A 70,246-nucleotide genomic window follows, 5' to 3' on the forward strand; every position below is an offset into this window, starting at 1 on the left:
GAGCACGGAGGGGCTTGGATTTAATTCTGGAGACAAGCAGGAGCATTTGGAGCATTTATTTTAAATTAAGCTTTTAATTTTTAGATAATTGATCCCCATGCAGGGGTAAGAAATAATTCAAAGAGATCCTATGTACCTTGACTTAGTTTGCCCTGGTGCTAACACCTTGCAAAACTATAGTGTAACATCACAACCTGGATGCTGACGTGGCTACGAGCCACCCATTTTATTCAGATTCCCCAGTGTGCTTGCACTTGTGTGTATGTGTGTGTGTGTGTGTGCGTGTGTGTATTTGTGTAACTGTGTGTGTACATGTGTATGTATGTGTATACATGCATGTGTTTGGTTCTGTGCAGTGAGTAAGCTCCTGGGGCTACTCACACATTCAATTACCATTTCATAGAAAAAGCAAATAGCTTGTAAACATGAAAATACGACAGATGGGGTTGAAGTCCCCAACGACCGCTCCCATGACTGGTCCCTGTTGCCGTCCCTCAGAGTGACCCTTGGAGATGACTTTGCTGTGGAGACCTCCACAGCTCTGAGAGACAGATGTACACACCTCCACACTTTGGGTGGAAAGATGTAGTATTATTAGTTTTCCAGGATGGTTAACAAGTAAAAGCAATGCCATGTGGATATCATGTAGCCCGTGGTAGGATGTGACAGGAAGGGTAGTTCACCTCTGTGGTTTTCTTCCCAGAAACGCCAAACCCTGGTCTAACCACGAGGAAAACATCAGGCAGACCCAGATCGCAGGTCATCTCACAAAACACCTGAGCTCTACTCCCCAAAATGGCCAAGATCACCGAAAACGAGGAACAATGGAGAAACTGTCGCAGACCAGACGGCTAAGAAACATGAGTGCTAAATGCAAAGTACATCCTGGATGCGATCCTGACGCGGACACGCTGTGGGCTCGAAATCAAGTCTAGCCTTGGGTGAGTGATGATGTACCGGGGTTGATGAAGAGCCCCGGTCACGTAGAATGACAGCGTTACGGGAAATTCAAACTGAGTGAGGGACGTATGCAAACACTGTGCTATCTTTGCAACTTTTCTTCAGAGTTCAAGGGCACCCCTTGAAGTTCTCAAGGGGCCCCAGGGAGCTTATACATACAAAAGAATACAAAGCCCAAAATTCAAGTTTCCTTTCCAATCTTCTACCGCAAACCCACTCCCCAGTAGCTAAAACATGATATGTGATTTTCCCCGCCTTCAGTTCTTTTAAAAGAATCTTCCAATGCCCGATGATAAACCCATCTTTGCAGAGGAGCCCTAAATCAGGGCGGGGTCTCTGGAAAGATCCACACTTGGTCATACTTCAAATATGACCGTAAAACCCACATAGTCGGAGCTTCTGCCGGGAACCAGGCCCTCTGCCTCCTAACCCCAGCCCACCAAGCAGGAACTGTCATTAGCCCATTCTCAAGAGGAGGAAACTGAGGCCCTGAGTCCCAGCCATCAGTGATGGGGTTGGGATTCGGTCCTAGGACTCCAGTGGCAAAACCTGTACCAGTCACTACCACACAGCATCACCCCCACCCCCTGGGGCTTCTCTCCCACAGAGTACATGCCCCCTTCTTCCCCTCCTTCCTCCCTCCCTCCCTCCTTCCCTTCCTTCCTCTCTCTCTCCCTCCCTCTCCACCTCTCTTTCTTTTTTCCCTTTTCCACTTTCTTTCCTTCTCTCTCTCTCTCTCCCTAGACCAGCAGCATTAACACCACCAGAACGTGGACTGTAAGGAAACCCTGGGACACTGGTGGGCACATACAGTCCGGAGAGTTCTGCTCAGAGCTTCTCCCCTCATAAGGGACACTAAGGAGAGGTTCCTGGGCCTGTTTCACTCCAGATGCCGTGTCGGGCCGGGGCAGAAACTCGAGGAGGCTCCACGACCGGGCTCCAGGACGTTTGGGTCTCACACTTCAGCCAGGCACTCAGTTGGCACCCTCCCTCCTCTTTGTAGCCCAGGAAATGGCTTTAAAAAACTCCGTAGAACCCAGCCCTGGGAACCCTGGCTTGGCCGGGGCCTCGTGTCCCCAGGGAGGCCACTCTGCCAGCCCAGGCGAGGTCCAGGCTGGCTCCCGGTACTAACAAGACGTGGCCCCCAGATGGGTCCCACGGGTGGCCAACCCCAGCCCAATGATGCAGCCATGGATCCCGAGCACCTCAAAGTCTTGCACCGTCCCCAGCACAGAGCAAGCCCTGGGGAAGGGAGATTGCCAAGGGGCGGAGGATGTGGACCCAGGACACGCTCGTCTCTCCTCCGACCTCTGTAGCAGAGACCTCTGCCCTTTGTGGGCAGGAAACGGCTGCTAAGGGTCTGGGCTCTGCAGCCTGGATTCAGGGCCGTCTCAGCCTGTTGCATGTCTCCCGGCCTCTGTAAACTAGACTGACGATCGTTTCCATCCCCTGGGGGTGTTGTGAGGACTAAGTGAGATGCCGCAGCAAGAGAGGTCAGCCTGGCACCGGCTCAGACTCGATGAATCTATGGCCGGAAAAAGGTCGAAAATTAAAGAAAAAGCTGGAGGATCAAAAATGGGGTGCAGCGGAGCAGCTCTGAGGGGGCCCCTGAACCAGAATGAATGAACCGCCCCCAGCAGGGCCACATCAATGAGATAGCTCTCAGGAGGAAGCAGACATTGGAGAATGTTTGCGAGAAACAGGGGCTCTTCCCACGGTGGCGGGGGGGGCAACCTCAGGGCCCCGGCCAGCCCCATAATCCAAGGGCAGGGCCCAGCGAGAAAAGGAAATTCGGGGCCCGGCCCTTGTTCAAAACGTATTGAGAATTTCCCAACAGTGAGAGCAGAGCACTGAACCAAGCGTGGGGTCCTTTAGGGTTCGAGCACCTGTGTGACTACCCAGGTCACACGCTCCTGAAGCCAGCCTTTGCTCAGGGGTCTCTCAGCCTTCAGAGAGCGAAATGTGGAGACCGCTGTTAACAGATGCCTTGACCCAAGCAGCCTGGCCACCCCTGCTCCCACCTCCCCCAATAGCTCCCCAGTGGTCAAAGTGCAAATCGATCTAGAGGTCAGAGTGGCCCACGCCATTATCAAGAGGGGCAATGGGAGGAGGGGAGGGGACTCTGGGAAAAGTCAAAGTGTCACCATGCAGCTCCAGGAGATAAGCCAATCAGAGGCCGTCAGCCAGCGGCTGCCGGACATCTGCCGCGATGCCAGAAATGGCTTTGCTCTGGTTCCCGTGGTCTTGGAAGAAAATCACCTCACACACAGGGGACGCCTGCTCCATTGCCGGCAGTGGGTGGGCACTTTGAGTTCCTCCTCCCCCAGGCACACTGCAGGATGGAGCCAGCATCTGATGGGACTACGGAGCACAGGGACGACCTTCTCAGGACATCCCTGGGATGCCTCTGGCCACTGGCAGCCAGAGCAGACCTTCAGCCTGCAGACTCGTGGAGATGCTCCTGCCTGAGGACCCGGGACCTGCTGGAGGCCTTCAGATGGGGACGCACAGAGGGAGGGAAGGAGGTGGGCCCCTCAGAACAAAACAGAGGACCCTGGCATTGGTGACCCTGCAGAACAGCCAGGGCCCTGCGGCGGGGCGGGGGCGTGCGGGGAGGCCGAGCCACAGGAGGAACCTGGGAGTGCACGACGGGGGATTACCTCACCTCACCCCACCGCGAGGCAGTGCCAGCAGAGGTGGCCGCAGACAGAGGCCAGGCCCCGTTCTCAGGGTGTCCCGACTCCGGGGTGATTGCAGACGGGCAGCGCCCCCCAGCAAGCATGCCCCACACCCTGCACAAGTTCTCCCAATAGACACGGAGAAACCTCAGAGCCCAGCGACGTGGCCACCCCCTACGCTGCTCCGTGCGGGCTCAACCAACCTGTCGCTATCAGAACCTACATCCTGCAGAGAAAGAGCCTGAGGGTCAGAGAGGAACTGTCTCTCCGGGGTCACACAGCTGATCAATGGCAAAAGCAGTATTTAACCCAGATTTGAATCACATTCACATTCTTCTACCTTTGAAATGAGGCTTTGAGCCCAGCAAGGGCATCTCTCCCCTCTGGCACAGGTGAGCAGAGTCCGTCTTTCTTCCTACCGCAGCCCAGAGAGGACGCGACTCCGGGCGGAGTGCCTGGTGGGGAGAAGCATGCCGCAGTGGAAGCAGGAGGCATCACTTGACTCAATTCTTCTAAGTCAAATAAAACTTGATTTTTGGAGGGAAGTGCTGGGCTCCTCCCCCACTGCAGGGCAGCTTCACACGCGGGCACGGCCAGGGAGGCGCGCAGCCCCGAGCTCAGAAGGGCCTGTGCTCGGTTTGATACTCTGCTGTCTTGAAACTCTTAAGTTTTTAAACAAAGGTCTTCATCTTCACTTTGCACTGGGCCTCACAAATTTGATTGCCCATACTGCCCCAGTGTCCCAGGTATCATGAAAAGCCAGGGTCCCTCCCCAGGTGGAACATTCCAGGTACTGGCTGCACTCTCCCCACACGTTGCCCTGATGCACCCATCGTCGAAGCCCACATGGCCACCTGAAGGAGGCAGATCTGCAGCCTCTGCTGGGCCGGAGCTGGAGCCCCTGAGATGGGTCAGACCTCGCCACGTGGCCCAAGGAGACAGTGCCCCCGGGTGTTCCTGCTATCTACCCCCCGCCATCACAGCAGGGAATTGGCCACGCCTCCTCCCCTTCCCAGAAGTCCCCCTCTCCCCCGGGGATGGCTGTATCCCCTTTGCCCCCTGAGTTCTTCCCTCCATCCACCCACCTCAGGGAGCGCCCACTGACTCACACAGACGCATGCAGTGGCTTTAGAATTTCCCCTCAGTTGGCTTCTTGCCCCTGGCTGGTGTGGGACGTGGGTGTTCACACCTCTCCCCCCTGGTTTTGTCTCATCAAATGCAGAGACAGCTATGGTCTCTGACATCGCTCTCTGTCCCCCCCTCCCATGCCCCGGTATGCATCCCCACATCTTCTGGAAACAGCACTTAGAATTTTCTTACAGGACCCTCTCTGCCCCACTGGATTCCCTATGGTTTGGGCAGGGGAACCCCATTCCCAGGGTCCAAGGGTGGACGTGTGACTCGGGCCTGGCTCATCCGCTTAGTCCATCCTCTAGGCCTCGGCGACTGATTCACCGATAGGAACATGCCCCAGAACAACCCAGTCTGAGTTAATTCTGTGAAACCGTTGGAAAGAAATAATCTGCGTTTCTATTGGAAGGGGAGGTGGGCGGCTGTAAATCTTGAGCTGCCAGGAGCTGACTGGAAGGGAAGACAGAGCCAGAGATGGAGAGAAATCAAGTCCCGAGGACAGCATTTGATCTCCTGGATCCAGCTGTGCCTGAAGCCAGACCATTTCAGTTACATAAAAATTATTTTTCTTAAGTCAGTTGAGGCAGGTTTTGTGTCACTCGTGACAGAGAGAGCCCTGAGCAGTATCCCGTCTCTCTCTGTTGGGAAGGATACAGCCACGCAGGAGCAGGCTCCACACTTGGCTCTCAAACACAGTGTCCAGGACTTGGAGAAACTCCCAAAGCTGTCCAAAGGAATGCTTTGGAATGGAGCCTGTGCCTCTCACTGACATTTCTTTCTAAGGCAGTTTGGCCAGGAGTCCTTCCAGACAGCGCTCTTGTCTCCCCGGGCAACACAGCAGAGCCCACATCCCTTGCGGGTGGCAGAGCACTGTCTCCCTGGTGCAGGCACCCGGCCTAATTCCCTGCCCTTGAACGTGGGCAGCACTGTGAATGGGACGGAATATCCATCCCAGGAGGAAGTTACTAACTAGTTGACTTGGAGTTTCTCGAAAGGGAGATTACCTAGGGTGGACCTGATCTAATCAGGTGAGCTCTTAAAAGGGACCCGGACCGTCTGAAATCAGAGCTTGAAAGTGTGAGAGGGCCGAAGGAGGAGGTCACATGGTAAGGACCTGGGAGCTCCCAGGTCCCTCAGAAACTGAGAGCAGCTCCCAGCCAACAGCTAGTGGGACAAAGGCATCTCAGTTCTGAGTTAGCCAACAACTTGAGGGAGCTTGAAGATGAGCCTTCAGATGAGAACGCAGGCCAGCCGGCTCCATGGCTGCAGCCTCGTCAGACCCTGAGCACAGAGCTCGGCTAAAACGTGCCGAATCCTGACCCGCGGACACCCCGAGTGCTCTTTCAGCCGCTAAGTTTACGGTACTTTGTTCCACAGCTTTGAAGACTAACACACCTCTCCTCTGCCTGGCTCACCCCTTCTCTTCGTTCAGGTCTCTGCTCAAATGTCACCTCCGCAGAGGCCTTCCTGACCACCTCTTTGCACCCATCCCATCAGCCTCCAGTCTCTAATAACCCACTTTAATGGTCTTTCTAGCCCTTCCACCTGCCACAGCACGGACACCACGTGCTTGCTGACTTCTTATCAGTCTCCCCTTCGGACATGGAACTCCAGGAGAGGAAGCATGGCCTGACCCAGGCTGGCGGAGAACCCAGCGCAGGAGAAGGCCTGCCTCGACATTGGTTGAACAAATGAATGAGCGAGTGAACGAACGAATGAACGAACAAGCAAGTGAATGAAGAACCAGCCGACTTTCGCTGCTCAGGAGCCCTGCCGAGCTGCAGCTCTTGTGGGGAGCAGATAAGAATGTGGTTTCCAAATTTCCGGTTCCCCTTGAGCGGCCGAAGCGCTCCCCGTGACCTCTGCGGCTGGCCGGGCCGAGAATCCCCTCCCAAAGCACGAGCAAACTCAGGGTCAGCAGGCTTCTTCCCAGAGCCGAGGCGCTCAGGCTGTGTCCCCGCGCTAGCACTGCTCCCAAGAGTGTGCGGCCCTGTCAGCTGAGCTCTCCGTGCCTCGGTCTTCTTATCTACAAAATGGGTACAAGAGTTTACCTGGCTCCCAAGGCTTTCTGAGGATTAAATGAACTCATTCGTACCCAGGTTGAGAACGGTCCCTAGCCGGTGCCCAGCAAGCTTTGACAGGTATTATCATGGAAACAAACTTGCAGCACCACCGAGAAGGGTGGTCTTCTATCAAGAACCTCCACCCTTTCTTGGGGCAAGCTGCAGCGTCTGACTGGCCCCATCTGGGGCGTGGCCAAGCCAGAGCAGAGGGCACAGCAGACTGTTAGCACGGTAACGCCCCAGGGCCACGGGTGGAGGGGCTGTGCTAGCGTCAAGGGGGTCGGTGTACCACGTGATGCCTCACCTCTGGGGGGTTGCCAGGGAGGAGCCCTGGTCCTCCACTTTCCTGCCCTGAACTGACCCTGAGTCTCCCCACCCGCACCGCCAACTTCACTGAGCAGGAAACAGAAGTGTCCAGGCCCCCAGCCAACAGGCCAAAGAAACACAAGCCTTTGGGGAGGGCAAGGAGCTGAGTGCCGAGGGCAGAGGGCCACCAGGCCCGGGGCTGTGAGGCTCTGGGTGACCCTGGAGAAAGGCAGACACCTGCCAGGCCCGGACATGTGTCCCAGCCTTCCACTGGCGGGGGCAGGGCCACGAGTACTCCTGGGAAATGGTGAGATGTGCTGGCCACAGTCCCATCTCTTGCTGGCTCCCACCCCGGGCTCCCCCAATCCACCCCCTCCTTCCCCCTCCCACTGGGTCCCAAGGCGCCCGGCAGAGCAGAAGTGTCCTGGAAACAAAGCGTTGACAGCACATTACCCCAACAGACCGTGATGCCCTGTCTCACTCCGGCTGCCAGTACACTTCATCACCTGGCCCCAAAAGTGAGCCGCCCAGACTTCGGAAGCTGTGCTTGGCGCCCTCCGAGGAAATAATTCCCGACTAACGGGCCAGCAAATCGACCGCGGCCAAGTGGAACTTAGGATCTCGCAACCTTCAAGTGACATCCAAGCAAGAGCCCTCATGGGCTCCCTGAGAGAATCTGCTCCCCCTCTGCCCGGCCCCAAGCCTCCCTGCCCCTCTCTGCAGCCAGTTGGTCACCCAGGAGAGACATCACCACCCCTGATGGAGCAGTGCTGATGGACAAGAGCGGCCCATGTCCACGGACAGCCGAATGTTGGCAGATCCGAAATCGTCCCTGAGGCCATGAGGGCAGCCGCCCGTGTAGGTCGGCTAATTGGCCACAGGAAACCCAGGAGCTGGGCCACAGCCACACAGAGTGAGGAAATGGGGCCCGTGGGAGAGGAAAGCACATGTGTCACCAGCAGCTGCTGGGCCTCAGTTACGCAAAGTTAGCTGAGTGGGCTTCCCGCCCTCTGCGTTACGTAACTCTTTCTCTGACCCTTCAGGAGGGAGGCTCGCACCTCAGCCCAACCTTGGAGTCACCTGGGAAATGCAGATGCCAGGGTCCACTCCAGAGATTCCAAGGCAACTGGTCTGGGGTGTGGCCTGGGCATCAGGATTTTAAAAGCCCTTCAGATGACTCCAAAGGCAGCCAGGGTTAAGAACACAGGCTCCAGGTTCAGAGGCAGAGCCATGGCCCACGAGCCTAAAGGCTGGACCCCACGCAACCGCAAGGATCACAGAGTCTTAAGGTGTGAGCCGAGCCCTGGAGTTGTGCAGTCCACAACTTGTGCGACTGGACACAGCAGCCCTGTTGGGGGCAGGGGAGAAACTGAGCAACCAACCCTCTTTGTTGATATATAACAACATGGAGTTTCTTCTGTTTGTCCAGGGAATTTGTACTCAATACCTCTAACCCTCTAACGGTCTTGGGAGGGAGACAGAAAACCAAGAATCTAACAAGTGAATATATAACAACAAATTTGATAAATGTGTGTGATGCAAAAGGCCAATAAGGTAACTATGGGAGGAAAATAGTGGTCCCCCAACCTTGTCCAACCCCGATCCCAGATTCTGTAAATTTGTTAGGTTACGTGGCAAAGGGCAGTTAAGGCTGCAGATGGAATTGAGGTTACTAAACAGCTGACCTTTTTTTGTTTCACATACCATACTAGATTTTTTCCCTTAATTTTAAACGTTAGGTACAGTTGGGATGTGTGACAATTTCATGTGCACAGACTGGAAGCTCTTAAAACTGTGGAGTCACTTAGGCAGGAAACAGAAATATATGAGAAATTAGAAAATGAATGAAAACATCTAGGCAAATTAGAAGGACCCACTTTTAAGGGAACAAGTTAAAGATTTTTTGAGAAACTTCTACTCATTTTAGGGACTTCCCTGGTGGTGCAGTGGTTAACTCTCCGTGCTCCCAATGCAGGGGGCCCGGGTTCGATCCCTGGTCAGGGAACTAGATCCCACATGCATGCCGCAACTGAGAGTTCGCATGCCTCAACTAACAAGCCTGCCTGCTGCAACTAAGGAGCCCACCTGCCACAACTAAGGAGCCCGCCTACCACAACTAAGGAGCCCACCGGCCACAACTAAGGAGCACACCTGCCACAACCAAGACCTGGTGCAACCAAATAAACAAAATAAACATATTCTTTTAAATTTCTACTCACTTCATTTTCTATTTCAGGTTACATTGAGAAAATCTTTTAAAATTTTTTATTAGTTAATTTTTAACTGAGGTATAATTGACACACATTATATTCGTTTCAGGTGTACAACATAAGGATTCAATATTTGTGTACATTGAGAAATGATCACCACAATAGCTAGCATCCATCCCCATGCACAGTCACAAAATGTTTTCCTTTTTTTTTTTTTCTGCTGGTGAGGACTTCAAGTTAATCTACCCTCTCAGCAACTTTTAAATATGCAATATGGTATTATGAAGTATAGTCACCGTGCTGTACAGTACATCCCCATGATTTATTTATCTAAATAGCTGATCTTGGGAATTCCCTGGTGGTCCATTGGTTAGGACTCCACGCTTTCACTGCCAAGGGCACAGGTTCGATCCCTGGTCAGGGAACTGAGATCCCACAAGCTGCAAGGCACAGCCAAAAATAAATAAACTAATTAATTAAAAAATAAACAGCTGAGCTTGAGATGAAGGATTATCCTGGATTATCCAGGTCCAATGTAATCACAAAGAGCCTTAAAAGTGGAAGATAGGGCTTCCCTGGTGGCGCAGTGGTTGAGAGTCCGCCTGCCGATGCAGGGGACACGGGTTCGTGCCCCAGTCCGGGAGGATTCCATGTGCCCCGGAGCGGCTGGGCCCGTGAGCCATGGCCGCTGAGCCTGCGCGTCCGGAGCCTGTGCTCCGCAACGGGAGAGGCCACAACAGTGAGAGGTCCGCGTACCGCAAAAAAAAAAAAAAAAAAAAAGTGGAAGATAACATATACAGATATATATTGTTATATGTCAATCACACCTCAAGAGAAAAAGTGGAAGAGAACTGAAGGAGAGAATCAGAGAGACGGCAGAGGAGAAAGACTTGGCCTGGAGGCTGCTGGAGGAGGGGGCCACGAGCCAAGCCTCTGAATTCTGCCAGCGACCCAAATGAGCAGGAAACAGGCGCTCCCCAGGGCCTCCAGAAAGGAGTGCAGCCTGTCACCACCTTGGGAGACCCCAAAACAGCGAGCAGGTGGGGCCCACTGAGCTTCTGACCCACGCAAACTGCACTAATAAAGGCTGTCGTTTTCGGCCACTACGTTTGTGGTGATGGGTTACAGCAGCAAATAGAAAAACTATACAGTAAGCGCCCCAAAGGAGCGTGGAGTCTAGTTTGGAGGTCAGAGAAGGTCTCCTGAAGAAGCAGCGCTTGGAGTGAGAGGGGAGACAGAGGGAACAGAAGCAGGAGGAAACCCGGTACAAGTGACTGGAGGGCAGACCCCTGGGGACGTCACTGCACTCTGCACCCCAGTTTCCTCCTCTGTGAGATGGGACTATAAGCATTTCCTCGCTGCGAGGGTGAAGTGGGCCTGGGAGCCATGCGAAGGAGCGGAGCGGCTGCGGTCTACAGTCAGACCAGAGCTGGCTTCAAACTCTACGTCTTCTGGGTACTCCTGGGTGACCTGGGCCGGCAGCAGCCCCTCTCTGAACCTCGCTTTCCCCCATGAAAGACGAGAGCAGGCCAGGCATGCGCAACCATTCCTGGCTGCCCCGTCTTCATTGCTGGGAGACTGGGGACCAGAGGTGGGAAGGGACTTGCTCGGGGTCGCATGGAGACCCGGTGGGTGACCCGTTCCTCCCAGAGTCCCGATGGGGACAGAACACTGGCTGCAGCCTTGCACGCCCCCCGCCAAGCCTCCGCTCTGACCAGCACCACCCCGCTCATTTGCAAAGTTCGCTCAGTGTTGGCAGAACGAACCCCAGGTTTCCACACGTACGTATCAGCAGCCTCGATAAAAACCAGCTGTAAGGTTTTAAAATAGCCTCCCAGGCTTCCAGAGATGCCAGGTCCCTGGCTGGGAAGGAAAACCCAACCCTGAAGAGGGGGCACCGTCTTCAGAGAAGAGTAACAGCTTCCACGGGTCCAGGCACCAAAGCTTGCCCAGGAGCTGGCCTGAGGCTGAGCCCCTCAGAGAGGCACGGCTGGAGGGCAAGCGAGGGGGGTCCAGAAAGCCCCCCGAAGCGGGGCATCGTCTTCCCGTAGTCAAGTCTCTTTCTCTCTCCCATCCTCTCCCCATCCGTCTCCTCTCTCAATACCTTATAATTTAAAAACCGGGCTGCGGAGGGACACTACCCCGACTCCACACCACGAGCTGGGTGATGCTAAGCAAGTGACCACCCCCTGTGCCTCAGTTTCCTCATCTGTCAACTGGGGCCCCTGCCCCACTGGGTGGTCCTGCGGGTCCACAGGACAGGGCAGTGAAGAGCTGACGGAGAGACATGCCCGTCAACTCGCTTCTACCCCAGAGAAGGGCGACGATGGTGACAACCCCGCTTCCCGACTCCTCTCCCCAGTCCTTCCCCCTCTTCTGGCCCCCAGTCCTCTCCCTGCTTCCCTAGGTCTCCTGACCTGGCCCGGCAGGCTGCGGACAGATGATGGAATCTCAGAGCTGGGGATCGGTTTGGCCAAAGTCCACCTGCAGTGCAGCCCTGTTGCCCGGACGTGCCCCATCTCTGGCTTGAAGAGGGAGCTGGGGCCGGGCACGCAGCCCACATCCCCCATCAACTCTCACAATGACTTGTGGGGGCTGCTTGGTTCACGGCTGCATCCCACCTCCTAGAATGGTGCGTGGTACGTAGTAGGTTCTCAGTAAATATCTGCTGAGTGGCTGAAGTGGTACTCTTGCTGTCCCCATCTTACAGGTGAGAAACAGGCTCCAAAAGGTCAGCTGGCCCGTAGAAAAGTACAACCCTCAGAGGATGAGGGAACCCAGGTTTGGAAGGGAAAGGTCCTGCCCAAGGTCCCAGAGGCAGAATGTGAACCCAACTCCACTGGCACAAAAGCCTGAATCTTAACCACCAAATGATACCCTGTTTTCCCATCTCTTCTAGCCAACTTCTGCACTCAGCTTCCTTGCAGGCCAGAGCCTGCCATGCACATGCTGTGTGGCCTTAGGTAACTCACACAACCTCTCTGAGCCTTGGTTTCTGAATTTATAAAACAGAAAACCAACCTTGCTGCACTCAGGCAGAATGTCCCTCAGCTCATTTTTCCTCTGATTTCTCAGCATCTAGCGGCCAGCTCCAGCGTGCAGTCATGCCAAATAAATCTCTGTTGATTAATTAACTGAAAGGACAAGTTTACTTTAGAGCACTGAAGTCTGCCCAGAACCTCTCTGGTTGGTTGTCTCTGTGAACATATTCCTTCTTTCTCCACTTTAAAGAAACTGCAAAAAGCAGATGACTTAGGCGTGTGGTTTATGCAAGAAAGACGTGAGCTGTCGGCAGACCCCTCAGACCCTTGGAGAGAAGACTTTTCTCTACATCAAAAAATAAGCCAATGCACGTGAATCATCAGGCTTTCCATTAAAATAAAATGTCAAAGGACTAGATAGCACCTTCGCTGTGACCCCAGCCTCAGAGGAGGATTCTGATGAACACCAGCTCCTGGCTCTGATGGCGTGGGCTACGAAGGGGCCTGTGTGCTCCCCTCCACGCAAAGTCTCTTCGTCCCTCCCACGCAGCGCTGTGCCGGGCTCTGGGAGACCCCAGCGAACAAGCTAAGCCCGGTCCCCTCCCTGAGGGACCTCAGAGCTCAGGAGGGAGGACCTGGAAGGTTCTGGGCAGAATCCCCGAGGTTCCCAGTTGGCACGTTCGAGCACTGGGTGGGTGGTTTCTGGAGATCACAGACAACTTTGCAGAGAGGTGGGGAAACACACTTTTCCAGCAGAGTGTAACCCTAGGGCCGGTGTCAAGTGGCAGCCGTCAGGGCAGCCCCAAGACCCTTGGAGAAGCACCCAGATGGCAGCGTCCGGTTCTCGTGCCAGGGAGGGGCTCTGGGCTCTCATGACATCCTGCCCCTTGGCCCTGGCCTCTGCCTCCAGGGCTCACCAGCTCTGCCCCTGCTGCCCACCCAGCTGAGCCAATCCCGGTCCCCTGATGGGTGTCCCGTTCACAGACAGCCTCACCCACAGCGTCCCGCCAGGCTGGCTAAAAGCAGGAGCTGCACACACTCGCTGGCCTCTGGTCCAAGGGAACAAAGCTCACCTGGACTTACGGAGAACAGCTGCTTTTATCAGGGGCTCCATGTCCCGACCTGGCTCCTGGCTGCTTCCATGACTGGGGGTTGCGAGGTCACTTTTACAGACGTTAAAGACCCTTCCTGCTGATCGCGTGACCACAGCCCAGCCCAGCTCGCACACGCTCACGCTGCCAGGGAGAGGGAGGGGACAGGGCCGAGGCAGTCACACGGGGTCAGCACGCTCCGAAAGGCCCCACGCTTGGTTCAACGCTGTGCTGCTGCCACCTTGGAAGTCTCGATGCTGTTTGAACAAGGGGTTGTACATTTTCATGTTACACTGGGCCCCTAATTCCATAAGCAATCCCAGGAGAGGGGCCGCATCACCCAGAGATTCCCAGACCTCATGAAAAGGTTTCAGAAGTGGAAATCAGCGGAAACCGCACCTTCGTGCCCAGGCCAGGGGTCCGAGCGCCCACACTCCAGCATGCATTCACGATCACACAGCTGTGCTCATGGCAGCTCATGGGGGCCCCACACGTTCAAACACACTCATGCGTGTTCACACGTGAACATCGTGTCACCCCCAGCCGCATGCTTTCTGCTCTGGGAGTGGCTCAGGAGACCTCAGAATGCCACCCCAGCTCCCCTAGGCTATTGAGAAAGCAGGGACGGCAGTGAAAAACTGGGCAGGGGTGGCATCGGGAACAGAGGGAGGGCCCCTGTCTCCCCCTATCTCCCAGGAAAGGAGGGATCCCCTCCGTCACCCAGCATCCCACTTAATCCTCAGACAGCTCTCTCCAAAGCCCCTCCACACACCTTATCCCGCTGAATTCCTGCAGCCACCCTTACGGTAGAGTCTGTATTATACCCATTTTAAGGATGGCATGCAGAGCAATTATACTCCAGTAAAGATGTTAAAAAAAAAAAAAAATGATGGCAAAACTTAGGTTCCAAGAAGTGAAGCTGCTTTCTGGAACCCAGGCAGGCAGACGGGGGAGCTCCACGCCCCACAGTGGCTCCTGAGACGTGACAAGCCCCCGACGCCCCCGTCACCCACGGCGGGCTTGCCCCTCCCTCTTCCCAGTCCCCACCTGCAGGACGCTCTCCCCCAGGTGCGGCTCAGGCTGGTTCATAGGGACGGGGTCCTCCCAGTTCATCCTGTGCTCACGCCCCCTCCCCACTACAGGCACAGGTTGGGGACAGGTCAGTGCCCAGGGGTCCTCAGTTTTCCCTAGAGACCCTGTGCGCCTGACCTCGCCCCTTGGCCAGCCTTGCCCTTTGATAGCACGGACCAGGCACTGGGAAGGAGCTGACGGGTGTAACTGGTGACCCACAGATCACACCCAACAGCAGAACAGCCCTGGGGGCGTGGGAGCAGGTGCAGGCGTGTGCACTTGGTGGGGGCAGTTCACCCCTGTGGCCTAGTTTGGGCTCCAGGGGCCACAGCAGGAGCGCCGGGATCTTTCTGCACCTTGACTTATCTCAGATTCTAAACGGAGCTTTCCAAAGGTTCCATATGGAACATGCCAACGGTGCTCAACGGACGCCTCTCCCGGGGATGCTGACCAGTCCCCCCGGGCTTCTTGAGGTGGGGCTCCCTGAACCTCGGGGACAGCACTCTGCAGGGCCAGCTGGCTCTGTGCTCAAGGAGGAAGAGGTGACCCGGCAGCGGGCCGCCCGCCGCTCTGCAGGAGTTTGAGCCTGTCCAGGCACTGCGGCCCAGGCCTTATTTGGTAAGAAGAGCCTGTGCTGCCAGCCACTCGGGCTGCGAGAGGACAGGACACTGGGAGGCCCCTGAACCGGCCCTGTGTCTGCCCCGCCTGGCGGCCCGCGCCGCCCCACCTGGCCTCCTCACCCGGCCCCTGGGCCAGAGGCTGGTGGACCTGGAGGTGCAAGATGCCAGGGGTCGGGCCAAGGCTGGGGCAGCCGCCCTCAGATGCCCGTCCGGTGATGGGAGAGGGAGGCTTTTGCCTATATGTGGCCGAGCAGAGGCGGTGCGCTCGGGATGGGCCCGCGGGCCCCGGAGCTATTGTCTTAAGAGGTGTTTGGCATTGGGCAGTGAGGCCTTGGATTCTTGTAAAAACCTGGCAGGGACATTGTTTGACAGCTTTGACGGCGTGCTGGAGTCTCTGCGGGGAGCCGAGAGCATGTGACGCGTCAGCTGCCTGCCCAGTCCTCGCAGGCAGGAGGGAGGCGAGGCCGGGCCAGGGAGGCGAGGCCGGGCCAGGCAGCCACGTTCGGGAGGAGGCTGCCCAGCTCGGGGCGACCAGACAGGGACGACTCCTTCTGGGACTCAGTTTTCTGCTCTGTGTGTAGTGTGTGTGGTGGTGCCGCTGAGGACGCAGGGAGAGGGTGGGTGTGGAGGTGCCTGTGAGGTCCCCGTGGGCAGGGCCGCCAGTCCCTGAGTCCCACTATGTGCGGCCACGGTGAAAGGACTGGTCCATCTTTTCTTTTTCTTTTAATAAATTTTATTTATTTATTTTTGGCTGCACTGGGTCTTCGTTGCTGCGCATGGGCTTCCTCTAGTTGCGGTGAGCAGGGGCTACTCTTGTTGCAGTGCGCGGGCTACTCATTGCAGTGGCATCTCTTGTTGCGGAGCACAGGCTCTAGGCACATGGGCTCAGTAGTTGTGGCTCACGGGCTATAGAGCGCAGGCTCTGTAGTTGTAGCGCACGGGCTTAGTTGCTCCGAGGCATGTGGGATCTTCCTGGCCCAGGGATCGAACCCGTGTCCCCTGCATTGGCAGGCAGATTCTTAACCACTGCACCGCCAGGGAAGTCCAGACTGGTCCATCTTTGTACCCCCATCCATGCCTCACAAACCCCAAGGAGCTGGATGCCCCTCTCACCCCTGTGGACAGATGAGGAAACCGAGGCTTGGAGAAGGAAAGACATTTAAGATTCTGGGTTCTTTCTCCAGCCTGCTGGGGACCTTCACAGGCCAACATTCATTTCTTCATCCTCTTGACAAACGTGTCCTGAGCTCTGCTCTGGGCAAGGCATCATCCTAGGGCCTAAGGCAGCAGCCGTGAACCATCTAAGAAACATTCTGTTCCCAAGAAGATAAATATCCCTTCAAATTTGGTAGAAAGGGAAGGGCTCTCTGTGCAGATGACTTTTAAACCAAGGCCCAAAGATGAGAAGAAGCCAGTCCCAGGAAGGGGGTAGGTGTGGGGGAGTCTGGTACTGCAAGCAAAGAAAACAGCACATGCAAAGGCCCTGAGGCAGCGAAAGGGCGGGTTAGGTCTAGGTCAGCCAGGAGACCAGCGTGACTAGAGCAGAGTGAGCAGAGAAGAGCAAGAGATGCAGCCAGAGGTCACAGAGGCAGATCACAGGAGCTTCAAAGGTCCGTGGCTTTATTCTAAGAGTGCTGGGAAGCTGGGTTTTAAGCAGGCATCTAATAATATAATCAGACATGCTCTCCTGCATCAGATGTCCACATTCTGCTAAATGCTTATGACTGTTTTCTTATTTGATTCCTCGGCACCCCTGTGAGGAGAGTGGAATCTTATCCCCGTTCTACAAACGAGGCAACTGAGCCTCCAAGAGCTGAAATGACTTGCCCAAGTGATTGTTATGGGAGGGGACAGGGATTCCTCACTCAGCTCTGCCTGACGCCAAAGCCAGGCCCCGTACAGAACCCCGCAGGCAGCAGGGCCAGAGGGGTGCAGAGCAGTGTACTCGGGGTAGCTGATCCCGTCTCCTCCCCACGTGCCATCCAGCCCACCGCACCACCCCACAGGGTGGGCCACCAGGACGCTCCTGGTTTTAGCACTGCAAGTCCTGCTTCCTGGGAAACCCCTCTGTCCTGGGCAGACCAGGACAGTTGGTCACTCACCCTGCAGGTGGCCCAGTCAAGGCCTCCAGGCACCACCAGGAGCTCAGACGGGGAGGAGCGGACCGCAAATCCTCCGCACCTGCACACCTGAGCTCACGCCCACCTCCGCCCAGGCCAGGAAAGGCCGTGGAGAGGAAAGCAAATAGCAACCTGTGTGTGGCTGCCTCAGCCTCCCCCTGGCGCCAGGGCAACGCCACCTGCTGCGGACAGCCAGCGACAGCAGAACAAAGGGAGGGCGGGGCTGTCGCCAGGGACGCGGATGGCAGGAGCAGGCCCGGGAACTGGCCAAACGGGGAGAGCTCGTCCCCCAGGCAAAGACCCAGAGTCACACAGGCCTGCCTTTGAATCCAGAGGCTCTGTGATCTTGGGCATCTTCCGGGCCTCAGTTGCCTCATCTATAAATGGGAGAGGGACAATCGCCAGAGGCTTGCTGGATGCCAGGCCCTGTGTTAAGAGCTGTGCCAATTATCACTCCTGGAAGGCTTGGGGCACCCTTGGAAGGAAGGGCTGTGAACTCTGTGCAGGCAAGGAGCAAAGCCCAGAGAGGGTGAGACAGCCACCCTGGGGCACACAGCTGGTAACTGTACAGCAAGGATTTGAGCCTAGAAACGTCTGCTTCAGACCCTTACCTGGTACAGGAGGCAGCACTCCACAGGGGTGGAGTGCAAGGGCTCTGGGGAATCCCTCCCTGTAGATCCCTGCGACCCTGGGCAAGTGGCTGTACCTTTCTGGGCCTGTTTTCCACCTACAAAGTAGGGATAACAATGGCGCCCACCTCCTAGGGCTGGTCATTTATACCACAAATTTGTATTAGGCGTCTACACTATGCCAGACACTGTTCTAGATGTTGAAGGTACAGCAGAGAACAAAACAGACAAAAATCCCTGCCTACAGCTTATATTCTAGGTGGGGGGACACAAACAAATATATATATATATATATATTTGTTTATATATAAATATATTTGTTTATATATATAAATATATATATAAACAAATATATATTTGCTTATATATATTTATATATATATTTATATATATAAATATATATTTTTATATATGAATATATATTTATATATATATTTATATATATATATAAATATGTCGGGGGAGGGAATAGAGAGTGAAGGGGGGTCCCCTTTGATAAGGGGGCACAGCGGGCTGTTCAAGGAGGGGGACACTTGAGCAGAGCCTGAATGAAGTGAAGGAGCAAGTCGTGCAGATATTGGGCAGATACTGTGGGGAGGGCATTTTGGGCTGCGGGAACAGCCAGTGCAAAGGTCCTGCGGCGAGCTCAGGTCTGGAGTGGCTGCAGCATAGTGAAGCAGGAGGTGGGGAAGGAGAGGCGGGCCGGGCTCCGGTTGTGCAGGGGCTGAGGAGCCGCTGCAGGGTTTCAAGCGGAGTAAGGACAGAACCACACCTGACTTTTTAAAGGATTTGACTCACTGCCTGTGGGCAACCAAGAGAAGGCAATCATGCAGACAAGAGGTGACGGGGCTTGGCCCAGTGTGGGAGCAGGCAAGGTGGGGAGGTCAGATTCTGGAGATGTTTTCCAGAGTCAGTAGCGCTCACTGATGGACTGGGTGCAGCGGGAGACAGGGGATGGGGAATAAGGGGGGAGGGATCAAAGATGACGTCAGGATTATGGTGAGGATCCAATGAGCTAATACCTAAGGAGTTCTTAGCACAGTGCCCTGCATGCAGTTAACTGCTCAGTGACCGTGAGCTCTTGTCATCAGTATTAAACGTGACGCTTTGTCCTCTAAGCTGCACCTCACCCTGTGAAGCCTCTCTAATGAGCAGGCAAGGTAAGAACTGGTGCACTGGCCTAACGAAGGCGGAGAGAAATAGTTGGGGAAGGGAAAGCCAGCACCCAGGGCAGCCCAGCCACCCTCCCCATACGGAAGCCCTCAGACCAACATGGCAATGGCAGGGGGTTGCACTGCGATCCTTCCTGGCCTTGACTTGGCAGGACGGAGAAGGAGGGAAGAAGAGAGAGGAGGAAGGGAAGGGGAGGCCAAAGGTCCCAGAGACTCGAGAACTGGCCACTGGGACTTCCCCGGCGGTCCAGCGGTTAGGACTCTGCGCTTTCACTGCTCAAGGCACGGGTTTGATCCCTGGTCGGGGAACTAAGATCCCGCATGCCGCGTGGCACGGCTGAAAAAAAAAAAAGAACTGGCCACCTAGACACAGAGGACTGACGAGCCAGGAGGGGAGAGGCTGGCAAGACCCACACCGTCCAGGGCCATGTCGTCAGGGAGGACCACGGAGGGCCCTTAGCTTTGGGCCCCAGACTTCAGGCTTTCAGGGGTCACCTCTATGACTGAGCACATCCATCTGACCTACCATTTGCCTCACGTTTTTATTTAGGATGACTCGCCTTTTAGCTTTACTTCAGTTTATCTTACAAGGAAATTCTCTGTCACCAATGTAGACAGAAAACCAGTACCACTTGCCACTCATAGAAGGTAACTCCGAAAGCGAGCACGGTGAAGACAAATCATGTTATGAAAATGCTGTTGCCTGCCCCTGGCTCTGAGCCTGAGGCCTACTAAAGAGGGGGCCAGGCAGGGGGTGGCCGGCCGTCAAGACACGGGAGCACCAAGCTGAACTGAGAAGGACAGAAAAACTGTTGCAAAGGGATGGCCTTCTCGCCCGTGCCCCACATCTGCCCCACGCACAGCGTCCCGCGGCCGTGGCAGCCTGGGCCCCATATTTTCAACAAACTCACATGGGCCAACCCTGCTCTTTAGAGATGGGGAGAGGAGACCCCAGGAGCACGAGCCGCTGCTCCCTGAGGGTTCGCAGCACGTCAACACTCACACCAGCCTCGGACATGCCACAGGGACGTGTCCCCTCCTATCCCCTTCTTGGGAGGGAGAGGATCCAAGCTCTGGCCTGTGCCAAGAGCATCTCCAAAATGTCACGCCTTCCTTGAAGCTGCAGGTGCCTGGAGCTGTCACTATCCTTCCAGCCGCGAGGCCACCGGCATTTCTGCCCGAGCGGGAGACATGAGGGTTCTGGGCATCGGTTCAACTGCTCAACTCCCATCAAGGCGGCACGAAGGGCGTTGGCGTGATTCCTTGGACAAACACAGAGCGTGTGTGCCAGCTGGGTCTGTGGCCTGGGCCGGGCCCACCAACACCGGCCACCAACAGCAGGTCTCTGGGGTAGCGGCTCACCCGCATTCCAGAACCACAGGCCAGGGCATGCCTGCTGGGCAGCAGGCATGCATTCACCACCAGAAGGGAGCAGAAAGGAGCTCTTTTGCCTCTGGTCGCCTCCTGGTGACAGCGCACACACACATAGCTGCAGCAGCGTCTCTTTGGTGGACGACTCTCCTTTCACAGTACAGAGCGATAGTAGTGTGGGGTGAGGACCGCCCCCCAAGTTTCCGGTGGGGCAGCCTGGGTTCAAACCTCAGCTCTGCCACTTACCACCCGCGTGACCGCGGCGGGAGGGCTGGACTCCAGGGGCCTTCAGGTCGTCATCTCTGAAATGAGAGCTCAGAAAACACACACCTCGCCGAGCAGCTGTAAGGTTAAAGAGGTAACACGTGTTCAGCGTTTCAAATACCGTGAGTACTCCACAGAGTTAACTCCACAGAAGTTAACACAGGGCATCTGGGGGGTGGGGCTTTTGTTTTTTCCATTTCCCACTCCTAAATAAGGCCACACTTTGCCAAAAGACAAAATGCTGGGTGAGAGGGTATGTGCAGTTTCTCAGTGTTTATTTCATGCAGACAGATCGATCTTCAAAATCTGAATCTGGGGACTTCCCTGGCGGTCCAGTGGTTAAGACTTTGCGCTTCCAATGCAGGGGGCACGGGTTTAACCCCTGGTTGGGGAACTAAGATCCCACACGTCGTGCTGCACGACGCAGCCAAAAAAGAAAGAAAAAAAAATCGGAATCAATTTATAGCAAAGCTGATGTGTTGCTTTCCCCGCATCCCTGCCAGCCCTGGGCTTTATCATTTTCAAATTGTTTTCTAACTGCATCAGCGCGCAGTGGGGCTTTTGTTGGCATTTTTTCTTTCTTTGCCTGCAAGGCTGCGCCTTCTTCCATGTAACAACTGTCTATATTTTCTCGGGGACAAATGATTTGTTCACCCCGTTGGAATGTTTCTCGGATGGTTTCTGTGACATCCTTTGGCGGGTCCACATGGGAAATGTCTTCTGAGCAGGAAGGGAGATGGGAGAGGTTGCAGCCTGAAAAGGCGGTGAGAGCCTCCGCCCCCAGCCACCCCATCTCCTGCCGTCCCTTCACCTGAGTGTCTTCAGAGCTTCCCCAACTGAGGAACTCCTTCCCTGGGATGGGACTGCAGGCACCCGGGCTGGAGAGAAAGCAAGGAGGGACCAGAGGAACTGATTGCATTCTTGGAGAAACAGGCCAGCCCACTGAGGCAGGAGTGTCACAGGCACCATTCCTGCCCCCGTGACCACCCCTGCTCACCCCCAGCCCTCCCGGAGTCCCCGAGTGTCAGGAGACTTTCCTTCCAAACTAAGGACATGAGAATAAATTCCTCCAAGTTATGATATTGGGATGACTATATCTCTTTGTTCCTTAATCACTCAGGCTTCCAGGCGCTGTATTAACAAGATGCCCAGAACCTCCTTCTCGGGTCCTCCCGCACCTTGAAGGGTCTTCAACCCACAGGTGGGTGCGAGGCCTGTTCCCCACTAAACTTCACTGCAGTCATGGCGTCTTACCACCACATGGGGTCGCTGTTGAAGATGGCTCTCCAAGAGTCCTGTGGACGCCCGTCCACTTTGCAATGATGCCCGAGCTGGTTGGACCCTGGCCTGGATCTTGGAGGTCAGCCACACTTGGGACTCGAGCTTACAGCTCTTGTGGGTCACTCTTAAACACTCAGATTAGAATGGGGAGTCACCTCCCCATCCTGTGTCCTGTGTCAGCACCTCACTGACTGTACAGAAGCCTCCTGGGGGGACCAGATGGTAGCATTGCCCCTATTTTGACAGAGAAGAAACTGGAGCCCCAAAGAGTAATTTTTCCAAAGTCACCTGGCCAGTGAGTACCCAATTCAAGCTGAAATCCAGTCTCCAGACCCCCGTCCTGTGCTCCCAGAACCTTTGCATTCAGAGGCTGCCAGTGAAACTCCTACTTCTTGGCCCATAAGCCTCTGCAGGGTGTGACCCCCGCCTTCCTTCCTGGCTTCCTCTCACTTCCTCACCCAGATTCAGAATCCTTTCCCACCTGCCCTGGCACCTGGCTTCCTCTCCCTACAGCTCTCCCAGAGATCTTCCAGGAAGGCCCCTCATCATTCAAGCCTCTGCTCACTGTCACCTCCTCCCACAAGCTGTTATCACCTTCCCTCTCGGGCGTCCCCATCGCGCTCCTTCTCAACAATGGTACTTGCCACGATCAGACGTCACCCTGTCCTGTCCGCTCTACCTTCAGAATATACCTCGAATCCCAGCCACCTCCTCTCCTCCGCTGTCCTCATGGTCAAAACTACGTCCTCCTCCAAACTCAGCACCGTTGACATTTGGGGCCGGGCCTTTCTCTGTGGTGGAGCCGGCCACCCCGGGCTGTGTGGCAGCTTCCCTGGCCTCTTCCCCCTAGATTCCAGGAGCAATTCCCTCCCCAGCTGTGACAACCGAAAATGCCTCCAGACATTGCCCGACGGCCCCCCAGTGGAAAACCGCTGCTCTAGACTGTGGCAAAACCCGTCTCCCAGATCCTAGAAATGGATCTGGTCCACCCGCATGACGGCAGGGGTAGTGGCGGCGAGGGCCCGCCAGGAAGCCGGAGGAGGCCCCATCCCAGGCCTCGCGGCCTGAGCATCCCCCGCACACGCCCCCTGCCCCACAGGCTCCTGGGGTTCTTGGGAAGCGGCGTGGAAACCCCTCTGTAGAGCCGGAAGCAGCCTCAGGCCCAACCACGCCCAGCCGGGGAAGGCAGGCCGGGGTCTAATTATAGAAGGCAGGCTGTGAGAGGTCGTCTCTGGGAAGAGGAAGTGGCGCTCTGATTAACCCCCGGGTTGGTTCACCCCACATTGAGACAGTCCCCACGGGGAGAGGAAGTGTGGTGAAATGAATTCAGCCTCGGGGCCGGGGCAGCACAGACAAGCCAGGCGGCTCTGGCTCGTGGCCGCGGGGATGGCGGGGAACCGGCTCTGTGGCCCAGGGGCCAGGTCCGCCGAGGAAGCCTTCAACTCTCAGGACCCTGGTTTTAAAAGAAAAGGGTCTGGCGCTTCCCTGGTGGCGCAGTGGTTGAGAGTCCGCCTGCCGATGCAGAGGACGTGGGTTCGTGCCCCGGTCCGGGAAGATCCCACATGCCGCGGAGCGGCTGGGCCCATGAGCCATGGCCACTGAGCCTGCGCGTCCGGAGCCTGTGCTCCTCAACGGGAGAGGCCACAACAGTGAGAGGCCCGCGTACCGCAAAAAAAAAAAAAAAAAAAAAGGAAAGAAAGGGGTCTGGAGCAGATTCAATCTTCAAAGTGGGTCTTCTGTTTCAGGGCGTGGGCTCCCAAGTCAGGAGCTCTCTGAGCCTCAGTACCCCCATCTGCAGAATGGGGTTGACGGGAACCGCGCCTTTCACAGAGCCTTTGGAGGATGTGCTGAGGTGGTCTGTGCTGCCGGCCAGCCTGGGCCAGGGCCTGTGCCAGGACGGGGGCTCGGTTAGGTGTTCCACGTTGTCAGAACATCAACACGGTTAGTGGGCTCCAGTCAAAATGAAAATGCGGGCCCCTCGTGCAAAAGTTACTAAGAATTTCAAGACGGAGACAGCAGAGCATTAAGCCTGGCGTGGGGCCCTTCCGAGCCCTGTGTGGCTGCCAGGGCTGCAGATGCATGAGCTGGGGCAGATGCAGGGGTCGGGGAGGGGGTGGGGAACGACTCCTTAAAAGGAGGGCACCTCAACGTGTATTTGATTGGAACACACAAAATCAGAGCTCTGCACGCTGTAGGAGACTGTTCACGAGCAAGCTGCTTAAACGGTGCACACAGAGCAATACGGAAAATTGACCATCACCATAAACATGTAGGTAGAAACCTGGGCATGAGGCTGCAGCTCTCGCTCCCACTGAGGTTGGCTGTGGGGGGAGGGTGATGGGAGTTACAGCAAAGCTGAGCTGTATCTGTAACATTTTATTTCTTTAAAAGAAAAAGGATTAGTGACAAATGTGACAAAATCTTCGTGTCTCATTGTGTCATGTTTAATTCTGGGTAGTGGTAGTAGGGGCTTATTATCCTCTGAATATTTTCATTTTTAAAAGGTAGATTTCACCACTTTCGAAAGCTTGAAAGCATTGGATGAGGAAAGAGCTGCCTTTGGCTGAGGTCCTGGGAGTAAGGTGTCTGGGAGACACACAAGTGTTGGGCACCTACTACATGCCTGGTCCAGGAATGGGTTCTAGGGAAATAAAAATGAGCATTTTCCTTCCAGGAACCCAGAGGTCAACACGGGGGGCCGGCCTGTCCTGTGTGGGGACCCACATGAAGTGATCCCCAACCCCAGCATGGGGCTGCCACTTGGCTATTTTCGCAGGAAAGCAGGATCTGTGGCGTTTTTTCCCAGGATGCCAGGAGCCTTGCGGGAGTCAGCTGGCAGGCACCAAGGGCTGTGTGTTGGGGTAGCAGGGGCGGAGGGAAGGTGGAACAGAGGGACATCAATAGGCATGGTCATGGGTGCAGGGGAGCACCCGGGGCTGCCCCAAATGCTGCTGAAACCATTAAATGAACAACAGGAGAGTCACGAATTGTCAGCAGCCTCTGCTGGTGAGCCTCAGGGTCTGCAGCCTCGGGCATGGAAGTACCTCAGCTGGAACTAGAGCCTGCTCCGGGGCATCAGCAGCCTCTTTGTCAGTAATGGGCAGAGGACTAGACACCAGGCCCCCCCACCAGCCCAGGGCTTTATCCCGAAGGGGCCTTGACTGGTGGTCTCCTCGGGGTCAGGAGCACAGGCAGTTCCTCTGTCCCAGGGCTGCTCTCTAGTTGTTTCTGTCTCCTTTGTTTGTTTTAACTTTTTAATTTTGAAATAATTTTAGACTTAGAGAAAAGGTGCAAAGATAGTCCCCACGTCCCCTTCACCTTGCTTCCCCTAATATTAATCTCTTACATAATAGTACAATGATCCGAACCAAGAAATTCACTTTGATGCAGTACCATTAACTAAACTGCGGACCTGATTCGCATTTTCCCCCAGTGTCCTTCCTCTGTCCCGGGTCCTGCATTGAATTTAGTCATCTGGTCTCCTGCAGGCCCAGGGATGGTCCTCGCTCTTTCCTTGTCCTTCCTGATCTTGCTGGATTTGCAGAGTATCAGGTGTTTTGTAGATCGTACTTCAATTTGGGTTTCTCTGATGTCCTCTCATGTTTTCAAATGAGACAAAATTCATGTTCCATAAAATGCAACCTTGTAAAGCGTACAATTATGTGGCTTTTCATATACACAGAGTTGTGCAACCGTCACCACGATCTAATTCCAGAACCTTCCCATCACCCCAGAAGGAAGCCCAGGGCCCCCATATCCCTTTTTGTCCACCGCACAGTACTTTCTCTTGTGCCCTCCCTCTTGCCCCGGCTCCATTTCTCTCCAGGACGCTGGTCCTGTTTCCTTTCGGTTTCTCTTTGTGTCTCTGCCTCTGAGTTGCTGTCTCTCTCTCACATTCGTTTCTATTTCTGTGTTTCTCTCCATCAGTCTCTCCCTGTCTGTCTCTCCATCTGACTCTCTCCCTCTATTTTCTCCCTTCTCTACATCAGTCTCTCCCTGTCTCTCTCTCCATCTGACTCTCTCCTCTATTTTCTCCCTTCTCTCCATCAGCTTCTCCCTGTGTCTCTCTCCATCTGACTCTCTCCCTCTATCTTCTCCCTTCTCTCCATCAGTCTCTCCCTGTCTCTCTCTCCATCTGACTCTCTCCCTCTATCTTCTCCCTTCTCTCCATCAGTCTCTCCCTGTCTCTCTCTCCATCTGACTCTCTCCCTCTATCTTCTCCCTTCTCTCCATCAGTCTCTCGCTGTCTCTCTCTCCATCTGACTCTCCCTCTATTTTCTCCCTTCTCTCCATCAGTCTCTCCGTGTCTCTCTCTCCATCTGACTCTCTCCCTCTATCTTCTCCCTTCTCTCCATCAGTCTCTCCCTGTCTCTCTCTCCATCTGACTCTCCCTCTATTTTCTCCCTTCTCTCCATCAGTCTCTCCTTGTCTCTCTCTCCATCTGACTCTCTCCCTCTATCTTCTCCCTTCTCTCCATCAGTCTCTCCCTGTCTCTCTCTCCATCTGACTCTCTCCCTCTATCTTCTCCCTTTTCTCCATCAGTCTCTCCCTGTCTCTCTCTCCATCTGACTCTCTCCATCTTCTCCCTTCTCTCCATCAGTCTCTCCGTGTCTCTCTCTCCATCTGACTCTCTCCCTCTATCTTCTCCCTTCTCTCCATCAGTCTCTCCGTGTCTCTCTCTCCATCTGACTCTCCCTCTATTTTCTCCCTTCTCTCCATCAGTCTCTCCCTGTCTCTCTCTCCATCTGACTCTCTCCCTCTATCTTCTCCCTTCTCTCCATCAGTCTCTCCGTGTCTCTCTCTCCATCTGACTCTCTCCCTCTATCTTCTCCCTTCTCTCCATCAGTCTCTCCGTGTCTCTCTCTCCATCTGACTCTCCCTCTATTTTCTCCCTTCTCTCCATCAGTCTCTCCCTGTCTCTCTCTCCATCTGACTCTCTCCCTCTATCTTCTCCCTTCTCTCCATCAGTCTCTCCGTGTCTCTCTCTCCATCTGACTCTCCCTCTATTTTCTCCCTTCTCTCCATCAGTCTCTCCCTGTCTCTCTCTCCATCTGACTCTCTCCCTCTATCTTCTCCCTTCTCTCCATCAGTCTCTCCGTGTCTCTCTCTCCATCTGACTCTCTCCCTCTATCTTCTCCCTTCTCTCCATCAGTCTCTCCGTGTCTCTCTCTCCATCTGACTCTCCCTCTATTTTCTCCCTTCTCTCCATCAGTCTCTCCCTGTCTCTCTCTCCATCTGACTCTCTCCCTCTATCTTCTCCCTTCTCGTTCTGTTTTGCTCTATGTGGTGTGTGCATCTTTCTCCCTCTTTCATTCTAAAGGAGACACCGGCAAAACCCCAGAGGAATGATAAGGCATCCACAGAGCTCTGGAGACAGACGGGGTGAGGATAGCAAATATCTAAGGGCTGCAGCTAGACAGGGACCTCTCTGAGGAGGTGACGAAGCAGCCAGCCCTGGAAGAGCTGCTGGGAGAGGGCCAGGCAGGAGGGCAGCAGGAGCAAAGGCCCTGGGGCAGGACAGAACTCCAGGGCCGAGCTAGGGAGAGGCAGGGGACAGAGACAGGGGCCTCCCTGTGCCCAGGCTCGCTTAGAGGGAGCCCTGAATTCCTCCCCAGGTCAGGCCCCCAGGATCTGGGGCAGGAGCCCCAGCCAGCCCGGCGCGAGGCTTGTGGAGAATAAGTCATGGCTGAACCTCTGAGAACTTTCCAGGACCAAGCCGCATGCTCAGCCCTGGGGACCCTGAGCTGGGTACAACCCACCTCTTCCTTGAAAGGAACCTGCAGCAGAAAAGCACAACCCAGGCTCAGAAAGAGTCTGTGTGTTGATTTATTCCATTATTTATTCCAGAAACAATGATTAAGTGCCTGCTGTATACCAGGACCACAAACAGGCATGGGCAGCGCCCTGACCTCGCGGGCTCAGAGTCTAGAAAGAGAAGTGGCCCACCTACTCACCCCGACCATGCTGGGGAGAAAGGCTAAAGCTCAGATGACCGTTTATTCATCCAGCAGCTATGAGGGCCCACTGCATACGGTGGACAAACACAGATGACCCTCAAGGGGATGGCCCCTGTTCACAGAACAGCTTCTAGAGCAGAATGGCATGGATTCAAGTCCCAGCTCTGCCGGCTATTAGCTGAGCAGCCTTGGGCAAGTTGCTCACCCTCTCTGAGCCTCAGTCTCCTCCTCTGTAGAGTGGGCTGCTGTGAGAGCTACAGGCCAGAACGTCACATGCTGAGCCCCCCTACCCTCCCCGCCCCACCTCCGACATTCAGAGACAGGACAGGAGCTCAGTTTGTCAGCCATAATTGTTCTTCCCAGCTGGTGGGAGGGCTGGCTGGTCGGGAGGATCCCAGGCCCGCTGGGGACCGGGGACCGGGCATCCTCCCCCAGGGGTACAATCTAGGCAGCAGGGGGAGGGAGCAGAATGTGCAGCAGCTGGATGGTGGCTTGTGTCCTTAAGTCACCGAGGGCAGCACCAGGCAGGCTGGCCAGGGCCCAACAGCCTGACCCAGCCTCATTTGTGATGCAAATGGCTGGCAGAGGCTTCGGGTCAGAGCACAGGGTCCCCAGCCAGGGCCCCAAGCTTTTATTCTGAGCAGAGCCAGGCGTGGGGGGGGGGGGGGCGGGGGGTTGGGGGGGAGGCAGAGTGGAGCCTCCCCAGACAGCCTCGGGGGACCTCTCTGGGTGGGGTAGGGGTGAGCAGGGACCCCAAGGCCAGGAAATGCATTCCTGGAGGCTGATTGGGGTGGAATGGGGTATAAGGGCTGGGCCACCCCCTGCTTGGCCGGTAGAGTGAGTGGGAATGCCTTCAGCTGGCGGGCTCCGTCCTGCAGGACCCGGAGGTCCTCTTCGGGCTTTCTCCCGGGATCCCGCAGAAACCAGGGCCCCGCATGTCACACCCTGTCACTTCCAAGCTGGCCCCCACTGGATCTCCAGCCCCTCAGGGGTCCCTGGCAATGCTGTGGCCACACACACCTTCCCTCCTTCTTCCCTGGCTCTTGGCCACACTTGGCTTTTTCACAGGCTGCTCCCTCTGCCTGGAATGTCTTTCCCTTCGTCAATGCCAGTCTTTTTTTCAATCTCTGGCCCTTACTCTGTACATGTAACTATATACTCTTTTTCTTAAAGACAGTGCCCCAAATTGTATAAACTTCAGGCCCCATGAAACCTGGGTCTGTCCCCAGTGGTAGGAAAACATCCCCTGACACCGTCCTTCCTGGTCCCCGAAGAGTTAAGTAGGTCACATCCCCTGTTAGGTCATTCATTCATTCAACAATATTTACTGAGAAGCTACTGTGTATCAGGCACTTTTCTAGGCACCTCGGATAGAGCAGTGAACAAGGCAAACAAGAATGCCTGCCGTTATGGACTGACAGTCCACCAGGGGTACAGGTAATAGATGAATAAGCAATAATAAGTGATACATAAAGTAAAAGTAGGTTTGAGGCATGATAAGAGCTACAGAGAAAAATGAACAGGCAAGAGAGAGGGAGCATGGTGAGTAGGGGGCTATGAGTTTGAATGCAACAAGGTAAGAAGTGAGCCGTGTGGATACCTGGAAGATGAGTGGTCCAGGCAAAGGGAAGAGCATGTGCAAAGGCCCTGAGGCAGAGGAACACCTGGGAGGGCTTGGCACTTCACTGTAGTATTTATCAGACTGAAATTAAATAATTATTCCAATGATGACTTACGAATTTTTTGTCTTCCTCACTAGGGCTTTGTATCTGGTAGTTGTTCAATAAGTACAATAAGGAGACAGAATGTATTTATTTCTTTGGGAGGACGGGGTTGGTGCTGGTGGAGTTGTAATGAAGCCCCCACCCCAGGGCACTAGGTCGGCTCACAGGGCGGAGCTCTGCAGGCACCTGCAAGGCAGGGACCCGGGCCTGGCACCGGCGTCTGGGGATAAGGGCACCAGGCAGCCTTTTCCAGGGGCAAGGGGGCAGCAGGCATGGTGAGGACAAAGCAGGAAAAGAAAAACAGGAAGACCCCACGATGATCTCCAAGCTTGGTTTGGGGCATATGTGATCCCTCTTCAGATGCCCCAGAAAGAACAGTGACCCCATTTCAGGGGTCAAGTTCTAGCCAGGCCACTGAGTTTGGGACATGAACTTTAAAAGCGTGGCCCTGAATAGTTACCTCCTCTGGTGTGACCTCCCGGCAGTGCCGTGTGAGGGCTGAGAAGGACCCTGCAGGTGAAATCCCGGCACACAGCAGGTGTGCACGCACCGGACAACGGCAGGTGCACCAGCAACTCTGCTCAAGGTGATTCGTTCTACCTCTGCCTGAATGAGCAAAAGGCTGGAAACGACTTCCACCTCCATCCCAGGGGGCGGGCAGTAGAGCACGCCCACTCACACGTGGAATACTAGGCAGCCGACAACCAGGCGATAGCAAGCTCAGTGTGGGCTCAGCGGGGAATCTTCAAGATGTATTTAAGGGAAAGGAACAAGGGCCTCACAGAGCGGATGGCGCGTGCTGACGTGGAAACAGACACACAGAAGCATAAAATACAATGTGTTGAAACTGGAGGCCCTGGATGCCTGGAGGGAAGAGAACCGGGTGGGGGATGGGAGGGACTTTCCCATCCCACAAACCGCCCCCCTCGCCCCACAATTCCCAGTCGATACACTGGTGAATGGAAGCTGTGCAATTATCCTGAATAAAAATGCCACCGCTCTTAGGAGCAGGAACGTGACTACTGGCATCTGGAGGTGGGAGAAACTACCAGGCAGGGGGCAAAGGGGGCGGGGATGCTGGGCACACCCCCTGGGGCTGGACCTGTCTGTTCCCCTTTCTCACTAAGTCAACCACCCGAGGAACAATAGTGCTTCCCCTGCTCTTAGAGGAAGGGCGGGTGGAGACAGCCTGCAGGGCCAGGGCGGCAGGTGGAAACCTCAGTGAGGTGCCAAACGCTATTCTGAGAGGCCGGCGGAAGCAGGGGCGGAAGTCTGTGCTGGCGATGGTCTCTGGCTCCGTCACTGCACAGGCGGAGGTGCTGGGGGAGGGGAGGGGTGCCCCGGGGAGGGGAGGAAGATGTCACGGGGTGCTCCCACCCCCCCGGAAGCTGCTAGTCCAAAGCCAAGCCAGTTTCTGTTTTATAGGACTTGGGGGTAGGTTAATGCATTTCATCCCCACCCAGTTCCCTCTACACTCTGCCAGCCTCAACCGCCTTCCCCCGACCACACTCTTGCCCTCCTGGCCTCCCCGCAGTTCCTCAACCTGGCCCAGCGCACCCGACCTCAGGACGTTTGCACAGGCTGTGACCGTCTCTGGAACGCTCTACCGTCTTGCCCCCTTCCATGACTTTTCTCCAGTGACTTTTTTTTTTTATAAATGTATTTATTTATTTATTTTTGGCTGTGTTGGGTCTTCGTTGCAGTGCGCGGGCTTCTCATTGTGGTAGCTTTTCTTGTTGCAGAGCACGGGCTCTAGGCGTGCAGGCTTCAGTAGTTGTGGCACATGGGCTCAGTAGTTGTGGCTTGCAGGCTCTAGAGCTCAGGCTCAGTAGTTGTGGCGCACGGGCTTAGTTGCTCTGCAGCATGTGGGATCTTCCCGGGCCAGGGCTCGAACCCATGTCCCTTGCAGTGGCAGGCAGATTCTTAACCACTGCGCCAACAGGGAAGCCCTCCAGTGACTTTTGCTGGACCCGCCTCTCACCTGGACTCTCCCGGTTCTTCTCCATTACCTCACCTGCTTGTTTCCTTCACAAATTTGTAAGGCAGTGATTTTTTTTTTTTTTTTTTTTTTTTGCTTATGCCCTTGTCAGGGCAGTAGCCACACCCACTTTTTTTTTTTTTTACTGTTGCACCTCCAGTGCCTAGCACAGAGAATAAGCTTGGACATTTGTATAAGGAACAAAATAAGAATCTTTGGGGCACAATGTGCTGCCACTTGGGGGAAAACATTCAGTGGTTCTGAGCCTAGTCAAAGGGAGAGCCAGAATCTAACCGACGTGGGGGATTTTAGAGCAGAAACTTAGACTGCCCTTCAAGATAAAGGAGGTTGATTTTGTGACGGGCTTGGCTAAGGTTAGGGACCAGCGGGAAGGAGACACATTTTCTTTCCAATGGAATAACCCAGAGGTTGGGAGCCAGGGGCCATGGACTCTGAGCATGAAACCAACATAGGCTGAGAAATAAAGAGAACTTGGATCCTTTTAACAGTGCTTGAGCTGCTGGATCCAGCCGTTCCTGAAGTCAGAAATTCAGCTGCATAATCCAGTCATGTCCAACTAATCATTCTCCAGAAGGAGGGCGAATCATTCAGGATTCTTTTCTTTGCAAATGACAGAAAGCCCAAGTCAGACTGCTGTGGTGGGTGGGATAACGCCCCTCCCTCCAAGACATTTGTGTCCTAATCCCGGGAAATTGGGACTATATGAAGTTTGAATATATTGTTACATGGCAAAAGGGACTTTGCAGGTGTGATTAAGGTTATAGATCCTAAAAGAGGGAGAGTAGGGCTTCCCTGGTGGCACAGTGGTTAGGAATCCGCCTGCCAATGCAGGCGACACAGGTTCGAGCCCTGGTCTGGGAAGATCCCACATGCCGCGGAGCAACTAAGCCCGTGCGCCACAACTACTGAGCCTGTGCGCCTAGAGCCTGTGCTCCGCAACAAGGGAAGCCACCACAATGAGAAGCCCGCGCACCGCAAAGAAGAGTAACCCCCGCTCACCGCAACTAGAGAAAAACCTACGCCCGGCAACGAAGACCCAGTGCAGCCAAAAGTTAAAAAAAAAAAAAAAAAGAGGGAGCGTATCCTGGGTTATCCAGGTGGGGTCAATCTAATCACATAAGTCATTAAAAGCAGAGAACTTTCTCTAGCAGGAGGCAGAGAGGAGCAGCAGAAGAGGAAGTTGGAGAGATTTGAACACTAGGAGGGACTTGACCCACCGTGGCTGAAGGGAGCCATGGGGAAAACACGAGAAGGAATGTGGGCAGCCTCTAGAAGAAAAGACCTACCCCTGCTGTCAGCTAGCAGGAAATGAGGACCACAGTCCCACAGCCACAAGGAACTGAATTCAGCCAGCAAACTGAATGAGGCTGGAAGAGGATTCTTCCCCAGAGCCCCCAGTAAAGATCACAGCTCTGCAGGCACCCTGACTTCTGCCACCCCAAGCTGAAGGCCAAGCTGGGTCATGCTGTATCTGGAGTTCTGACCCACAAAAGTAGGACATAATCATCTATTATGTGTTGTTTTAAGCCATTAAGTTTGTGACGATTTGATAGAAAACGAATACACTGGTTTAATGAAAAAAGAGAATTGACAGGCTCTCTCAGCCTGACTTCAGGAATGGCTGGATCCAGCAGTTTAAACACTGTCCTCGGGATTTAATTTCTCTGCTGCCTCCTAAGCTGGTTCATGCTCAGGCTCCATGGGTCACCCTGGCAGCTCCAGGCTCCCATCCCCCAGGTTAAATCCACAGGCAGGGGGCCTGCCTCTCCCAGCTGTCCCATCATAAGTCTCACTGACTCTCACTGCCTGTAGCTGGACCATGTGCCTACCCCCGAGTCAGTCACTAAGGCCAGTGGCATGCGACATTCTTTCTGGCCAGGTCTGGGTCACATGCCCATCTCAACGGGGTCAGGGGTGGAGCCACCTGAGCCTCGGGGACAGATGTAGGGAACAGCTAGTTCCCAGGGGGACACTCGGGCCCAGTTAGAGGGCAGAGGGCCACAGAAGCCGCCACACCAGGGGGCTTGAGATCACACCGAGAATTTGCCTGTTTTACTTTCTGGAGATGAGCACCGCGCAGGGTGGCCTGGGCCGAGGAACCCCAAGCCGCCCCAGCGAATGTGACTCAGAACCTCTGGACAACTCCCACCCCCAGGGCCCGCTTTCCAAACTCACGGGCTAAACAACAGGGAAGCCTTGCGTTCCTCAGAACCATGCTCAACTGGGACACAGAGTAAACAAACCGATATTTATACCATGGCCCCGCGGGGTGGCCACTTGGCTCTGAGGCAAATATGGTCAAAACTGAATCATGCAGCCCTCAGAAGAGACCGAGCCTATCCCCAGAGGAGCCCACGGGAGGCGTCCACCTCCCACACTCCCGCAGGCATCCCTGATCCTTCCCAGAAGACTTGGGTGGGGAGGGAGGTGTACGGCTGCTCACTTCTGCTAATTCCTCACACCCAGACCAGGCGATCCCTCCTTTTCCCGGGCCTGGACTCTGCTGGCCCTTCCCAGGTCAGGTCCTGGCTGGGTCCAGAGCCCACAGGCAGGGTACCCACGCCCCCATGCATCCTCTCCTGAAGATGCACTCCCCACTGCCTCAGATTGCCTCTCCTCAACTTAGAAGATCATTTAATTTAAATTATTTAGCATTCACATGGCCAGCACGTATTAGAAGCCCCTTTCTATGTGCCTGGCGTTGGGCGCAGAGGCTGAGTACCAGCATGGATGTCTCTGGCCTGCTCCTGCCCCTCCCAGCTTACAGTCCAGGATGGGAGACAGATATTAAATGAGCAAATAAAATGCACTGAGAAGTACAAACCCTGATAAGTTCTCCAGAGGAGGCAGGCAAGCAGAGTGCAGAGTGGGAAGATGGCAAGGAGTCGGCCAAGGATGGGCACTGCGTGAACATCTGCGGGAAGGGCACAGGCAGCAGGAACAGCTCGTGCAAAGGTCCTGTGATCACCAGCTAATTTCCTCCCCAGCTCCTGCTGATTCCGTAACGATCTTAGTTACCTGTTTCCTTGTCTATTGCCCGCTTCTCCCAGTAAACTGGGGATTTGTCTGCGTTATTCCCTGCTGTCTCCGCAGGGCCTAGAAGAGAGTCTGTGCACGGTAGGCGCTAATACAAGTTAGCAGAGTTCACGGAATGCAGAAACGACAAGGGGGCTGTGAGCTACCAAGGTCAGTGGACAAGCACATTGAAAAATAGGGAGGTCTCATTTAAAAATATTTATGACTGTCACTGCCTTGCTACAGAGAAATCTGGAGAAACAAACACAAATGTTATCTGGGATTGGAGGGAATATTCCTTTGTACGTTACTGAACTCTGTAGCCATCCAATGTTTTACTCTGAGATTGTACTTCTTTTCACTCTTCTTGTTTTTTATAATCACAGAAGCAATACGTGAATGTGGTACCACATTCAAACAAAGATACGTATAGAGTAGAAAGTAAAATCCATTCGTCAGACAGCACCCCTCAACCCGCCCTGAAGTCCATGAATGCCCCTTTCATCAGAGCCCCTGCCCCCCAGGTTATACCTGATGCCCCCACGTCCACCCTCAGACCATAGAGGTGGAGGCCCAGGGTCAGGCGAGTGGGGGTGCAGGCCTCAGAGAGGTCTGGGTCTCCTCCCCAGATTGGTTAAGCCCAGAACCTCCCCTCCCCTTGTGTCCTAGAGACACAGCCCAGCACAGGGACGACTCCCTACTTGGGCTGGGCCTGGCCCTGGTCGCAGCCTTTGCCCCACGGCTCCAGCCAAGCCGATACCCTGGGTACAAACATCAAGAAGGACTGGGTGCCCATCGCATGCATCATTCAAAATAGAAGTGATATTCAACGATAAAGAAGTGTGGGGAGGGCCCAGAGTTCTGCCTTTTCCCGCGGTGACGTCCATTGCTCTTCTGGAATATGCTTTCATTGTCTTTTCTCATTGTTTCAGAGCCACTGCCTTGCTGTTTTCCTAAGACCTGCCTGGTGAGGTGTGCCTCGTATGGGACAGGCCACCCCCGCCCCCCAGCCCCTGCAAGCACGGACGTACTTTCTATCTCTATGGATTTGCCCATCCTAGACATTTCATATGAATGGAGTCATACAAGATGCGGTCTTCTGTGACTGTCTTCTGCCAGTTGTCATCCTGTTTTCAAGGTTCACCTGAGTTGTAGCATGTATCCGAATTTCATATGTAGAAAACAAACTTGTGGTTACCAAGGGGGAAAGCGGGGGAGGAATAAACTGGGAGATGGGATTGACATGTACACCCTAAAATAGGTAATAAGAACTCACTGGATAGCATAGGGAGCTCTACTCAGTACCGTGTAATGACCTATATGGGAATAGAATCTAAAAAAAAGAATAGATATATGTATACGTATAACTGATTCACTTCGCTGTACACCTGAAACTAACACAACATTGTAAATCAAACATTCTCCAATGAAAATTAATTAAAAAAAAAAAGAATTTCATTCCCTTTTCATCGGTTCCCTTTATGACCAAGTAATATTCTTTGGATGGGATACCATACTTTGTTTATCCATTTTTCAATGGTGGACACTGAGGTGGTTTCCACTTTGGGGCTACTGTGAATAGGGCTGCTAGAACACCCATGGACAAGGTTTTGCGTGGGCGTATGTCTTTATTTGTCTTGGTATATACCCAGGCGGGCAATGTCTGGGTCATATGGTAACTCCACATTGAATCATTTGAAAACTGCCAGCCTGTCCTCCGTTCACATTCCCGCCACAGGGTGAGAGTTCCAACCCCTCCCACCCCGCCAACATGGGCTCTTTCCTGGCCTTTCCTTCTAGCCATCCTAGGGGCTGTGAACTGGCATCTCACTTTTTGGCTTTGATTGCATTTAGCATTGTCCTTTCAAACCAGTCTAAGTTACGATAAAAGCCCACGCTATACTCATGGAGGGTCTTAGAGCCACATGAAGGAAAGAGATGGGCTCCCGTCTCTCCCGCTCTAACCAGCTGTACTCCAAGGGGATTCCCAAAAAAATATTTTTTAAAGTGAACTATCAAAACCCTAAAAAGGAAACAAATTTGAATTCTTTCTCCAGCTACGGAAGGCAGAGTCCTTTTTGACCTCTGAAGAAACGAGAGAGAAAAACAAAGGAAAAACGGACAGGGGGAAACATATAAAAAATTGAAAGGTACTAGACACAGTGGTTCTTAGGCCAAGCTTCACTTTAGAACCATCTAGATGCTCTTTAAAAAATACCCATGCCCAGGCCCTCCTCCCAGAGACTGGGCTTCAGCTGGTCCCGGTGGGGCCCATGCAGTATTGTTTTGGGAAGCCCTGTGGAGGCAGGTTCTGTGGTGCAGCCAGGACTGGGGTCAGGGTCGGGGGGGTGCTGCAAGGACCCTCGCCCTGTTCACAGCAGACTGTTTGTGTATTGGGTGGGTTATATCCGTCCAGCTGAGGTTAGAGCCAGTGAGCGAAGGGTGCTATCAGCATTGGCAGTGATCCAGCGAGATCCCAAGATCCTCAGAACTGGAGGGGGAAATGCCAAGTCTCCCCAGGAACCGACCCGTTTTCTCAGGGCCGAGCAGGACAGAAGCACTGACTGTAATAAAGGGCTGGCACTCCTCGAGCTCCTCCCTCAAACCTGGCCCTCACTGCTTTTTCCACTGGTGTCCTAGGAGGCACTGATGAGAAAACTGAGGATCAGAGAGGGTGAGTGACTCACCCAGGGTCACATAGCTTGTAAGGAAAGAAACTCAAATCCAAACTCAAGCCTGTCTGATTCCAAACCCTTGCACTGGACCCTTGTGCTGACTTTGCTGGAGTGGGGATGGGGGGTAGCAGTTTATCTAACCTACCATTCATCCTTCCATCCACCCTTCATCCGTCACTCCATCCATCCATCCCTTCATCCATGTCTCTCCATCTCTCTACCCCTCCACCCAGCCCTCCATCCATCAGTCCTTCCTTCCTTCTCTCTCTCCATCCCTCCTTCTCTCACTCTCTCTCTCTCTGTCCATACTTTCTTCCATTCATTCATTTACCCCTCCCTCCCTCCATCCATCCATCAAGGCTTAACCACATGAATGTCCTCTAGTTAGACATCGAGGTGGATAAAACATATGTGTATCTGATGTGGCCCCTGCTTTCTCCCCGCCCTTGTCTCTCTCCCATGGCTCCTAGCTGGCAAACTAAAATGCCCACCAGAGCTTGGTGAGAGGCACAATAAGGACTGGTGGGGACTGTGGAAAAGGGGGAAAGCACGTGTTTAATCATTGCTATGCGGGACTGTGGGCCCAGTGTTGCCAGAGAAGCTTCTGTCTCCTTTCCACAGTGCTCCGTGAACATCTCTCCATGTCATAAATGTACTTCTTCACGGCTGCACCGTATTTCATGTTGCCATTCCCTCCAGAGGAGAAGCCGGCAGCAGGTTGGGGGGGCGGGCTTTGGTGTCAGACCCTCCGGGGTTTGGGCCCCAGCTCTGCCAGCTCCCTAACTACTTTCAGCCTCAGTTTCTGCATCTGCAAAATGGGGACAGTGTACATGCATCTTGCACGGGGTTGCTGGGAGCTGACACAGCTGAGTGGCGGGCGCAGGGCCTGGCAGAAGCTAGGCGCTCAGGAAGTGCAGGATTCTCTGTCCTTCCTTCCCCACGAGGAGGAACACGGCGGTCCCACACCCCCTGTGACCCTGGAGACCCATGAAACCACAGCTCCAGACTCAGGATTATGGCCTTTTCCACAAGTCCTTCCCTCATCCTGGGCCCAAGCAGACTCCTGCGATGCTCGCCTCTCCCTGGGTCAGGAGAGCTCGTGTATGCCAGCGGGACAGAGCCCAGGTCCACGCCGCACAGGGGTGGGCAGTCCCGGGCGTGCTGAGCACTGGTGGGCAGGGATGGTGGGAGGCCTCGGGTCAGGCAGGAGTGGGGTTGTCGGGAGAACGCAGCCCAGAGGACCCGGTCAGCCCCAAGTAGGAAGAGGGGGGAGCAAGAGGCCGCCCAGCCTCATTCCAATGACGCTCTGAGGCCAGGTCCAGGCTCTTGTCCCAGATGATGGCGACAGAAAGAGAGACCACTGCCCCAAAAGAAAAATCAGAGAGAACAAGGATGGGGGGCAGGGTAGAGGCAAGAGCTTCGACAAGAAGGTCTGGGAAGGCGTCTAGCAGGTGGGGAGCGGGGATGACATCTGAGCTGAGACTTGGTGACTTTTGGACCCAGGCTGAGGGACAGAAAGGACCTGGCACAGGACACCTGGCGGGAGAGTGGCTCTTGAGAAAGGCATGTGAGAGGTGGCAGGGCCAGTTGAGCCATGGCAAGGAACTGAGGTTTCCTTCCAAGCCAGTGGGGAGCCACAGGGGCTTCTATGCCAGGGAACAGCGTGCTCTGAGTTACCTTTTTAGGAGATCGAGTGGGTCCCCATAGGCAAGAGGCGGGTGGAGGCAAGGACAGCTGTGGACCCCACCCAGCTCTGGCTCATCAGAGACATGCAGAAGAGCAACACAGGCAAGCCGGCGGGCACCCCACCCTGTTAGTATTCGGGGTACGTGCACACAGATGTAACGTCAACCAAGTGCCAAACTTCATTCTCCAATTTTTCTTGCTCAGTTGTAAATCGTACAGAACCGTGTTAAGAAAAAAGTAAAACTCTCCTGTAGTCCTAGTACCATTAACATCTAGTCTATTTCCTTCCTCCCGTTTTTATACACATGTGTAGATTATTTTAATAAATTTCCTTTATTTTGGAATTTTTCCCCAACAGTTCTAATGTTATAATTTATTTTTTAAAAAACTTTAATTTCCCTAAAGATATCCCTATCACGGGGCCAAGAAGCCAGCAGGAGGCACCAGGAACTCTTGGGTTGCCTTTAGTGCACCAGGTTCAGATGTCTGGTGGGCTGGGCTTCAGGGGGTGGGGTTGCCCCATCCTTGATCTCCAGGCTGCTGGGCACCCCGATGTGTACACAAGGCTTGGGGTGAGCAGACAGGGCTGATAAGCAAGGCCGTGCACTTATCAGCCCCAGCAGGAGGCCCAGGAGGTATCTGGAGGGCCAGGTGCCCACCCCACACCATGCCCTGTGCAGACACCCAGCCCCAGGGCACACCGGACAGCTGCCCCTGTTACTCTCGCTGTATCTGGATGGTCCCCAAACCTAGGGGGAGTCTGGTTCGGGGTTTACATCTCTGGGGACAAGCACAAGTGTGACTCAGCAGTCAGGGCAGGGACATGCTGGGGGGGGGGCGGTGACGAAGGAGAGGAGAATGGGGCGGGGATGGGGAGGCCAGAGCCCAGCCCTCTGGGAAGGGCAGCATGTGCCCTCCTGATTCAGGATTCTTGTGTACAAATCCTGGCTCAGCCACACCAGCCCTCTAGCCTTGGGCAAGCAGCTGAATCTCCCCAGCCTTGGTTTTCCCATCTGGGAGCTGGGCACAGTCAACCTCCCACGGGTTGCTGGGAGGGTTCAGAGAAAGAACAGACATAGGAAGTATTTAATGAATGTCAGTTTTCATGAGTTCTGGGACTCTGAGGACAGCCTTAGTTCCAGAGCTGAGGGTAACACAAGGTGGGAGCTGCCTCATTTGACTGGAAACACGGGGTCCTTCATCCACAGGCGGGACTCTGAGAGGCAGCCGGCGACTTTCACAGGAATTAGGGTGGTTTTCTCACCTCCACCCTCCACTGCTTGCTCAGCTTTCCCACTGGCATGGGGGTTGGGGGCTCCAGGAGCTGGGCGCCCACCCCACAGCGGGCTATCACTGAGCACTTTGCCTAAGTCACCCCCTTTCATCCCAGTGGTGGCCCAGGGAGGGCGACTGTGGGGATTACCCCATGTGCAGGTGATGTAACCACGACCCAGTTATTGCCCAGAGACAGAGCCAGAGGTGCCCAAACATCCGGCCCTTGGCACTGCACCATGTTGGCCCGATGGGGTCTGCTTGCCTGGAGGCGGCGTGCAGGGCGGAGAGGAGGGGTGGGAGCCCAGGCCAAGATGTTCCACCTCAAGCTCCCGGAGGCCACAGAGCCAACAACACAGGCTTTGGAGTCAGACAGACAAACCCAAGCCTGGACCAGCTACGTTCAGCCACGTAGCCCCTCTGAGCCCCAGTCTTCCCCTCTGTAAAATGGGACTATTAGCCCACTCCTTGTGGGAGGGTTCTGACCAGGAGGAGAAGAGCCAGTACACCGGAAAACATCACGCGGTTCCCCCCTGGCAGCAGCAGACCCAGCACCCCACTCGAGGACCCTAAATGTGAAAGCACCTCGGGCTGCAAGTCCTGCGCAAGGGTGACATGCCCCGTGATGACTGTTCGCCAGACCTGAACACACCATGAGGGAGAAGCTTCAGCTGCCATCTCAGAACTGCCCCTGGGGAGCCAGGTGACCCCAGGCAAATTCTGTGAGCACTCTGAGCCCCGATTTCTCCATGTGGGAAATGGACATAATGATGACAGACCCAGCTCACCTCGCTGGTGTGAAGGTCGAAAGAGAGACTGAGTCAGTAACAGTCTCCACAAAGCCCCTTTGAATGAGACATTAGTATCCTGCACTCACAGCTAAGTGCTGCGAGAGTCTGAGACAGAAACTGCATGATGGACATTCCCACCTTCCTCCTTAGTAACCAAAGGCTTTCTATACTCCAGCTATATGCTCAGCTAAACCCCTGCATTACCCCCCCCAACAGTTAGGTGTGGCCATGTGCCTAAGTTCTGGCCAGTGAAATGGAAGAGGAATGTGCAATTTCTGAGAAGTCTCCTTGGAAATTCCCAGCTTGAGGTATTCCTTCACTTTCCTCCTGCTTCCTTCTGCTGCCTGGAACTCAGACGCGATGGCTGGAGTTCTGGCAGCCATCTTGTTCTACGAGATGGTCTTGAGAAAGTAAACCATGCACTAAAATAGTGCCATGGGAAGTTAGAAGGAACCTGATTCTGATGACTGGAGCTCTCATTTAAACACTGGACCTTCTGCTTCAGACTTCTTTTACATGAGGGAAAAAAAAAACTTGTAACTTGCTAAAAACCAGTTATTTTGATTTTTTTAATTGTATGTCACTCAGCCTAATTTTTTAAGTAATGCAGCCCCTTTGAGATTGTATATATCCGGAGTCTTGATTGCAAGGAACAGAAAAAAAAAATTAAATAGGCTTAAGTGAAAAAGGAAATTTATTAGCTCTTGTAATGGAAAAGTCCAGTGTCTAACTCAGGCATAGCTGGATCAAGGGGCCCCAAAGATGTCACTAAGACCCTATCTTCACTCCTCAGCTCTACTTTCCCTAGTTCTGGCTTCCTTCTCAGACAGTCCCTCCATGAGCACAAATAGTCCCACCTCCCAACCCCACCCCCACACACACCCTACCCCTCACCCCAGCAGCTCCAGGCTTATCTGCTCCCAGATTGGCTTCCCCAGCAGAAAGACAGCTTCCTTCCCCCAGGAGTGCTAGCAGAAATCCAGGAGGACTGACTCACTGACCCAGACTGGGTCATATGCCTATCCCTGAACCAATCACTGGGGCCACTCTCACTACACTGTCTGCTGGGGACGCAGCGGAGAAGGGACAGAGCCCCGGCCTCAGAGGACGGTCATGGCCCCATTCCCAGCGAGGCTCAGGGAGTTGGAGGCCTGGCCGAGCTCACCCTGCTGGCCTGGGGGGACCAGGGCCGCGGGTCAGGCCCACGCCCTTCAGCTCCACGGCAGAGCACCTCCCACCGCCACTCCTCAGGGGCCTGGGCAGTGGCGGCCCCACTCCCGTGTCTCAGTTTCCCTATCTGTGCAAGGGGGCCACTCTGAGCGTTTACCTCGTGGGTCACCAACCGTCCGTGAAAAGCGCTTGCACAGCGCCTGAGCCGCGTCTGCACCGCGGACGTTGCCAGCAGTGCTCACCATCATCATGTATAATCATAGTCACCACATCCCCCGCGGGCACAGACCTCGGCCCTGCCGCCCTCAGCTCGCCCCTGCTCTGCACTCAGTGCCCTGACTCTGCAAGCTCTGTCCCTCCTGGGTTTGCCACCGTCCAGAGCCCTCAATCCCGGGCTCCAGGAAGATGTTTTTGAGTCCTCGAAGTCTGTCCCAGAGGCTGCAACTGGCCGATAGTGACAGGAAACGGGCTGGCCGCAAGTGGCCCTCCCGATAACCCTGGCAGCACCTGCAACTCTCTCCATGGCCCCACAGCCCTTATCAGCTGCAGCAATGTCTCCTCTGAGCTGGGAGCCCCATGTTGACCTCCCTGACCCCTTGCCAGTGTTTGCAAACTAAGACCCAGCCGGAGGGAGATGGGCAGGTGGCAGGGGCAGGCAGGGAGGGGCATCAGCGGTTCCAGGTAAGAAAAGGGGACCCTGCCTGGCAGGATCCCACCTGACTTGACCCCAGGAACCCTGACCCTTCCCTGGGCAGAGGCTGCAGGCCTGGACTACAGAAAGGGGGAATTTGCAAATCTCAGAATCAAAGGGATTGGAAAAGGCCCGAGGAGATCCCACAGGGACGCTAGGACAAAGAAGGTGGCTCCCGGTCACCCCCAGCCACCTCCCGAATCGGGGTGACCCATCTCACTTCACAGCCAAGGGCTGACCATGTGGAGTTGTCACTGGACTCTGGGGTCAGACCCAGCTGCCCAGCTCCGTGCAGGTGCTGTGCTCCCCATGCATCTCCTCCGCCCCATTCCCTGCAGCAGCTCTGACCTCTGCCCGCCCCCCTTTCCCTGGCCCCAGCCTCAGATCTGCCCAGCACACTCCAGCTGGGATGGATGGTCCCAAAACTCCCGCTGGTGTCCCCGCCACAATCAAGTTCTGAGTGCTGGCAGGCCTCAGCTTCGCTGCTGTGCCTGGCACAGCACTAGGTGTGGGGGACACAAGGCAGACAGCCCCTGCCCCCCGGCATCGGTGTTCTAAAGGGGGTGGGACAGAGACAGGTGAGGACGCAGATGAAGGGAGACACAGTTCAACTGCCTGGACCGAGACTGGGGTCGGAGAAGGCCGCTGGGACAAAGACACTTCCGTGTTGAGAGCTGAAGGAGGCCGGCAGGTAAAAGCTGGAGGATTCAACAGCAGGTGCAAAGGTCCTGTGGTGGGTGAGCTGTGCCCAGTGTGGGCAGGGGCCTCACAGACCACAGTGACAGCTTTGGCTTTTTCCTCAAGGATGATGGGGAGCCAGAGGGGAGCTGGAGGAGCCGTGACCCTCTAGCTGCATGTTCAGCAGGACCCTCTACCTGCATGTGGAGTGTGGACTGAAGAAGGATGGGGCAGAAGCCGTGAAGGGGCCACTGCAAGGGTCCAGGAGAGAGGGGGTGGTCCTGGACTGGGGCTGGAAACAGGGGAGGGGGCAAGGAGGGGAGGAGGGGGGCAGATGTGAGACAGGCTTAGCAGGAGTCGGCTGTGAGGGTGAGGGAGGGGTTCAGAGTGACCGGAGGGAGCCCGGCTCACCCGCTGTGCGTGGTAGGTGAACGTGGGAGGCGGGACAGATGCACATGTTGCGTTGTGAGGCCGAGCTCCGCTCTGCAGGATTGGGGCGGTGGTCGCGGGGAGGACAAGCCTGGTGTCTGGAGAGCGACCATCCCAAAGGAGGCCAAGCCGCAACCTCCGAGCTCTGCCCACACTGGCCTCCCCACCAGGAGCGCCCACTCCACTGCCCCAGATCACCAGGAGCCCCCTCGATGGCCCCTCGCCCCTGTGCAGTCCTCCCCTCCCCCGTGGCGTCGACCGCACTGTGCTGCGCTGGCCAGGCCGTGTCTGTGCATTGCTACCCCCGCCCCCCAGACTGCGTTCACAGCACATCCGCCCACCGGGTCTCTGCTGCCGCCCCATCCCCATCACCTCCGAAGCTCACCTCCCACTGACTTTCCCCTCACTGTGCCTCTCCAGCCACACTGGCCTCCTTGTCCCAGGGCCTTTGCACCTGCTGTTCCTCCTGCCTAGAACCCGCTCATTCTCCGTCACCCCCGGTGATACGTCCTGACCAGTATATGAAATTGCCCCGTCTGCCTTCGCTGCATCTCCCCCACTAGTCTGCATGCTTGCTGTGTGCCCCCAGTACGTTATAAACCCAGTGGGCAGGACTGTGTTTTATGACTATCCCCAGTGCTTTGCATGTGACCTGGCACACGCCACTTCTTAGAATGAATGAATGAGGGAGAAAGTGAGGCAATGAGTGAATGAACCTCCTCTCCAGCCTTCACACCCCCTCCAGGAGGCCCCCATGATTCCCTCAGTGCTGAGTCGGGGCTCCAGCTGGATGGTGGGAGAGGCTGGGACCAGCCCGGGATGGAGCCCCTCTCCCGCACACCCAGACGTCCCTTCCTGACTTGCGCCGCGCCCGGCTGCCAGCAACCTGAGGGCAGGGGGCCTGGACACCTGCTCCTATGCCTTCTCAGCAGCTCCTGCCCGGGTTCTGCCAGCAGTGCCCTGCCTTCTCCAAGGAGCCGCCCCCTGCTCCACCAGGCTCTGGTGGAGCCGCCCAGCCTCTGCCCCCAGGGCCCTGCTCTGAGCACATCAGAGACTGAGCCCGGTGGCTATGGGGCTCAGAGGCGCCCACTTCGAGGGAAAAACTACAGACCCACTTTTTCTTTAAAGAAAACAAGTTTTATTTTTATAATCAGAACATTCTAATAAAAATATTATTAGAATCTGAGCTACTTTGCTTTCTGGGCCTTGACTCTGCCCTGGCGTGCAGGGAAGCGCCTGCCCGTGTGCAGCAGCCCCGAGGCCTCCCACTTCCCTGAGGTAGGTCTGCAGGAGCGGCCCGCACGCCCCAACCCCCTCGGGCCTGTCCCCTCATCTCACTCTCCCCTCCCCCTCCAGGAGCCCCATCGCGGGCTGTGGGAACTGTCACCTCCCCCGTCCCCGAACCCCCAAGGCAAGCAGATGTGTCTCAGCTCAATCCCGCAGCCGCTTGGGCTGGTACAAACACAGCAGGCGACACCGCGGGGGGCACTCTGAGCCTCCACCCTGCCGGCCAGGACGCTGCGGTCCAGCCCCTCGGCCCGCAACCCCGTCACAGCCGCGGGGAGGGGGACAAGCTTAAGACAACTTACTGTCTGGAGACGCCCACCCTCTGAGGGGCTCGGGCACCCGGGCCAGCAGACACCTTATCACAGAAATACTATCACTGGCTCCTCGGGTGTAGAGCCATCGAAAAAAGCGAGTCTTTCAAAGTCAAAAACAGGTTTTGGATTCTTGGTGGTGAGAGTCTCTGCTGAAAAAATAGACTGAAATTCTGAATCATCTTAGTAGCAAAACAATGATGATAAGAAAAAAAAGTCGCAGTGCTTCGACGTAAAGGACCACGGCCAGCTGCCCCGTCGCTGGTCACTGGTGGCCCTGCCGCACCTGGGTGTCTGGGGGCCGGGGGGAGGCGGAGCGCCCCGGGGCCAGCATTTAGAAAATGGGAATTCAGGGGGCCGGTGATCCGCCCCGTGCACGGTTCACAGCTGTGCAGACAGAGCAACAACAGTTCACACACGTCGCGATCCTGGGCTTCCCTGGAGCAAGGCCTCTCTGAGCGGGACAAAGTCTCTGCTCACCCCAGAGGGCCGCTGGGGTCTGTGGAGGGTCTAGAAGGCCCCACAGGATGCTGGGGGGACCACCCATGGGCTCCAGGGGTGCGGGAGGATGGGGACAGTGCGTGCACGACATTCAGGCTGATCTTCAAATGGCTCTCGGTCACTCTTTTCTCTCAAAGTCCTCCCTCAAGGCGCGACGGTCCTGGGTGTAAAGAGAAGTGGTCTCTGGGCCACCCGGGTTGCAGGCGGGGTCCCGCAGGGTCTCCCGAGGCACAGGTGCGGTGTGCACCCCTGGGCTCGGCTGGCACTCGCCCAGCGCGTGGTGATGGTGCCGCAGTTGCAGGGGCAGAAACGGCCCTCACTGCATCCTGTCGGGCTGCAGCTGCTGAGGCTGGTACTGCACGAAGGCAGTGCCCGCGGGGGCCGCGGCTGAGAGGGCCTGGGGCACGGCGGCCGGGTAGCCATAGCTCACAAAGCTGGCGGCTGTGGCGGGCGAGGCGGCATACGGGTACTGGTCGTAGGTGGCCGGTGGGTACTGGGCGTAGGCCGGGCTGGCCGGTGTGTACTCAATGTAGGGCGAGGACAGTGACGGGACTGGGGCCGCTGGGATCACCACGCTGGGCTGGACGATGGCTTGTGGGTAGATGTAGTGGGGGGTCAGCCTGTGGGGCCAAGCAGAGAGGGTCAGGGTCAGGGTCGGGCGACAGAGCGGGGCAACACAGCTGGCTCGGGTGGAGTGCAGGTGCCGGAAGAGCTGGGTGATGCCGTGTCCCCCCTCCAGCATCTCTACTTCCTCATCTGTAAAATGGGTGCAATTACAACAATAATGGTGCTCCTACCACAGGGCCTTTGCACTGGCCGTGCCCACAACCTGCACAGCACTTTCCCCAGAGACCCACAGGGCTCCCACCTCCCTTTTTCAAGTCTGCACTCAAATGTCTCCTCCGTGAACCCCTCCAGGCAGCCTCCCCCATCCCACCCTACACCCCAAACACCACACATCCCTCACAGGAGCAACACAACATGATTTGGGGGCAGGGGTGGGGAGTTTAAAAATGATGAACAATTTCAGCATCAAATCCAGCACAAGCCCTTCTGAGCACAGGTCCCTGTGTGACCACCCAGGTCACATGTCCATGAAGCCAGTCCTGTCCCCCCACTTCCCTGGGTTCATCTTCCCAGCATGTGCCACCCCCTGCAGTGACACCCTGCACAGTTTACTTGTTCACCACATCTGTCTGCCCTGACTACAACGTCAGCCACCCATGAACTGACAACACAGGCCCTGGCGCAGGCAGGGGCTCACTTGCTGAGTGAACGGAGACAACGATGTAGTACAGGCGTAACTGCACAACCGCAATGACGGTGCTGCGAAAAAAAGATGATGGCCAGAGCCTCAGGGACAAGGCCCAGCAGGCCGGCGGCCACGCCTCACGCGCAGTAACTGGCTGAAACTTCCCCCAGGTTGGCCTTCAGGTAACCATCTCATTTTACAACAGAAAAACTGGTCTTGGAGGTGCCTCGCCCAAGGCCCCCTGGGCATCAGCCTGGGAGCTGAGAGCTGCACCCCGCACTCGTCCCTCCCTGCAGGATGCCCACCGTGGGCTCCGTGCATGCAGCCCTCCACTGTAGGGGCAACCCAACACGCCGCAGACAGAGAACCTGAGGGTCGGGAAGGCAGTACCAGCAGGTGCCCACTCTGCAGCCAGCGCCGGGCCCCACGGCAGCCTCGGCGGGGCAGACGCCGTGGCCTCCAGCATCAGCCCCTCCTCCTCCTCTCGGGCCCGCACAAGTCACACGGGATGGGGCTGACGTGGTTACACACCTGGGGTCCGCCCCAGCGTCCCTCCACGCCTGTGAGACAGGCCCCGGACCCCTGGCCTGCCCCCCCCCTTTCCATTCCGAAGAGAAGCTGCTTTGAAAGAAAAAGGGAACCGTCCCCTCCCGGTGCTCCCGCAGGCCTGGCAGGGGCAGAAACTGGGGCAGCTCTGGGAGAGCAAGTGGACAGAAAGCTGGGCCCTGGAAGCTGGGCTCCCTGCCCCCGCCAGGCCCCTCGGCATCCAGCAGCCCTCCCTCCCGAATAAGCACAGGGCCTCAGTGGGTCCCGGCGGCACCCCTGGGAACAGCGAAAAAGCAGAGAAACCCGAGTGTCGTCCACAGGGACGGAGCAGCGTCCAGTGTCCCCAGACCGCCCCACGTGGCAGCAGGACAAGGTCCACGCTCAGCCCCAAGCCGCTCCCCTCCACGCTGCCGGGAGAGAAAGCCAAGCCGCAGAACAGAGATACTGTTTATGCAAAACTGTGATATTTATACTGAATGGTGATAATGTTCATGCTAAAAAAAATCACATGTGTATTTATATCCGTGCTGAGGACGGGTGAGGTGGAATTGCATGGAGCTGCCATTTTTATGGGTCCAAGAGCTGACTGAGGGCAACTTTATGTGGGGCAATGTTCTGAACGCAAAGAAAAGGCCTGGAAGGAGGCTGTGTCAGGGTTGCATGTGGGTCCGAGCATCTCTAAAAGGCAAATGGATTCACAGGCACAAAGGGGAATGAGAAGCACCACTCACAAGAGCCAAAAAGGAAAAGCAAGCACCCATCCAGCACCCATGCACTGATGAATGGATCTCCAGCCTGCCGCGTACCCACGCCGAGGAGGAGGATTCCACCATAAAAAAGAATAACACACTGACACACGCCACTGTGTGGATGGACCTCGAGGACACGATGCTGAGCAAAAGAGGCCAGACACAGAAGGCCACAGATTGAATGATTCCCTTCACGTGACATCTCCAGAAAAGCAAACCCAGGAAGAAAGTGGTTACACTGCAGGGGCTTCGGAAAGCAGGGGAGGGGAGTGAGTGCTACGGGCCTCCCTCCGGGCGACGACAAAGTTCTGAATCAGACAGTGGTGATGACCGCACGACTGTGTGAATATATTTCATGCCCTAGACCAGCAGATTTGAGATTACGCGTGCCTTACCACAACAAACGCACAAATACAAGGGGCAAATCCTGAGCGAGGGGTGAACGACCCAGCGAGGAAAGAGCTGGGGTGGCGACGGGCACCACAGCCCCATGGATCCAGCAGCAAACCCCTGGGGGTGAGAGCCTGGGCACACCTGGCCTGTCCCGGAGGGGCCCCAGCTTCCCCCGGCCAGGGAGTGCCTACACCGGGCCCCCGCCTCCCCGTCATCTGCCCTCCTGGGTGGCAGCACTCCTATGGTCGCCAAGGCCACACACTGCTGCTTGTCAGGAAGCCAGGCAGCTTTGGCCCGGAACCCTGCGCCCAGGCCATGGCTCCCACTCTCCCTCTCTGCCCTATTAGGAGTTTCTGCTGCCCACCCCCTCCTGCCTCCCTGGTGGGAACAAGAGCCCTGAACAGAGCAGGGCCTGGGTTCGAATCCCGCCTTGGCCTCCCAGGCTGCAACCAGCCTTCTCACGTGCCTGCGCGTGTGCTCTGGGCGAGGAGGCAGCCGTGAGCAGACGACCCAGCCCCTGGCCTCTCAGCGCTTGGATTCCAGAGGCAACGAACACACCAACCCGTGAGCCAGAGCTGGGAGCGGTCGGGAGAGGCTTCTCGGAGGAGGCGGCAGCGCTCAGAGCCTGAGCTCCTGGCCCATCTCCCCCACTGGACCTCACATGAGCAGGTGGTGCCTCGCCCAGGGCCGGGCCACGGGAGGGGCTGGACACGCGGTGCTGACCAACAGCCGGTGGGCACAGACCCCTCCGAGAAAGGAAAGGGGCCCCGGCCGCCCGGATGTCTCTCTGAAAAGGAGCCAGTGCAGACACGATGGAGCGCGTCTTGGTGCGGTGCCCACTGTGCTGTCCTGGGCATCATCAATGCCCCCACCACGTGAGCCCCACGCGGCTCCCGGAACCCTAGAACATTCCTTAGTGGGCAGCTACGGAAGCTTTGAGCCCAGAACTTCTCCCAACACGGGCAGGCGCACCACTGCTTCACACAGCATTTACTAAAAACGTGGATCCCCGCAGACTGCCAAGTCAGATGGGGGCCGGGAACCTGCATCTGACAGACCCCCGGAGATTCGGATACACACTGACACCGCAGAACCACTACCTGGACCGGGCACACACTGTCCCCACGGCAGAAGGACCCGGGGCTCTGAAATGACAGGTTTCTGGCCACACCTGCCTCAAGGCTGCTGGCCAAGGCAGCTGTCACGTTTACCAGGTTTCTGACACTCAGCGTCGTCAGGACTAAGCTCTGCTCTGGCCACCACAGAGCTGCCCTGCTGGGGGATGCTCAGACACGGTGCAGGCGAATAAGCTTCAGGGTGACAGGAAGGGGGACTCCCTTGCTTCCTGGCCTGCGGGGACACTGCGTGTCTGTATTTGTTCACCTGTTTCCCTCAAGCACCTTCTCCCCGCTCCCCACTCTGTTTGGGAAAAGCCCAAGATGACTTATGAAGCATTTCACAGCCATAAAATAGGTGCTGCTGTTACCCTATTTCCCAGAGAGGGAAACCAAGGCTCAGAGAGGCCGAGGCACTAGCAGTCACACGGCCAGGGAGACAACGGCTGGCGTGGGTTCTGCCACTGGGTTAAGCACTGCTGAGTCAAGGTGGGAGGAAGCTGCGAAGCTCCCCCTCCACCCCCAGGAAGGGGACCGGGGCCCTCAGCTCTGCGCTGAAGTTACAGAGCTTCTGTGAGTCTCAGTTTTCCCATCTGTAAAACGGGTCTGGCAGAGGCTGACGTCAGGGCTTGAGAACCGAGACCCTCCACCAGAACAGCATTTCTCAGCCACGGCGGCTCTGCCCCCAGGGAACACTCAGCTGCGTCTGGGACATTCCTGGTGTCACACTGGGGGTTGGGGGGTGCCAGTGGCAGCCAGCGGGTGGAGGCCAGGGACACCACCAACAGTGCACAGGATGCCCCCCGCCCCCCCCCCCCCACCGACCACAAAGAACCCTCCAGCATCACGGTAAGGTCGAGACCCTGCTGTAAACTGCAAAGAAAAAGGCAAATACCATTGTCACGACCACTGACACCCATGCAGAGGGCTAGGAAGAGGCCAGGCAGGGACCAAGGGACTGAGCTGGTGCACACACACCGCCCCTCGACGGGAACCCACTGGACTCTTCGATGAAAAGGAAACCCCAGCCAAACCACCGGCTGGCCCCATCTGAGCACAGCCCCTGCGCCCCCTTCCCAGGCCCACACACCACAACGGGGGAGGTCTCACGCGCCTGGCACCGGGGAACAGGGTGCGCGTCCAGCGGGTTCCTCAGCGCCCCACCTACTCCCCAGAAAGGTCAGGGTGCTGCCGGTCTCCGTGTGCTTGCTCTGCAGGCCTCTGAAAAGGGCACAGGCCTGGCACGCTCTGTCCTCGGGGACTCCCCTGCCCACGTCCACCCCACCGCACCCCCAGTCCCCCAAATCCCCCCGTTCCCCCCCATCCCCCAGCAGCAAGCCTGCATGCCACCCAGACCTGGCAGGCCTGCTGTGCAGCCCCCTACTCTGCGGCCAGGAGTCATCTTAAAAACAGTCCGGGAAACCATGCCACTCAGGCACGTCCCCACAGGGGCCTCCCCTTTGCCCAGAGCCAAACCCTGACTGCTCCCCACCCCCCAGGGCCTCCCTCAGCCTACCTCCCCAGCTTACCTCCAGCCCACTGTCCCCACTCCGGCCTCCCAGAGCTCCTTTCTGTCCCCCAGACTGCACCTGCTTCTCCGAGCACAGGGCCTTTGCACCTGCTGCTCCCGCTGCTGGCAGGCTCCTTCCCACAGCTCAAACCTCACCTCCTCGGAGGCCTTCCCCGACCACGCCCCCCACCAGCCTTACTTCCTTCTTACAACCCCAGACTACCCTGTCATCCATCTTCTGTGCCGCTGTCTTCCCCACGAGAATGTAAGCCCCACGAGGGCGGGAACCTGGCCTGGACGGCTGGGTCCCAAGTGCCTAGCCAACCCCTGCCAAATGCCAAGGGCCCTGCGGGCACCCAGTGGCAAAGGGGCCCCTCCGGGGCTGCTGCCGCTTCCTGGGCCGGGAGTCACGGCCCTGGGGAGGCAGAGGAAGTAGCCCGGCTGGCACAGCCGGGGACCCTGGGGAAGCAGAACCCGCAGCCTCAGTTCAAGTCTGGCTCTTCACCTGCCAGCCTCGGCCTTGACCCAGGGGCCGGGACTGCCCCCTCTCCACACCCCAGAGACCCCCTCCTCGAGCCTGAGGGAGGGCAAGATCAGCCCCCACCCAGCCCAGCCCCATGGAAGGTAGCCCGGGGCCCTGGAGGGAAAAGCAAACCAGCTAGCAGGACGGTCAGGTTTGGGGTCAGAACCTAAAGGTCAGTTGACCCGATGCCCAGGGCCTGGGCAAAGCAAACCCCCAAACCCCCAGATTGGGAAGAGGGCTGCAGCCAGCCAGGTTCAAAAGGCCAGACCAGAGCTTCCCTGGTGGCGCAGTGGTTGAGAGTCTGCCTGCCGATGCGGGGGATGCGGGCTCGAGCCCCAGTCTGGGAAGATCCCACATGCCGCGGAGCGGCTGGGCCCATGAGCCATGGCCACTGAGCCTGCGCTCCGCTACGGGAGAGGCCACAACAGTGAGAGGCCCGCATACCACCACAAAAAAAAAAAAAAAAAAAAAAGGCCAGACCATCCTGGGGGGGTACACGCTCAGGCTGAGCACCCCCTGCTGAAAGGGTGATGGCCGAGACCTCTGCCCAGACCCACGCACCCAGCGCAAGCGGCACACAGCCAGGAGCCAGCCAGCTGCCTCGGCCGATGGAGACCAGGGCCGCGGGCGAGGACCGAGCCTGGGTCCTGGCCGTGCCTGTCCAAGTCTATCGGCCCTCTCTGGCCGCGTTTCCCCATGGGTAAACTGAGGGTGCTACAGAGTCCAACAGAGCCTCCCCTGGAGCCCTGAAGGCAGAGGTCTTGAGGTCTGCGCAGGAGCGTCCGGGGACGCTGGGGCAGGTGAGGGGGCCGAGGGAGCCGGCGCCCGGGAGACAGACGGGCACGCCACCCACACACTCAGAGCAAAACTGTCAGCGGAAAGGCATCAGCTGCAGCCCCAAGCACTCATTTTGTGAATGCACAGCTATCCCCAAAATAGAAAGAAAAAAGGCAAATGAGCCCATTTCACTTTCTCTGCTCTCTGGAGGTTCGGCCTGAGGGCTCGGAGAAGCTGGCGGCCGCTGGGGCACAACTCAGGATCCTCAGGCCGGGGAGGGGCCTCCCAGGGCTCTCCGGAGGGGGGACACCCAGGTTCCCTGGGGCCGTCGGACCACAAAGCAGGTAAAACACATCTCCCACGGGGCAGTGCCAGACCCCCGCCCGGCATCTCCACCGGAACCTGTCCAAACCCAGACGCCCGCTCTTCCCCCCAAACTGCAGCCTCCCCTCACTGCCAAGGCCAACTGACCCACCATTAGCTCAGGCCCAAAGTTCTGGAATCTTCTCAGACTTTCTTTCACACGTTCTTTAAATGTGCTCAGAATCCCACAGCTCCTGACTCCCGGGCGGCCACCACGGCCTCGCGCGTGGACTGGATCACTGCGAGGTCCCCTAGTGGCGCCCAGACCCTGGCCTCGGTGGTTCAGGCCTACCCAGCAGCTGAAGAGACGCTATAAGACACAAGTGACCTGGCCCTCATCTGCTCAGGGCCCACAGCGGCCCCCCAGCACTCAGGCAAATCCAAATGCTCCCCTGGGCCACCGAGGCCCGACGTGAGCTGAGGCCACCCTGCTGGGCCTCTGACCCCGCCAATCTCCCACCACTCATACCAGCCTCCCCTGCCCAGCTGCCCCTCTCCCCGCAGAGCGCCTGTCGCCACCCGAGCCGCCACCGCTCTGCCAAAGGCAGCTCCGTAATCACGAGCAGGGCCAGGGCTCCCTCCATCTCCACGAAGTCCCCAACCTGCCACAAACTGGCTGAACGAAAGCACAGCTTCCTCCTTTCAGCCACGTGGGAGGGGTCAGGAGAATGATCCAGATGCACCCCGCCCCCCGTCAGCACGCTGCAGGGCACGCATCACGTCCACATGGCAGATGGGGAAACTGAGGCTCAAGGACGAAAACTCGTCGTGAGAACAAAGGGTCACACGGACAAGTCGCGGGGCTTCCAGGCTCCTTACACAGCCTCCTCCCGCTGCAGTGAGAAGGGGCGGCCCGGCCCACTTGGGCGCCCCCCACCCGGGTCCCTGCTCTGGGACACACCCGTGAGGCCAAGTGAGACGCCCACATCAGCCTGCGAGTGGTCAGGCCTCTCCCTCCGACCAGAGGCTTCCTGACGAGGCCTCGGTACGGGGGCCCCTCCTGCCAGGGCCACTGGGGCCGGCGAAGAGCTCATCCTTGGAGAGCAGCCCAAGAACCGCCCCTGAGGCCAGTGTCTGTTACAGCAGACGGGGACAAACAACAGGTGTGCGCGGGCCGCCCGCCAGGGAGGGCCACGCGCCGGCCCACTCCTCGCTCCAGCGAGTGCCAAACAGGAAGCGACGGGCTGGGGAGGGGCAGGGCCACCCCAGACACCCTGAAAGTAAAAACAAGCCACGTGATGCCACCCGTGAGGGCACCAGCTTCCTCTCTGCCCCCATACCCTCCGGCTCTGACCTCACTTCCTGCCACACCTCCAAGGCGCGGGCCCCCTGTTCAGGTGCTGCGACTCCCCCCGGCTTTATTTACTTCGTATCATGAAATCACGAGAGACTCTCCGGAAAGCACAAACACGGCAGAGAGAGGCCCCAAGGGCCCTCCCGTGGGGTCCCCAGAGGTGACGTCTCATAACCCAACATGCTACCAAACCCAGGAGGCGCACGCCGGACCGTCGCTCTGAGCTCGGCTCCGGGCCTGGCTCGGATTCCACCAGTTCGGGGGCGTCCTCGGGTGTAAGTCCACGATTCTGTATCACACGCACAATCACCCACCCACCGTTACAATCTCGACACATGCCTGTCCCAGGCCACGAGGCCCTCCGCCGGCCAGCTGCCCTGTTCAGCTGTCCCCGTCACCACCTCGGCCCTCAGGTGCCCACGTGGATGTCTAATGGCCTGGCTTCCCCGCCAGAAAGCGAGATGGAGAACCAACCACACCTTTTTTATTCAAAGTATCCAGCAGGCACTCAACAAATACTGGATGAATGAAGGATTCTGGGAACAGCTCTCGGCCTTCTGCCCAGCCCACTGTGCTCCGTGACATCTTCCTGTCACTCTCTGGCCCCTCTCCCGCCCTGGGGACCCAGACACTCTGCTCAGACCCCCTGGGCAGGCACACACCCACAGCCTGGTCACAGTAAGGGCAGCAGGTCTCCATCTGGGCACTGGGGCCCTTCACACAGAGGGTGTAGGGGCCCTGAAACTCTAGGAAGAACAGCGTGTGCACATGCCGGGGAGAGGGTCCCATCCCCAGTCGGCCCTGAGAGGTGGCACCGACACAGTCCCCACCCCGCAGACGGGGAGATGAGCCCAGAGAGAAGGGGCTGGGCCTGGCCTTGCGCCCGGGGCCTTGCTCCAGCACGAGGCCTGCCTGACACCCAGCAGCCCCGGGACCCTGTCCTGCCATCTGGGACCTAGAGACTGGCCCCAACCCGGCACTGAGGGGGGCGGCTTGCGGTGGACGGCTGTGGAGCCCACAACAAGGCACCCTTAAGAAGCTGGGGTGGGGAGCTGAGCCCGGAGAAGCAGTTGGCCCTTCAAAAATAACCCAAGGAGAGGCTCCCAGTGCAGCCAGGCCTGGGACAAACCTCAGCTCCTACAAGCCTCAGGCCCAGGCCTGGACAGACAGCCCTGACACTGGGAGGCCCCTTCCAAGCCAGACCCAACACTCTGCCTGGACCTGTGCCTGCAGTCTGCTGACTGTCCCACCCCATCAGCAAAGGGCCGGTCGGCTGGGGGGGTCTATGGCCGCAGTCCCCCCCGCCGGGATCGAGCCACCTGCCACCTGCCAAAGAAGCCTTCTCCAAACCCTAACCCTAACTCTAACCCTCGGCCCCACGTAGGTAACATGACGGAAGTGTCCCGGTCGCGTCAGGTCCTGAAAAATCCCGTTCTTGAAGAAACGAAAAACTGTGGGCAGGGAATCCAAGCAAAAAGCAGCGAGTGTAGAAGTTCTTTGGCAACTCTTTCCACGCTGACATTTACGACCCAGCCAGATGAGGATTCCGCAGCGGCCTTGCCCAGAAGCAAGCTGTGGAATCTTTAGAGCTGTCCCAGACACACGATCGGGGCCAGAAAGTCGGGGAAAGTTCCGCGGGGCAGGAGAGGGTTAACGGGTTTGCAAACTCTGGGCTGCCCGGGCCTTGCTGCCAACCCAGAGCCACCACCACCGACCGCTGAGTCAGGCCCAGCCGAGCCCAGGCCCGTTGTTTGCAAAATCAAAAGGGACGCTGACGGCCCAACTCTCCAGCCAGGCGGGCGGGCGCTGGGAGGAGACAGCTGACCCCAAAAGCCCGGCCCGGCACCCTTCCTGCCCCCTGGGGTCTCAGCGAGGCCTGGCGGGAGGCGGCACAGCTCTGAGAGGCTGCGGTCCACCGGCCGCTGGAAATGCAGAGCTGGACTGTCCCTCTGATCCTTGTCCCTGTTTGGGTCTCCACCCCCCTGGTAACCAACAAATAGGGCCAGAAGCCTCTTCATCGTCACAGGTATTAAATGGCCAGCCAGCAGATTCACTTACAAAACACTGTCGCCTGCAGTCGGGAGCACATGGCAGTAAAATCGGTGACCGACGCCTGACCACCCTGCCATGGGTGGTGCTCTGAGGACCACGAGGGAAACGGTCGGAGCACCCTTCCCACTCGCCCGCCCCAGAGAGCAGCGGTTGAGAGCACGCGTTCCAGAGCCAGCCCGCGTGGGTTCAAATCCTGTCACTTCAGCCACCCTGGACAGGTTGTTAACCTTCTTAACCTTTCTTTGCCACAGTTTCCCCACCTAAGAAGCAAGAGTAATATCGGTCCCAACCTTAGAGAGCTGCCGTGAGGGCAGGAGAATGCAGACAGGCACGGAGCCCCTGGCCCCATGCGCCAGCACTGCCTCAGGTGGTTATTATTCCCATTTTCCGCATGAGGAAAGTGAAGGCTCAGAAGAGAACATCTCTTGCCAAGATGGACCAACTGGTAAGTGACAAGGTCAGCGTTTGAACCCAGGTCTGCAGGCTCCAGGGGCCAAGTGCTGATGCTCACCAAGTCCCAGAGGCAGTTGTGACAGATCAAAAGGGAGCCCAGGCTCGGGCGGGAAGCTACGGTCGCATCTCAAGCAGGAAAGAGCCGCACATGCTCGGGGCTCACGCCCGGATCTCCGTGCCAGCCCCTGGCCCAGCCCCCGCCCTGGGGAACAGAGCCAGGGCTGTGGAAAGTGAGGAACACCCTCCTCGTACGGCCTGAACCCAAACAGGAAGAACCTGGGTGATGACAGGAAGACAGGGGTGTCCCCAAACACCTTCCAAGATGGCTGCAGACACAGGTGAAGCAGACCCCAGGGCGAGAAGGAAACCAGAACCCCCTGTTCCCTGCCGCCCTCCAGGCTTCCTCTCAGGAGAACAGACCGGGACCTGGGCTCACACACTTCCTCCAGTTCACGTGGGGGCCACTGTGCTGCCACAGAGGCTGCCTGTCAGGTAAGCAGCCCCGAATCATGGGTGACCTGCCCAGGCCACCCAAGCCCAGCTCCCAACCTGCTCCAGTGCCCGGTTCACGCTGCCCCAGTGAGCCAGGTGGCCCCTTAAACCAAGCCTCTGGGGCAGGTACACACACGCTCACACACACGCTCACACACACACACACACACACACACACTTGCAACTTTCAGCACAAAACGCAGGGTCTGGGATTCAGTCTCTGATAGCTTAAGAAGTTCTAACATTCTAGAAGGGGCTGCCTGTTCTATACCTGCCCCCCAGAACAAACCCCCATCCCCATCAGCACACTCCCTGCACTGGGGCACACAGCCGGCATCAATCACAGGGCTGGGAAGTCAGCCGGCATGGCAGGCTCCTTTGTGCCCCTAAAGTTTCTGTCCTTTCCCAAGCACCTGCTAGACCTCATTAGACGTTTAAAAAAAAAAAACAAAGAAAAACAACGACGAAGGCCCTTTTCGGATGGAGGAGACTGGGACACACTGCTCTAAAGCACATCAGACGAAACGTCCACAGGCCGGGCCCACTCGGGTGGGGACATCTGGCCCTGATCCGGGCTCACCTGTTGCAGCTTCGCAAACATTGGACCGGTTGGCAGTGACCTGCTGCCGCCATCTGTCGGGCACTGGAGCAGGTCAGAGGGGCACCCTCAAAGAGCCTGGCCTGCTTCCTAGTCGGCAAACCCTTCCAGCATACTTACCTAACCTGCATGGGGCCCATGCCAGGCCTCCACCCACAGAACTCAGAGGTGCTGTCACCATCCCATATCACAGGTGAGGAAACTGAGGCACTGGTGGCTGCGTGAGCGGAGATCACGCACCCAGCGAGGAGAAACCGGGATCTGAACCCAGGCCACAGGCTCCAGAGCTCATGCTCCCATGTCTCTGTGGTGCGGCCTTTTCTGGGGGACAGAGAAACGCAACCTGCCTTCTCCCCCTTCTCCCAGCTTGTCTCCCTCCCACTCCCAAAACACAATCACGCTTCTGAAAGGCTGGAGCAAAGGTCAGTTCTCAGACGCAGAAAGGTAGCTGCAGACAGTGCAACCGACCACCGTGGGGTCGGCGGTCCCAGGGTAAGAGGCTCCCTCAGACCGATGGGCACCTGCACCAGAAGACCCAGGAAGCTCACAGCCCCTGGCCTGGCTTCCAAGGCCTGTTTACCGCCCCCATCCCAGCCAGCCCTGTCCACTCACCCGTAAGTCCGCTGGATCAAGGTGGGGTGCAGCTGCTGCACGCCGATGGCAAAGCCTAAAACGAGGGACCAGTTAGGGGCCCGGCCTGACACAGGAAAGCACCTCACAATCACCCACCTCTAACCCAACGCGTTAATCAGCTTCCTTTCCCCTCCCAGGCCACCTCCACATGAACCCCGAAACTCTCAGGCGAAGGAGGCCGAGGGACCCGAGAGGCGGCAGCCTCTGGGTGTCGGTCCTCCCAACCTCCAGCCCCAGGGACCAACTTCCTCCCTCCGGTGAGGACAGCTGACAACCGGGTGACGCGCCCTCCTCGCCCTGTCCCACCGGCACACACAGCCAGAGGAAGGGGTTCAGCTTCCAAGCTGGGAGATGACTGCTATGAGATGGCTCTCTGGGAGCACATGACAGCCGACTGCCACCCCTGGAGGGGGGGGGAGCGGGGGGGCGGGCGGGTGCCTTTTCACCCGACAGATACCAACGCTGAATATAGCAACCAGAAGTACCAGGGAAGGAGAACAGGGCTCTCACCCGTCTGAAGGCTCCGCGGCTTGGCGCCCAGATAGGCCAGGTTCACGTTGGCCTTGCGGCCGTCGATGTTGGGGTTAGGGTCTTTGCAAGCCCTCTCAGCCGCCGCCCGGTCAGCCATGGTCACCTGGAGGAGCACAGACGCATCAGGGGCTTCCCTTGCCGGCGGGGGGAACGGAAAGAGGAGTCTAGAGCCCTGGCACGGGGCCCTCGTTTCCCCCCGCCCCGGGTGCCCATTACCCAAGGCGTCCAGCCCAGTCCCCTCTGACCCCAGCCTGGGGCCCTCCCAAAGCTGCCCCTGGGCCCCGGCTCCTCCCCCGAGTTCAAGTGCTAGGAAACACTGCCCTCAAGGACGGAAACAACCACCAGGGAAGACACGGCCACCCTGAAGGGAGGCAGGGGTCCCGGCCAGTGGGGACGACAAACCTCCTCAAGGGAGGGGTTTAGGAACACCCTAGTTAGAAAGGAAGTAGAAGAGGTGTCTTCAGGCCCATTTTTACTTAGGTTGTTTGGGGTGTCTGAGGGAGCTGCTGGAAAATAAAATGGGGTTGCTTCAGAGCTCCAGAGCGCCCGGGGCTGAAGCCCGGCTCCTCGCTCGCTTGTTGCTCCAGGAAGTGCCGAGAACCTCTCCACAAACTTCGGAGACCTAACTGAACACAGCGGCTCTCCCTTTAAACCGGGCGTGGGGAGGGGGCAGGGAGACGGGGCCTGGGGGGCGGGGGCAGGACCGGCTGGAGCCCGAGAGGGGGCAGCAGGTGCCGAGCCGGCGGGAGGCGCCCGGGGCTGGCGTGCGCCCGCCGGCTGACTCAGCGGCCCGGCCGCGATAAGTGCGGGGAGGGGAGCGCCCGGCCGCGGGGCCACTTACGAAGCCGTAGCCGCGGGACTTCCCCGTCTGGCGGTCGGTGATGACCACTGCCTCCTCGATGTCCCCGAAGCCCTCGAAGTACTTCCTGAGCGAGGCGTCGGTGGTGTGGTAGGGCAGGCCGCCCACGAAGATCTTGGTGAACGTGGTGTCCTTCTGCGAGCCGTGCATGGCGCCGAGGGCGGCCGGGGGCCGCGGGAAGCCCGCGCTCGGGGCGCACGGCGCGGGCTGCAGCAGCATGGGGGGCGCCCCGCCGCCTACGGACCCGGGCCGCGTGAGGCTGCGCTCATTGGGGGCGGCAGGGAGCGAGCGGGGCAGCAGGGGCGCCGGCCCAGCCGCCGGGCCCGTCCACTCGCGGGTCGCTCCCGCTCTACGCGCGGCACTGCGCTGCGTCGCCTTCGTGCCGGCGCTGCGGGAACTCTGCGCCCCGTCGCCCACCCGGGCTTTGTAGTCGGCCCCGCCCCCGGCCGCCCAGGCCCCGCCCCTGGCGTCCTGCCCCGCCCCCTCATCCCCGCCCGGGCGCGCGGGGGCCGCCGGGAGGCGTAGTCCGGCCCCGCCACGCCACGCCCCACGTGCCCTGCTGAAGCCCAGGGGTAGGGCGAGCACAAGGGTAGGGAGCGCATCCGGGTGTTTTGGGGGCACCAATACGTGCTCACTGGGTTCCTGGCCCCTGCTCTCGAGGAGCGCACCGTCTAGCGAATGAGACGTAAACGATTCAGACCATGTTTAGTGAGTCTGAATCGTTTCCCCAGCGCAGCTTACGGTACAGGAACTCATATTAAAGGTGAAACAGCCTTTGTTTTTATATGTAAATATAATTCGTTCGACGAATATTTATCAGGGCGTGGGGGATGCAGAAATGCACGCAACACACTCTACCCCACAAAGCTTCTATGAACAAGACAAACAGGTAAATATACAATGTACTGTCCATTAAGAAATAAATCAGGGTGCTGCCGTCCAGGAGTGGCCGGAGTGGTCCCGGAGGCCCCTCTGAGAAGGTGACTGGACAGGGGAAGTAGTTCTGGCCTCCTCAAAAGTCCATCCCTGTGCCAAGGATCCCTCCATCTCTATGGGCCATCCTTGGGGGAAAACAAGCAGAGGGTGGCCCTGTTCCCTCTGTTCCCTTCCCCAGCCCTAGAAACAGGCCCACCCCTGGGTCTCTGTAGCAGGACCCGCTACAGAATTGTCAGGGCATCTTGTCCAAAGTTATTAGGAATTTCATGTCTGACAAGAGCACTGAACCCGAGGCCCTGGCACCAGCATCCCCCCCAACCAGTGGGTCACACGGCCGTGCAGAGCCAGGCCCTGAGGATCTCAAACCCTCCACATGTCCAGGCACCAGCATTGTGATGTCCTGTGCAGTCAGGACTCTGCTGTGGGCGAAAAATGTCACGGGCCATGTCAGTAAACAAAAGATGTTGCGGCCATCAGCCACTGCAGCCACCCCCAACTGTGTACCCTGAGGGGATTCGGAGTGGAACAAAACAGGATACTGGCCCTAGATGGTTAAGGTGCACATCAAAGGAATGATTTCAATGAGCCCAGACTCTTGCATCTTCGCATACGTAGAAAAGCGCTAAATTCGCTAACTTGAGATGTCTGGTTTTTCTTTAACTAACAGTGATCTTTTGATGTTCCCACGTTTTGGTTTTTGTTGCAAAAACTCCTCTATATCCTGGCTCCTCCCTGACCTCTTTGGAGCAGTCCCTGAGAGCTGCTTCAAGGGTTCGAGTCCGCAGAAAGTCCGCCAAGTAAAACATAATTCTTAACTTTTAGGTTGTGCTTTTTTTTTTTAAGTTACCACTGCTCTGAGTGGGGTCGCTCCTGGTGACCCCAGCTCCTGCCGGACTGAGGGGTACAGGGAGGCAGGCGAAGCGTTCACTAGTCTTTCAGGTGTTTATCAGGCACCTTCTCTGTCAGGCTGCGTTTGATTCCAGGCCCAGACCAGCTGTGCCTCAAGCCCCTGGACGCCCTGACCCCGCGCGCCACCCGGCAACCATTGGTCTGAACCTTCCTTCCCCCCAAACCCCCGCCCCAGCCCCCTCACGCTGGGAATGGAACCCCGAGTACTCCGGGGACACACTTTTCAGTCTCCCCTCATTTCTTCCTGGTCTTGTCGCTCCCAGTTTCCTCCAAATCCCCAGGCCCACTCCTGCCTCGGGGCTGGACCTCATCGCTCGCCCTTTATTCTGCTCTTCTTTTCCTTCCGTGTACTTTCACCTCCCCAAGCCCTGGTTACCTATTCATGGGTTTAAGGTCTCTCTCCCCTGCGAGGTGGGCCCTTGGATGGTTTGCTCAAGCTGTGCGGCCTGGCAAGCAGAGGGCCCCCGGGAAATGTTTGTTGAGTGAATGCACGATGGAAGGAAGAAGCCGAGGAGAGCTCTCGACCAGACAAGGGACACTCAGCGCGCCCTTGGAAAACTTTGCGAAAGTGTGACCTCCACTTTTTGGGCCAGGGAAGGCGGTCACCGTGCGGCCGCTCCATCTTGGGCACACTGGGTCCCATCAGCTGGCCTCAGTTTCCCCTTCCGTGACAGACAGGGCTTCTAGGGGCGGGGGCAGGCGGGGCGCGGGCGGCGAGACTCCAGGCCTACAAGTCCCAGAGCCGCCCGGACCGGCCCCGCCCCGCCCCGCCCCGCCCACCCTCGCCCCTCCCGGCGGAACGACCGCGCAGGGAGGGGCGCCGCGGGGAGTGCGGCTGCGCGCCGGCCGGCGGGCGTTTGCAGAGCACGTGCTGGCGCTGCGGGGTCCGAAGGGTCTCGAGCCTGGCGGTTGGCGCCCGGGACGGGGACACGGGGTCAGAAAAGGGAAACGCCCCGGGATGGGCAGGCTCGTTGCGTGCATCTCGCGCTCCCACCCGGCCCGGAAGAGGGCAGGGGGCGTCAGTCTCTTAAAAGGCGGATGTGCCCGCTACGATTCTTTCACGTGTTCATTCTCTGGCCCTTAAGTTTCTGCGTCACCAATCTCTCCGCCCGTCGGGTGGCCCCACGTGCCCACGTGTCACCAACTTCTGCCTGAGAATTAGCTATTCACCCAACACATTCTTATTAATGATCCATTAGGTGCCAGGCCAGGGTTCTAGACCCCGGGAAGACTGCAAGTAGGAAACTAATAACGTACCCCATCCCCAATACACACACACCCACACACACACGCACACCCACACGCACACACACACGAGCTTACATTCTAGGAGGAATAGAGAGAAAATGAATGAATGAATATTATATTTACATTTAAATTTTTCCAGGCGGGTCCTGAGATGGGAGAAAATTTTTCCAGGCGGGTCCTGAGATGGGAGCAAAGAAACGTGACAGGTGTTCTTTAGAGTCCGGTAAGGCCTCTGGGAATTGGTGAGAGCAAGTGGTGAGAGCCAGAGCCATTGGCGCATAGGGAACAGCACAGGTAACAGTGCAAAAGCTTAGAGGCGGGAGATCCAGCCACCATCACTAACGGAATAACCTTTGAGTGCCGGGCACTTTTAGTGGTTAATCCTCCCACACCACTGATAATAATAAAGGTCAGTTGTTTTAGTTCCTGTTTTGAGCCCAGCCCTGAACTGGGTGACACATGTAATTAGGTGATTTAACCTCAAAACACCTTTTTTTCTCAGGTAGGTACTATTAGCCCAGTTTTAAGAGGGAGGGAACTGAAGCTCAGAGTGACTCCCCCCAGGCCCCCCAGAGCAGTAAATGGCCAATCCATGATCCCATTTTGTCCTCCCACAGCCTTTAGAGAAGGCCTTGTCTCCCTGCTTTGAGGGCTGGGCAGGTGAGACCTCAGAGAGGTCGAGTGAAGTGAGAACCAAGAAGAAATCTGTTTGGCTTCCAGCCTTCTGCTCAAAGAAACAATGGTATCTGGTACCAGCCCCTTATTGTTATTTCTGCTCTGACATGGTTGGGATGTTCGGAGCTGTGGCAGCTGACTTACGACCTTGAGGCAAAGTGCAAGCGACTCACAGACACCAGTCCTGATACCGCTAAACCCAGGGGACATTTGGCAAATGTCTGGAGACATTTTTGGTGGTCACAGCTTGAGGGAGGAACGCTACTGGCATCTAGAATGTGGGGGCCAGGGAAGCTGCTAAATATTCTATACTGCACAGGACAGCACCCACAAGAAAGAATTATCCAGCCCAAAATGTCAGCAGTGCTGAAACTGAGAAAACTTGGGCTAAACCAAGGCCAACAACCAGGCTCCTTGTTGGGTAAGAAGAATAGATCCCAACATGTTTAAGCCACTGTAGTTGGGTTTTCCATGATGACAACTGAAAGCGTTCCCAAATGAAGCAGATGCAGTTTGATAATTTCTACTGAAGGGGCCAGCATGGCTGGACAGGGGTCATTTGTCCCTGCTTCCTTTGGTGTCCATCACATGGTGGGTTGGGAGGTCAGCCCAGAGGTTGATCTTGGTCCCAACGCTTTGGGCCTTTGGGCCGATGCTCCTCTCTCTAAAGTTCCAAGCCCTTCATTACAAGGGGACAGAGCAGGACACGGGCGGGACATTGGTCAGCCCCCGGGTGGGTGGGCTCACTGCATGCACCTTGCACTCGGGCCCAGCCAGGAAGGGGACAGGGGGAACATCGGTGTCTCAAGAAGAGGACAGCCAGGTTTGAATCATTGACTCATTCATCCTCTGTCCCCTTAGGTCCCTGCATCACCAGCAGAAGGGAAGGGGGGTTGGGAAGCCAAATGGAAAGACACAGGAGTGACGATTTAGGCCAGGCTGCTCGGGGTGAGGGTCTGTCCGCTGCTGCCCAGCACACGTGCTGCCTCTCCTCCCCTGAGGACACTTTCCCAGGCTCACAGCTCTGAATGTGGCAAGTGGATAAAGCCCCGTCCCCCTGCCCACTGCCTACCCCCGCCTGACACAGCTCACTCAGGAGATGGTTTACAGGCTTTGTCACTGTCTCCACGAGGGGAGCCTGGACTCAGGACCCTACTCTGAGACTGTGCCTGGATGTGGGCATTTGCTACGGGTTGGATTGTGTCCCCCAAGAATATATTCAAGTCTCTGGTACCCGTGAATGTGACCTTATTTGTACTACCATCCATTTAAGATGAGGTCATATTGGAGCAGTATGGGGCCTAATCCAATGACGTTTGTCCTTATCAGAAGGCCACGTGAAGACACAGACATGCAAGGAGGAGGCCTTGTGACAACAGAGACAGAGGTTGGAGGGATGCGCCTTCAAGCCGAGGAGCGCCGTGATTGCTGGCGACCCCGGAAGCCACAGCACCGAAAGGCATACAGGGGACAGTCTTCCCTCTTAGCGCCTTCTCGGGGAGCTCGGCCCTGCTGACACCTTGACTTCGGCCTTCTGGCCTCCAGAGCTGTGAGCGAGTAAATGTCTGTTGTCTTAAGTCTTCCAGTTCGTGGTCAGATGCTGCAGCAGCCCCGGAAGACTAGCACGGCCGGAGGGGAGAGGAAGCCACAGCCCTGAGCGGGTGGAATCACGGCTGTCAAACTCATGGTTTGGAACGGGCTTCAGAGCCACGTGACGGTCCTGGGACTCCCCGGGGACTGGGAAGCACCCCTGTACCTTTCTGGGCTTCAGCTGCTCAGCTGGGAAAAGTGGGGGTTCAACTAAGGATCCTTTCACTTAAAACATCCCCAGTTTATGTCCGGTCCCATCCTTCCCTCCCAACCCCCGCTGGGAATGGAACCCGCGCCCACCTTCCCTGCCCCCCCTCCTGGCTGTCTCCTGAGTCTGGACCTTTCACTCAGCGAGTAGCCAGGCTGAGACCCCACTGTCCATCCCCACCTGCATCTCAGAGGCGGCATCTGGCCGCAGCCCCAGGAACGACGCAGGTTCTCAGTTCCCAGCCCGTCTTGGAAGGCAGCTGACCTGGTGTTTGGATCTGCTGTCGCTGACTGGATGCTCTCAGGGCCTGGGACTCGGACTCCATCCAGGCCTCTCCTCCAGCACCCCTCAAAAGCTCGTGTCCCTGCCCGACCCTGCTTTATACATCTGTTTGTTTCTGTGCGGACCGCCTCCCCACGAGAGGCCAGCTCCAGGAGGACGGGCTGCTGGCTGCTTTGTGCACTGACGTGTACCCAGGGCCTCGCAAATGGAAAGCACTCAGTAAAGATGTGCTGAGTGAAGGAACAAATGCGTGAATGAACGCATTCCAGAAGACTGAGACTGGGAACGTGGAGGGATCCCCAAAGCCTGTTTATCTTAACCGAGATGCACGCGACGCAGTGTTCCTGTGGAGTCAAGCCTGGGCAGCCCCCTCTGCATCGCAGACCTGGGCTGCAGCTGGGGCCACCTGCACCCACCTCCACCCAAACCGGCGGAGGCCCGAGGAGCCTTGAAATAAAACAACCGACACAGCGAACCAAAAGAGGAAGCGCGAGAGACTTTTGCGCGCCAGCCGGGCATGGATTGGGCTCTGCTGTTTCCGCTTCCGAGAGTAACCTGACCCCTGGGCTCCTCTCTGATCATCACCGTCAGGTAGTGAAGTCCCTCCCCGTTCTTTTCAGGCAGAGGGCAGGCCACACTTGTGTCCTGCACGCATCACGTGCTTGCTAGCCAACACCTCTCTGGGCCTCAGTTTTCTCATCTGTAAAATGGGCATAACGACAGTGACTTCCTCCTAGGGCTTCGGTGAGGCTGAAGTGAGATCATACACAGGGTGCTGAGCTCATCCTCATACCGAATGGGAGCTTGGTCAATGCGAACTCCTGTAGTTTGGGTTTTTTCACCAGGCATGCATCAGTTTCCAGGGACCCTGGCAGCCCTCCCACGTGTGCTGCTTTGGTGTCTCCCCAGTGCCCTGGGGCAGAGTCCCAGATCCCTTTGTTCAAGATGCCTTCCCTGCTCTCCAAACCAGAGCCAAAGGGCCCAGCCTCCTCAAGTCATGTCCCCTCCCAGGGGCCCACAGCTCTGTGTAGGCCACGGAGCCCTGGGCAGTCTGCTGAGACTGAAGGACCCTCCTCAGACGGATGGCCTTAGACACTTAATAAAATGCCTAGGAAAACAATCATACTAAAATACAGCTATTACAACAGTGAAAAGCAAGCATGTGCTCCCTTACTAGTGCATTGAGCAATAAGATCCAGCTAGTGAGTCTGTAGTTGTGAAGGCCTGATGAGCAAGACGGCTGTGTCAGGATATCAGAGACACGGTGCGCTACAGCCTCGTGGCTGGGTCACAGCTGCTGCTGGTGGTGGGGCCCCGGCCAAGTTTGTGGCTCCTTTGTGCCTCAGTCTGACACTGGTTGCTGAACATGAACACTTCCCCCTTCCATTTCATGGACCCCGAAGTCTACATATGGGATCTCTGGGTCCCAGGGGACCCCTTTGCATTAGCTCCCGTTGTTGCTGTCACAGAGTGCCCACACTTTATGGCTTAAAGCAGCAGACATCTCTTCTCTTACAGTTCTGGAGGTCAGAGCCCAGAATGGGTCTCACGGGGCTTAAGTCAAGGTGTAGGCAGGGGTGGTCCTTCTGGCGGCTCCAGGAGGGAATCCGTTTGCTTGCCTTTTCTGGCTTCTAGAAGCCGCCTGCACCCCTAGCTCGTGGCCTCCTCCTCCACATTCAGAGTCGTGTCTCTCCCACAGCATCTCTCTGACGCTCTCTCCCTTCTACCCACCTCTTCCACTTTAAAGACCCTTTCAACTCCACTGGGCCACTGGATAATCCAGCATAATTTCCCCATCTCGAGGCCCAGGGCCTTGGTCACACCTGCAAAGCCCCTCTTACCGTGTGGGGTGGCGTGGGAAGCAGGGGACGCCTTGGGGACTGAGGATGGTGTGTCAGTGCACACCTTGGACACCACCTCTGTCGGCCTTAGAAGAGCGGCCGCTGCTGGTGTGAAAGTGTGGACTAAACGCAGTCAGCCCCACCCCACCCGGAAGGCTACAAGTGTCTTAGCTTTGGGTGCTGGGAAGCCTGTCCTGCCAGCAGAAGCCCCTTCCCCAGGATGGTGTGTGGCTAATCCCCAGGCTGAGAGTGGTCCTCGAGAACCAACACTGGGGACGAGGGCCAGCCTGTCCCTGCAGGGGGGGGGAGGGCGCCTCCCTGCTGGCAGGGGTCTTTCCCAGTGAGCGCTGGTGGGAGACCCTGCCCCGGCAGACGCAGCCTGGCAGCTCTGGGAGCCCAGGAGCGTGTGTGAAGGTTCCTGTAGGTGCAACATGAACATGGGCTCTATTCCAAGGGGGACACCTTGTCACACAGCTGAAATTCACATGGCTCCCTGGGCACACTTAGCTCAGGGTGCTGGGCCAAAGCGCCACCAAAATTCATTTCCTCACAGTTCCGGAGGCCAGAAGCCCAAGGTCAAGGCGTGGGCAGGCTGGCTTTTGCGAGGCCTCTCTCTCTGCAAGACGGCTTGCAGATGGCCGTCTTCTCCCTGTGTCATCACATGGTCTTTCCTCTGTGGCGTCTGCGTCCCGATCTCTTCTTTTAAGGACACCAGTCGTATTGGATTCGGGCCCTTTCTCCAAATCCAGTCACATTCTGAGGTACTGGGGAGTTAGGACTTCAAGATACAATGAGGGGGCACAGCTCAGCCCATGACAAATACCTCCTTTGCATCTGCAGGCGACTGAGTTGTTAACCAGAATCACGCTCGGGGCCTTCCGCACTGGTCAAGGGCCCTCCCTGCGGAGTCCCACCGATGCGGCCAAGGAACAGGCTCACGTCACATGAAGTCCGAGAGCTGAAGAGCCTTGGGGGCGCCCCTGGGCCCTGGCGCCAGGAGACACGCACTGATCTGAGAACAGCGGGTACCTCCCACTCTCAGAAAAGAATGGGTCTCCATTGCACTTCTGTTTTAAGGGCCAACCCAGGAGTCAGCAAGATCTGTGAGGGAGTGGAAACGATGGCAGGTATGGTGGCCGAGGAGGCGCCCAGGGTCAGGAGGAAGCGGGGTCCGACTCCACTGCAAGCAGCGAGTCCTGGCCGGAAGCCCGGGTCACAGGGAGCATCGGCCAGCCCCTCCCAGTCCCCAGGCAGCCTTGTGAAATCTGGTGAGTGACCAACGCCCATAAACTCACCTGGAGCAGTGCTGACACTGTACCCAGGGGCTCCCGGCCACATCTAAATTCAAGACTCAAAAGCAGAGGGAGAGACCTTCACTGCTGACCAGTGACGGGGAAGAGAAACTGAAGGTGCGGGGGTGACCCGGCACTGCCAGTGGCCATGATGACCCGAAGGGTGGTGCTGATTTGGATCCATGGGATGCTGGAGATTGACAGTTTCTTCTTAGTACTGTGTCCAGTTCCTCTCCCCATCACTGCCTCTGCCCCACGCCTGGGGGAAAAAACCAAAAGAATGCACACCCGTTGCTTTTTAGGGGCTGACTTATTATTTCAGCAAGTGTGTAACAGGTTTTTCTTATTTGCTTTGGAAATGGCCCTCACCTTAAAGAATATTTCCCAACATACATCAATGCAAAATTTACAATAGACTTACATACAAAAGGCTACAACATTACTCACTCTGCTTCCATTTGCCTTTTGGTGACATAACACCTGTTGTGATGAAAAACTCTCAAAACCGCAGCCGCATGGTTTTGCCACCTTCTCCCACCTTCTGCTGAACAAGATCTGTGAAATCCGGGTAACCTCACTTAGCAGGACATCCTGCAGAGCTATGAAACGGTGGCAGTCTCTGGCTATCAACCCAGCACCTCTCAAGGAAATAGGACACTTGTGTTGAAACTGCCTTTCCCAAACACTGCAGCCGCGAGAGATTTCCCACCGGGCACTGTGGACGCAATGACTGGGGCTATACAGCTTGTTCAAGGGCCTACAAAAGTGTCTGGGGGTGGGAGGAGAGAGGGGTTGGGGGGGGGGGGGGGGAAGAGAGAGAGAGAGAGGAAATTGGCTTCAAAATATAAAAACAACCCCAAATTAACATTTCATTGTGTCTACAAATGTAATACTATCAACGGTTTAGTGTTCCAAAAATTTGTCAGAAAACATGTATGAGAAATTTCCTGGTATTCAAGGTGATCATTAAGAAATCATTGCCAAGTGTGAA

The 70,246-nt window shown here is 56.8% G+C and overlaps 1 protein-coding gene across 2 annotated transcripts; it reads right to left on the reverse strand.

The window, feature by feature from the left end:
- Positions 1–25,504: 25,504 nt before the first annotated feature.
- Positions 25,505–60,695, reverse strand: RBM38 (RNA binding motif protein 38). 2 transcript variants are annotated; one of them, XM_060032646.1, is made up of 4 exons: positions 60,257–60,695; positions 59,395–59,518; positions 58,864–58,918; positions 25,505–25,544 (listed from the first exon to the last, which is right to left on the reverse strand). In XM_060032646.1, the coding sequence occupies exons 1-4, from the start codon at positions 60,491–60,493 to the stop codon at positions 25,520–25,522; spliced, it is 441 nt and encodes a 146-aa protein (XP_059888629.1). In that variant the 5' UTR covers positions 60,494–60,695; the 3' UTR covers positions 25,505–25,519. The 2 variants fall into 2 exon arrangements, with proteins under 2 accessions (XP_059888629.1, XP_059888627.1); XM_060032644.1 differs by lacking the exon at positions 25,505–25,544 and adding an exon at positions 45,184–46,754.
- Between the last annotated feature and the right edge of the window lie 9,551 nt (positions 60,696–70,246).

Source organism: Delphinus delphis, chromosome 15, assembly GCF_949987515.2.
Source record: "Delphinus delphis chromosome 15, mDelDel1.2, whole genome shotgun sequence".
NCBI lineage: Eukaryota > Metazoa > Chordata > Mammalia > Artiodactyla > Delphinidae > Delphinus > Delphinus delphis.

Bases quoted from the DNA above. Each gene is read 5' to 3' on its own strand.
- RBM38 (XM_060032644.1), bottom strand. From the start codon at position 60,493: ATGCTGCTGCAGCCCGCGCCGTGCGCCCCGAGCGCGGGCTTCCCGCGG. The intron at 59,519-60,256 runs GTAAGTGGCCCC...GTGCTCCTCCAG, and splicing joins AGTCCCGCGGCTACGGCTTC to GTGACCATGGCTGACCGGGC. The intron at 46,755-58,863 runs GTGAGTGGACAG...TTGGCCCCACAG, and splicing joins TTGATCCAGCGGACTTACGG to GCTGACCCCCCACTACATCT.